The 60131-nt window shown below is 34.8% G+C and overlaps 3 protein-coding genes across 5 annotated transcripts; 1 reads left to right on the top strand and 2 right to left on the bottom strand.

Annotated features, from left to right (window-relative positions):
- Positions 1-18595: 18595 nt before the first annotated feature.
- LOC126969243 (suppressor of hairless protein) lies at positions 18596-31525 on the bottom strand. The gene is made up of 4 exons (XM_050814610.1): positions 29959-31525; positions 28724-28968; positions 21464-21689; positions 18596-19140 (listed from the first exon to the last, which is right to left on the bottom strand). Exons 1-4 carry the CDS (start codon positions 30808-30810, stop codon positions 18970-18972), a joined length of 1494 nt encoding a protein of 497 aa, XP_050670567.1. The 5' UTR covers positions 30811-31525; the 3' UTR covers positions 18596-18969.
- LOC126969202 (DNA excision repair protein ERCC-5 homolog) lies at positions 31418-37379 on the top strand. Of its 3 annotated transcripts, XM_050814520.1 has the most exons (7): positions 31423-31977; positions 32073-32248; positions 33058-33266; positions 33986-34181; positions 34251-36123; positions 36203-36486; positions 36556-37379. In XM_050814520.1, the coding sequence occupies exons 1-7, from the start codon at positions 31890-31892 to the stop codon at positions 37198-37200; spliced, it is 3471 nt and encodes a 1156-aa protein (XP_050670477.1). In that variant the 5' UTR covers positions 31423-31889; the 3' UTR covers positions 37201-37379. The 3 variants fall into 3 exon arrangements, with proteins under 3 accessions (XP_050670478.1, XP_050670480.1, XP_050670477.1); XM_050814521.1 differs by lacking the exon at positions 36556-37379 and having other exon boundaries at positions 31418-31977; positions 34251-35201; positions 36203-36368; XM_050814523.1 differs by lacking the exons at positions 36203-36486; positions 36556-37379 and having other exon boundaries at positions 31418-31977; positions 34251-35201; positions 35345-35488.
- Positions 37380-37568: 189 nt separating this feature from the next.
- Positions 37569-55503, bottom strand: LOC126969219 (transmembrane 9 superfamily member 2). Its single transcript, XM_050814556.1, has 9 exons — positions 55175-55503; positions 54541-54936; positions 52339-52494; positions 47234-47569; positions 46131-46223; positions 44367-44572; positions 42356-42515; positions 41036-41197; positions 37569-39545 (listed from the first exon to the last, which is right to left on the bottom strand). Exons 1-9 carry the CDS (start codon positions 55301-55303, stop codon positions 39204-39206), a joined length of 1980 nt encoding a protein of 659 aa, XP_050670513.1. The 5' UTR covers positions 55304-55503; the 3' UTR covers positions 37569-39203.
- Between the last annotated feature and the right edge of the window lie 4628 nt (positions 55504-60131).

The raw sequence follows: 60131 nt of genomic DNA, 5'->3' as shown, positions 1-60131 counted from the left end.
TGTATTCGTGCGATTTGTGGGGTAGTTTCGCACGAATCGTGTAGACCGCTGTTTATTAAAATAAACTTGTTACACCTTGCCGTGTACATTTACGAAATTTGTATTTTTGTAAAGAGACAAAATATCTTTTCACCACTGCCAAGGAAATGTATGGCCAACAACATCCAAATAGACTTGTATACAACAAAGCACCCAGGACTACTTTGTTTACTAAAAATTGTCATGCCATGTGTATTCAAATATTTAATAAACTTCCCGATGCCATTAAAATGTTGAATATCGGTCCTTTTTAAACTCAATTATATGAATGGATAATTAATTACAATTTCTATGCTGTATCTGACTTTTTAAATTTATTATTTTCTATTTTATAGTATTGTATTTAACTTTGAATACATATGTATATGACATATATATTTTGTGTAAATGCTTATCTAATGTAACAATGAAATATTATGAGCTGTAATCTTAGAATTTTATAATTATATAATGACATGGAGGTAATGTAATTTGCATACCCTTTTTGGCTAAGGTGTTGATTCGTATAGGATTTTTTTGTTAACTTTTATACACACATTTTTTATTTATTTATTACAAGTAGGTACAATATCCGATAACAATATAAAACTATCATCTAATAACAAGTACAGCATATTTTTATGATCCTGAGATCCAATTAAAATTGTACACATCATTCTCTAAATACAGTAAAAAAAATAATAAGTGGACACAACAGAAATTACATTATAACGGATTTTACGTAAAATAGCAAGTTTTATCAAGAGTATTTTTAAACAACTGTATATTTGGAAATAATATATCGGAATCATCACACACTTTATTAAATTCTCTACAAATTCTCATAATCGGGTTGTTATGCGATACATTATTATTTGAGGAATTGATCGAAAATAAACATGGAATACGCACAGATCGTGTTGGCACTTTAAAGTTTATCAAACTTAATAGAATATGCATAAAACCATTCGCGATGTTATGTAAGACGCACATATCAGATATGTGCGATATGCAAATAAAGAATTATTATTATTATTATTCGAAATTTCGAGCGATTGCTAATTGCCAACTATAAATTGGTCATCTGGAGTGCTCAGCCATTTTGGGTTTCCAGCATGCTACAAGGCGCAGGTCCGGCCACATGTGGAGTATTGCTGTCTTCTCCGGTCTGTCACACCCCAGTTCAAAATTCAAATTCAAATATTTTTATTCAAAATAGGATGTGACATCACTTGATTGAAAGTCAAAAAACTACCACCCATTCCAAAATGAATGCCTCAGGCCTGAGAAGAATGGGCGCAACAAACTCAGCGGGCTTTTTTTTCATCAAAAATATGTTTTACATTTAAAGTAACATTTACAAAGTAACATTGTACAATTAAAATTATTATTTAATAGTCTGAGGGCGGTCGCTCCATTCCCAATCTGTGGTATCATTAAGAAAGTCATTTATGTTATGTAACCTTTACCACACAAACGTTTTTTAACAATTCTTTGAATAACGTAATTTGTTTTTGTTTTGAACATTTTCTGGGATCCTGTTGTAAAAGCATATACATCGCCCCACAAAAGACTTGCTAACTCGACTTAGCTGAGTAGTAGGCATCATAAGTTTATGTCTGTTCCTGGTGTTAACATTATGGTTATGACAGTTTCTGGCAAATTCATTTATGTGCCTATGAACATACATTACATTATCAAGAATATATTGAGAAGCAACAGTCAAGATGTTAATTTCTTTGAATTTTGCTCTCAATGATTCCTTAGGGCCTAGGTTATAAATAGCGCGAATAGTCCTCTTCTGCAGCACAAATATTGTATTAATATCGGCAGCGCTGCCCCACAGCAATATACCATAGGACATAATACTATGGAAGTAACTAAAGTATACAAGTCACGCCGTATCTATGTTAGTTAATTATCTAATCTTTTTAACCGCGTATCCTGCAGAACTAAGTCTGTTCGCCAATCCTTCAATATGGGGGCCCCATTGTAATTTGGAATGCAGAGTAATGCATAAATTTAGCAGATTCCACCGCTCCGTTTAACAAAACACTTGCATCAACATTTTTGACATTTGGTACGGTAAATTTTATATATTTCGTTTTTAGTATCAGCTCGAACCATTTGACCGCGTGCAACGCTGTTCGAATTGCTGTGTGAATTGTGAATTTGGGGACCCAGCGCTCTGTGAACGGCTAGATCACTTGTGCGATGTTTCCAGGACGATACGACGTGGGTACCTACAAAAAAGCGTGTACACATTTCTGAAAGGCCGACAAGGCTCTTGTGATTGCTCAGGTATTGCAAGAGAATGTGGGCGGCGGTGATCACTTACCATCAGGTAAACAGTAGACTCGTTTCTCTTCTCCCATAAAAAAAAATACATTCGGGTCACCTAATAGTATGTGATCACCGCGTCCCATACTCTCATGTAACACCAGAAGAATCACAAGAGCAACCTCATACAGCGTCTAATAAACATATTATGTTAGTATGGTACAACAGGTACCTATTTATTATGTATTTGAAAACCGATAACACATTATTGGTACGTGTCGGGCGAGGATTGAACCGGGGCTCCGTGGTGAGAGTCAACAGTTCAACCTATTGCACCACAGACTTTTCATTTAATGATCGCTATTTTGGCGCTGATAGCTTTTCAGTACCTACTTGAAACAAATATTATAATTTTTCATTCAAAGAGGATGTAAATACATTAGCAACGTTGTGATTTGAAAGTCGATGAAACGAAAAAGCGCGACAATAAAGAGAGACACACACATGAATTCATAAGATTTAAAGTGGGAGAAAAGCAGACAGGAAGCATTATACTGTGTTTTGGTACCAGGACATCATAGTTGAAGAAAAGATTGTCTTATGTATGACGCGAGTATACCTTAATAAGATACTATGTAAAGTAATTATATTATTGTTTTAATTTTCCTATTTTTTTTATTTTTCTTATTTGTTTTGTACATTTTCTGGGATTATATTGTAGAAGCATATTATAATAATAATAATATTGACACACTTTTCACACAAATTATCTTGCCCCAAGTTAAGCATATATAGTCTGTGTTATGGGTTACAAGACAATGATATATTTAGTACAATATACTTACTTAAACATACATAAATTCATATAAACATACATAAATACATTTAAACATCCATGACTCGGAAACAAACATCCATATTCATAATATAAATGCTTGTACCTACCGGGATTCTAACCCGGGACCTCTAGCTTAGTAGGTAGGATCGCTAAACACTCGGCTATACAGGTCGTCGCATATACATCGCCCCTTAGTAAAGTTGTACTTTAATAAGTATATTCTAACGTCATGCTCACGACGTATTACTAAATAGACACCAGGAGACCATAAATATGGTAGTGGTGATAGTAATGTCTTTCATAGCGGTTGAAATCATGTGTCATCCTAGCAATACATACCAGGACTTGATGTGTAATATAGAGGTTCATGCACAATGCAGGTTTCACTTCTTACATGTAAACTTTGTACGCACGCAATTTTTTCTTGGAGTTTTACGAGTATTACCTGGTAACTAGGACCTTTAAGTCCACACTAGGTAAGTAATGGTTTTAATGTGCACCATAGACGAAATAGCTGTCACTGTCAAAAAGGCCAGTGTACGTAGATGACTAGCTGTCAACTGCTTTCATTTTTAGCGGTGATTTTGCAAATAGAAGAAGAAGTGTATAAATACTCAATTTGGTATTTTAATTGTTTATATATTTTTGTACTTTTCTACCTCGTTATAAATATATGAAAAATAATCTGTGAAGCTATATTTGTTTAATATTTTTATAACTCGCAGCTTTTTACGTATATCATGTAATTTTTTTCTTTCTTGTGATATGGATGAGTTCTTGTGTCGGCGTCGTGGGGCGGGTCGTTGTTTCCCTATAATATTGTAAAGGTTTAAGTCAAATTCAACGTTTACAGTACCGCTAACTTTAACATAGACTGTGTTGTACCATCTTATTCCTTTGCATAGTTAAAGCTAAAGTTAAGAACTGAAATATCAAATCAATATCGAATATTTATTTGAAACTTTTGAAGTTCACTATTTAGCTTGTTAACACAGCTTAAACCGGCGAAGGATGGACGGTTACGATTAACAGTTAAGGTTATAACGTCATCAAAAAAATGTCAAATAGTGCATAATATTTTTTGCTTAACCTGTTTGTTATTGCTATAGTTAGCCTTAGTAAAGTTGTACCCGTAGCACTATTAAATTTAACTGTAAGAAACTTAACTGATATGAAACGTAAACGCCCCGCAGTGACGTAACTATTTAGCCCACCTGCTCGAAACCACGCGGCGCATAAGACCCGCCCACTCCCATTTCAATATTACCTGTGGCATCATTTTCTGCGTCGATTGTTCGCATCGTAATATAGTTTCTGCAACTGTAGCTCTTCTTACGATGCTCATAAAGCTGTGTAATAACGACCATTTTAAGACTTATCATTTTTACCTTTAGATAGATCCTCTTGCTATACCTACCACCGATGAAAACAAGCCAGGTTTTATAGTTAAGTGTGCGTGACAAGCTACATTTTACACTCGCAATTTGTATGTCACTTTGTGTTGCTCAAAATAGAGGTCAACTTACTACTGCATTTTTTTTTGCTGTCACAGTCCATCTGGACGTTAAAATCATCTGAATCTAAGATTATAATTATTTTATTAATTAACTTCAATCTATCTATAATTTTACAACCTGCATTACAACAAAACAAATCAATATGGCGGAAAGCAGGTCGTAAATCTTCAATATGTGCTCGTGAACGGACGCTGAGTACTCATTGTGGGTTAATGATCCTGCCATCGGTTGATAAATAAAGTTTATTTATTTATTTTCGGGATACAAATAGTATTTAAAACATTTATAAAAATACATTATACATTTCACCAACAAAGTTTCCACTAAACATATCCTGCAAACAAAATAAAAAACTTACAAAACAAACGGATTATTGCTAACTTAAATGATATTATATATACAAGTATACTCTTAAATATTTCTTAAACTGTGTGATCGAACAAGGATGTAGGTAAATCAATATTATTAAATTTTACATTATACTTATTACAAGCCCGATATATTCAAGTATTTTTATTATACATATTTAGTACTTTTTGTTTGAACATATAACAATGACTTATTTCTACGTTTTCTATTTTGCCATCCTTAGGAACATCTGAAGTGAATATTACCAAAAATGGAGAGTCTATAAAATTGTTAAGAATTTTGTACAAAAATGTCATATCTCGCTCTGTTCGACGATTTTCAAGTGACTGTAGAGTGATCATGGTAAGGATATCTATACTACCATAAAACAGATTCCAAAGAATTGAACCATATTCTAAGATGGATTTTACAAGAGAATTATAAAGAAGAAAGTATTAATATTTTTGAAATCTCTACTTGTCCTCAGTAAGAAGCCAAGCGGAGTTTCACTGCGAGACCGAATCAGAAATGAAGTGATTGGTAGGAGTTACTGACATAAACCAGATGATTGCGAAACTGAAGTGGCAGTGGGAAGAGCAACTAGCTCGACGGACACATGGCCGTTGGGGCAATAAAGTCCTCGAATGACGGACACGTACCGGAAGACGCAGTGTTGTTAGGGCCCAGATGGACTGATGATCTGGTCAAGATCGACGGAATACGTTGGATGAGGGCAGCGCAAGACCGATCGTCGTGGAAATCTTTGGGGGACGCAATTGTCCAGCAATGGACGTCTTTCTTATACATATTGCAACTGGCAAACCGCTACATGCAAGATTTTACTTCACACTTATTTATTATCACACGTAGAAAAACAAACTTTAAATAATATAAATTTATGATTTAAATCTCAGACAATAGCGTGTAGTTATAACGCGAGGTCCAGCAGTGCGGAACGCTATGTGGGGTTTGTGATGTGAAGATGTTTCCAAGACGTTCCCACACTGATTTTGATTCCTTCATTAACTCTGATTTATAATCAGCTAATTATAATTGACCCTCGCTTTATTTTAATGCTGAGATTTTTTTCGTTTGGGAATCATTATTGCGAGTTCATGCCAGAATCATAATATTTTTAAATATACTGGCCCCGAAGTTTTGTTACAGATAAGATGCATTTTATGTTATGTTTGAGTTAGTAAGTCTTTTTTTTTTTTTATGGAATAGGAGGACAAACGAGCGTACGGGTCACCTGTTGTTAAGTGATCACCGCCGCCCACAATCTCTTGCAACACCAGAGGAATCACAGGAGCGTTGCCGGCCTTTAAGGAAGGTGTACGCGCTTTTTTTGAAGGTACCCATGTCGTATCGTCCCGGAAACATGTATCGTGCCGATGGAGCGCGTTCCCAGCACCTGCGTGGCATCGCGCCATATCGACGACCGCCGGACATAAGAGGAGTACCACCTGGTCTCCTAGGACACTGCTTCCTCGCCGCTGGCTGATGGGCGCTCACCGGTACACTACCGGCGGGCTTGACCTCGCTGAGGGGCGGGCGTAAGCCAACCACGGACCTACCCAGAGCCCCGCCTGTAGTTGCAGGCAGCGATGACATCACTAAAAGGGGCCATCGCCCCGAACCGTTACCGAGGCCCATGAGGGCCTATGCGAAATATCCAGGATAAATCCTCAAATGTCTATAAATCTACCGCTTCCAAAACAAATACTTTTACAATTTAGATAATTTATACGTCTAGATCCTCTTGCTGCTAGACATCCTATGAAAACAGGCCAGGTTTATTACTTTAGTGTGCGTGACAAGCTACTTCTTACACTCGCGATTTGTATTACACTTAGTATGTTGTAGCGTGTGTTGCTCAAAATAGAGGTTAACAGTCAACCACAATATTTTTCGACGCTTTCACAGTCTACCTAGATGAATAAATGATCTAAGTTTTATATTATGTTATGTCTTTAGTGTTATTTACATTCCAAAAGTCACTGCAATATCCTTTGTTCTGACTTTAGTTTTTCTTTAAATAATAGATTAAAGATTTTCATTACATTCTACGTATTATTGAAATAGTGTATTTTTATTTGTATGTGGTCGTTTGTAAATAACTTTGTAGTTGACTGTTCACATATACTTAGTGATAAGTTTTTAATATTAATTACATCATAGGAATTTTAAATTTATAAAATTTGTCAAGGTTTTATATATTTATTTTTATTGGGAAATAAATACAGAGATATATATGGCGAGATAGAAATAACGATATAAGGATTGTCTCCTTAAACAGTTTCACTGTGTTCACGTAATATTTAAAATTCAAGACATTAAAAGTATACAAAATAATAAATGTATCTGATATAATATTCGTTATTCGTAAGTTTTAGACTTTAGAGGAACCCGAAAACATATTAACATCATTAAATCTTGTGTTCTATGTATTTGTCCTGTTGTTTGAGATATGAAATATATTTTTAGAGCGTGCATCACGGGCTGGTATGTAAATCTATTAAATGAGCTATTCTGAGTATATAATTCCACTCAGACATATTTTACTCAAAGTGACAGATTCAATAAAACTGAGAGATTATTGTAGTGGATTCGACGTCCACCCAAGCGAAAATTTTAGCCCCCTTATTCATAATAGTCTGCTAACTTAAAACATTGCTAATTCTCACTCTGTTTTCTTCTATTGACCTAAGTCAGAATGAGAAAAAACACTCCTAAGCGGCTGTTTAAAGTTAGCAGACCATTATGAATAAGGCGGTAGATGTTTAAACTTAAGACGCAAGAATTTCTTTTGTTTTTTGTATAGTAGTTAAATCAGTCAATTTTGACTGGGTATAGTTTGTTCAGTGCTTCGCTGATGAGGAATCGCTCAAACTTATATATTTTGTAAATGTTTCTTTCATTTCATTATGTATTATTTCATAACAGATGGAAGGAATAACGTGCGTTGATGAGTTTGTTCCTTAGATCGTTGTTGTGTGTTTGTTGCATCATTTTACATATTATATTGTAATTGAAATGATTTGTAAAACGTTGAAAATGTAAATCTTGATATAAAAGAGTGGCAATGACTTTGTTGCTACTTCTTCTCATTAGCTCAACCCTTTACGAAGTAGCGGTAGATTCAATAAGAAAAATGTAATTTTTTTTTGTTTTTTGACATTCATAAGTGTCATTTCCGTGACCTACGTGAATAAACTGATTTTGATTTGATTTGATCATTTATACGTCTAGATAGACTGTAACAGCTGTGAAAACATCGGAAAATATTGAGGTTCACAGTTAAACTCTGTTTTGAGTAATTCACACACTAACACAAAGTGACATACAAATCGCGAGTGTAAGACGTAGCTTGTGAAAGTCATATAAACTTCATTCAAATAGGCTTAAGGCGAAGAGTAAGCAGAAAACACGCAAACATACACTACTTAATCCTGTTACACATATCCTTAAGTCTTATTTGTAGGTTGCTAATGTTTGCTGTTGGTTATAGTTAACACTGCCGCGCCTTTTTGAACTACCACTTTTATTTGAAGTTAAACAACTTTTTTGGCATGGCGTGACGCATTTTTTTGGTACTTCTCTCAGAAAAGTTATTCTTATAGCTTGTACTTTTTTGTGTAGGTTCATTTATTCAGATTAGTTGTGAGTAACGAGGATTGTAAGCATATAAACTGTTTTCCATCCAAAAATTTTGAAAATATTGGCTTTGTTACATGAACTCATATCGCTCAAGGTCGCTGGCATTTAATGTCGCCTTAAGCTAAGCGCTTTTGAACCGTCACTACAAATATTTGTTTTACATTACTGAATTTACCATATGTTCGTAATAAGTTGAGCTAGTGAGAAGAACATACAAGAAACTCAACGGCCACTCTTTTCAATCAAGTAGATAATTAATATACTAGAATGCCGCAATCGCTCGTCGTACCGCTTCGCTGGGGCGTATATTTGAGCGAAGCGAGGTAAACTAAGTCTGTGTACAAAAACAAAACAAAATTAATTGATTAATTATTAATCAATCGGCTCAATTTTTAAGTAAATATAAATACCGTCTGCTAATTTAGAATAATTTGTAAATCATGTTTGTTTTTAATTATAATAATTGAATCAAGTCAAATTCAAAATTTTGTCTCGACAATAACCTAGAAAATTTAGAAAGCTTTCTATAAGTATTTTTTTTTAAATCGGTGCTGAAATGGCCCAGAAACAATTTAATACAGAAACCAATTGGAGTCACCCGGTGGGAGCTCCGCTCAGCTTCGCTTCGCTTCGTTCAATAATATAAATAAACTAGCTGACCCAGCAAACGTTGTATTGCCGATATTAAAATCGCGATACAAAAGTAACTGTTGATCGTAGATGGGTGAAAATATGAAGTTGTATGTATTTTTAAATGCTGACTCATAATCAAACAAATTAAAAAAAAATGTCAAAAAAATTAAAAAAAAAATCGTGTGGACCACCCTTTCCATTTAGGGGGATGAAAAAGGATGTTGTCCGATTCTCAGACCTACCCAATATGCACTCAAAATTTCATGAGAATCGGTCGAGCCGTTTCGGAAGAGTTCAAAGTTTAACACCATGACAAGAGAATTTTATATATAGATAATAGTCACGCACACTAAAGTAATAAACCTCGCCTGTTTTCATCGGTTGTGTAGCAAAAAGAGACTTGCTTGATAAGGATACAATAAAACACGGGATAGTTAAAATCAGATTTATTTTTTTAAATCATATTTCAAATTGACAATGGTCTTTCAGTAAGACATGACGATTTTACCAAAAGGTAACAAAACTACGAATCAAACAGGGTTTTACTCTGTTAATTCTTTCTTACACCCCGTCAAATTAAAACCACATTAATACATCTTTTTTATACAAAAATATCGTATTTTTTTGTACTTCCTTATAAAATTTCCCTTATGGAATGTTTAAAATCACGCCCTTAATACGAATATATACTAGGTAAATCTTGTAAAAATTTCAATCGTTTTAAAATAAATATCTCATTCTTATAATACTAGTTCACAGAATATTAGTGAATCTCAAACTGAAAGAATTTCATTAACAGACGTCCAAAAGCAAGTGATGCAATTTATTTCAACAGGCTCACAGTTTGGACTGTAATAAAAAATCAAAAAATAAAGGGTTTAAAACACAAGAGTGAAACCAGTGGGAGGCTCCTTTGCACAGGGTGGTGGCCAGATTACCGGTACTATTTCTGCCGTGTGTAAGCATTACTGTGTTTCGGTCTGAAGGGCGCTGTAGCTAGTAAAATTAATGGGCAAATGAGACTTAACATCTTATGTCTGGAGGTGACGAGCGCAGCTGTAGTGCCGCCCAGAATTGTCGGGTCTTTCAATAGCCCTGAGCGCCACTGCATTGCAATTGGCAGGGCGTATCAATTACCATCAGCTGAACGTCCGGCTCGTCTCGTCCCTTATTTTCATAAAAAAAACTGCTCAGTAATCATCTCCGCGACGTTTAAAGTTTTAGTTGTTATATTATGCATCGTATTCGCGCGTATTTGAAAGCATATTGAGAAAAAATATAGAATTTGCGTTACACCTTATTGTTTTTACTGAAATAAAGCTTTTTTTTCTCGAAAATAATAGACCAATGGTAGCCTTCATTGCAGAAAATGCCGGGCCTTTTCCTGCCTTCAAATACAAGAATTATTGGGTTTAAAGGACTCTATAGTGTAAAATTAATGTGTTGATAGGACTTTAGATCTTTTGTCTAAAAGTGACAAGCGTAATTGTGGCGCCGCTCAGAACTTTGGGTTTCATAATAAAATCGAGCGTTACATTTTCTTTCACGTACAACCAGGCTGTGCAATGAGCTTCTTTGTGTACACCTTTCTAAAAGGCCGGCGAAGCTCCTATGATTCCTCTGGTGTTGGAAGAGAATATGGACAACGGTGATCATTTCCATAAAACAATGTAGTAGGCAGTACGGACGTATTTATCACTTACCATCAGATAAGCGCCTTGTCCGTCTGTTTATCTCTTATAGTAAATAAGTGTGTGTATACTTATGTATGCACGCAAGAAGTTATACTACTTTGGCGTAAAAAAGCAAAAATCCTTAAAATATCTTTAATTTATTCCTCCTGCTATTCTACGTTTGTAGAAAGAATAATATTGTAAATAACTTGCAAAGATGGCATAGACAATTAATTATTAAATAACGAATAAGGCTGTATGGGCTTGAACCCTTTGCCTGTCCTAATAAAGGACGAAAAAAACAAAAAAAAAAAAAACGAATGTCGCAAGCGTCAGAAAATTTTAGGAACCAACTTCACCCTGCTACTGTTGTATTACAGTGATGCGCACGCATCTTAAAATTTCACTCTCATCAATTTTTACCGTGCCAAAAGAAGTATAACTACAAAAAAATACAGACATCATAAAAAAAGGAATACAAGCCCCGTAATCATTCCACATTCTATTAAAAAGCCTATTAAAAAAAATTGCATACTTATAAGTTCAGGGTCACGTAAAGGTCACAATGCTGCTAAGAATCGTCTTCTGAATTTCTTTCAGTCTGAGCAAAAACTGTCGCCTAATCCTAGCTTAAAACTACATTGTTCATGTGTATTCTTGACAATATACATACATACATACAATAAGCACTAGACTACGCAAAATTCACACAGTCTGTCTACAAGAAAAAAGTATTTAAATAAAATTACCTCGCATCATAATAGTTATTTATGCAACTGTTGTGTAATAAGAGGTATTAATACACGAATGTGAGTTTATAATAGTATCACATGAGTGTTTTAATACATAATTATCAACAGGCAACAGTTGCATATAAGACTTTATCTACACCCATAATAGGAATCCTCTATAAAAGATTCTGAAACAGCTTACTGCTAACATTAAAAAAAACCCTAGTAACGATAATATCATCCAAACGTGTGTTGTAATGTTGTACTGAATTTCATTACAACACTGGTTTTGATGATGTAATGGTTATTAGGTCATTGGGTTGTTTTAATGTTGGCAATAAGCTAACTGTTTTAGAATCTTTAATAAAGGATTTATATGCATGGGTGTAGATAAATAATATCTTATTTAAACGTACATGTAGTTGGGCTGTGTGTTCACTGTAGAGAACATCATTCAATAGATCAATGTATTTATGAGAGTTCCATTCATTTACTAACATCAAATGCTTGTCGAATAATGACAATCGAGCCACAAGTGGGAACCGACAGAGTAATACGAAAAGATTACAAACCTATGAAAGTAAGCACGTTATTTACGTAACAGCAAGAATATGAAATATTTATTGGCACAACATAACATTACTTATTAAACACCTGATGTAGATTTTCTATAATTTTACAGAGCACAGTTTAAATTATTTCTGATCGATTGTAAAATCTAATAATCTATAAAAATAACAAAGTCAGATGTCGCCAAAAAGTTCTGTGAGGTAATAATTAATTAGTGTAGTACAAATTGCCCTGTAATATAGTTAAATAGCAAATGTACATTAATATCGTATTTTTATTATTCGTGGATCGGTCGAAGACATTTTTTTTAAATCTGGCAGGGCTATTGCAAACTCTGCGTTGCAATTGTATGATAAAGTAGAATTCATAAAGTAAGATTATGCAGTAGGTACATATAAATTACCCTGTTATTATGCAAACTGATCATTTTCAAGAATTGTTGTCTGTTATCCAAATGTTTTAATGTTTTCTGACTTTTTTAACTGAGACTCAGTCTCGTACCAGAGTTTGGCGAGTCAACATGTCCTGAGACGAAATACGTGTCGAATTGTTTAAAGACAAATATTGGCGGAACTAACACTTAAGAAAACTTAAAAACATTTGGATAGTTATGGATTTCCGCAAAGTAACGCCTACTTCAATAATTTTTTTTTTGTCTGTTACTCCGTCGAGCATTTGGCATATTAAAACAAATAATAGGTACAATGCATTCAACTGCGAACATATTTTTAGAAACTACCCTCTATTTGACAAGTGCTAATCAATATACAATGTCTATATAACTTAGTTTAAAATTACAAGCGTTTTGGCGTGATAATCTCAATCCTGGGCACACTATCTCTTGCTCCATATTTCAGCAGAAAATTATATTATCCCTACAAATAAAAATATTTACAGAAATACATACACCTTTGGCAAATGTGTTTACATTATTACATTGGGTGTTGATATTTTTGCTATCTCCTACGTTATTTGCGAATATTCGAGAGTTAGTAGATGTTAGCATAAAATCAGATAACATATTCTTTGGGTACCTAATATATATTTGTGACAGATGGTACTTTTATTAAGCTATGTATTTAAAAATCATTTGATTAAAAAATTATTCGTGATTGGTTAAGAAGTTAAATTAATTTGCAATGCTCCTGTAGAGGGTCACCTTTCTGTATGATTTATAAATGGGTGAAAACTTCATCCATTTCAGTTTAAATGTCACATGAAATAATTAAGAATCATGGAAAATTTTACGTTTACAACAAATACACTAGTTACATTAATTAAAACTTATGTTACATTTTTATAAATTGCTGCAGTAATCATAAAACTATTAAATCTGTGGTTTTGGACACTTGGGACTAATAAAGGGATTTACACAATTTTAGAGTTGACTCCGAGAGTGTTCCGTCAGAAATAACGTTAAAATATCAGTAGAACTCAAATTACTTCGAATTATTGTATGAGTAGGTACTAATGCTGTGATATTGATAAAATCATACATTTCGAATACTAATATGATCTTTTTAGATACGAATGATTGAAATAATGAATGAGAAATTTGGGGCATCAATAAGATAATGAGATTTACTGATAGTGTTCGAGATGAACCAGATGAGATTGTCAATAATGTCAAGATATTCACACGGCAATAACGAGTTATGTTTAATTACATATGAAGTTAGCCTTGAATCAATTCAAGCTTTGTTTAGTGAAAAAAGTGAATTTTGTAAAAGAAAAATACCAATGCATAACGATTTTATTATAAATAAAGAAAATTCCCAAGTGCGACGAGTATATTTTCACAGGACCACAACTCAAGTTAAATTAACACGAAGTCAAGTTTTAAAATACATCTAGGCATCACAGATCAAGTATTTCATTATAAGCAACTAATTATCATTTTTATTGTTGTGTAAATGTAAATAATTATTTAAATAGTTATTCCTTGAATTTTTAGATTTATTAGAGAATTTGATTTTTTTTATAATTTAATTCCTTTTTCAATATTCGTTCGATACCATGAGGTAAAAATAATTAAGTAAAATTTACAAATTACAATTCAGAATTGCGCGCACGAAAATGTGACGAAATATTTTTACATAATATGTGACGAAAGGATGGGTTGTTCCTTTACGCTTTGGGCTACCTCTTCGTACGTTTTATTTGTAGGTATTATAATAATATCAACAAAACAATCTCGATGAAACTAATTTGGCGGGAATAATAATTGTCAATGCCACATCATTACAACGACAGTGAAGTTTATGTGAATGTTGTCGACGTTTGTCTGGGGTCATTCTGTGACATTGACAGAATATTAGTTACACTGTATCGGCCTTACAAATAAACTAGGTATAAAGTTATAAGTGATCATAAACAAAGAAAATGTTTACAATGTCTTTGACAACACTGTCAATACAATGATAATTCTGAAGTCTTCCAAATGACAAGCTGCCTTGCAAATAAACGCGGGAAACGTTATACGTCCGAACAAACCATACGTAAGCAAAATGTCTATTTGTAAACATTTTACATATTCTTGGTTTATGTTTGGTTATAACTTTATGCCAATTTTATTTGTAAGGCCGTATGAGTTCCATTAACCTACAACAACTCAGTAATTATTTCGTACATGCAAAATACGAAAATTGTCAAATAAATTAGTTGTAACTAGCCTTATTACGTAATAATATATTTTCTAGTGAACGTACAAAGATATAACCCATTTTGGCATTCTGGAAAATTATAATTTAAATGTATGTTTAAACAATTTGTTATGTTTTTAAAGTGATAATCCTCACTTCTAATATTAATACACAAATAAAATTTGAAAACAAAAATAGTTTGTGGCTTCTCCTATTCCTGTAGATGAAGCCACAACCTGAGAGTTTAACAAAGCATACAAGATTTTATGACGATACGTCACTCGAACGGTTGGCTCAGTTGGAAGAGCACTCGCACGGAACGCGAGAGGTCGTGGGTTCGAGTCCCACATCGTTCATAAAAATTTCTTTTCAAAATTTATTTGTGTAGGGGAGCGGGGGGCACGTTGTTACAGGGGTAAGAAGTTACACGCATTTTTTACCGGGATTTTCAACTCTTTGGTAGACGTAAGTGGACTCATTTGTTTCCTTATAACATCGTGCGTTGCAAAAAAACAATCAGTGACCCGCCGAGCGGCAAACTGTTAGGTTGTGTGCACGTGTCTCGATTTCCATCAAGTACGTAACAAAATCTTTTACGAAATTTTTGATTCCTGCCGTCTATATTTGTTATTCTCTAAATTCTTTTCACCTCGAACGTTCATAATGTATCGAGTTTTAATTTGTAATAGCGTTTTATTCTGCTATTGATATCCATTAATGGCGGCTTTAATTTTAATTAAAAAACACACCATGGGGCAGGTTGTTACAATTTTTCGGGGTAGGTTGTTACATGTAACAACTTGCCTCAGACCTTGTATTACCGTTCATCTCATTGACTATCATTTAGAAATTACTACGCTGTACTTAAAAATTAGAATAAATGGAAAGAAATTGAAGCTTTCGTTCCGACGGGCGCATTCTTGCTTTTTAAAACAATGGTTCATCTTTCAATTATTTTTTAAATTCTAAATACTCATTGTTTTTTTTTTAGAATGAGAAACTATAAAAGAAAAACGGAAAGAGGTACAACTAGTCAAGAAGTTTATGAATCTGCTGCGGCAGAAGTACTGCAGAATAAAACGAGCATTCGTAAAGCAAGCAAAATGTTTAATTTGTGTCCGATGTCCTTATCCAGGTATGTCAGAAAAAACAAAAACAACGAATCTTGTTCATTGGGTTACGTTAAACCTAAATTGGTATTCTCACAAGAAGCCGAACATAAATTAGCTTCTTATCTAATCAAAAGTTCAGAAATATATTTTGGTTTACTACCAACTGAAGTCCGAAAACTAGCTTATCAATGTGCAGTAAAACTCGAATTAAAAAATATTCCCCCCAGTTGGATCCAAAATAATATGGCTGGGCCGGACTGGTTTAAAAGTTTTATGCACAGAAATCCTCAACTATCTCTGAGAACACCAGAAGCTACATCTTTGAGTAGAGCAACGTCATTCAACAGAACCAACGTTAAAGACTTTTTTGACAAACTGCAATTGTTATTCCAAAAATATGAATTCACTGCTTCGCGCATATGGAACGTTGATGAAACAGGTGTCACAACGGTACAGAAGCCTAAAAAAATAGTTGCTGCTCGTGGTCAAAAACAGGTCGGTGCGATCACATCTGCAGAAAGAGGAGTACTTGTAACGCTCACATGTGCCATAAATGCTGCTGGAAATTCAGTCCCGCCGATGTTCGTTTTTCCCAGAATGAGATACACTGATCTATTTCTTCGTGCTGGACCATCAGAAGCGATAGGAGCAGGCAATTCTTCAGGATGGATGACAGAAGTAGAATTTTTAAAATTCTTGGATCATTTCATTCAACATGTCAAACCTTCCATTGAACAGCCCGTCCTCCTCCTGCTGGATAACCACAACTCACATGTAAATTTTCACGTCGTGGAGAAAGCCAAAGTAAACAACATAATCATGCTGTCGTTTCCCCCGCACTGCTCTCACAATTTACAACCATTAGATGTAGGCGTTTATGGCCCATTTAAAAACCACCTTAATCGAGCACAGACGGCCTGGATGTATAATCATCCAGGAAAAACAATGACGATTCATGATCTCCCAGGCGTGGTGAAAGATTCACTGCCATTGGCCCTAAATCCTGTAAATATCATGAGCGGATTTCGATCAACCGGGATATGGCCTTTTAATCCTGATATCTTTCAAGACAGTGATTATGCACCTTCTTATGTCACTGATCGCCCCAATCCAGAAACGAATCATCCCACTGCCTCGCAGAACACCTCCAATTTGACACTGGACCTGGAAAATCCGGAATTGCTAGATTCTGCGCCTCAACTGAACATAAGCACAAATGAAATCATACAGGCAATCGAAACAGCAACCAATCTATTACCTGACACTATTAACAATATTACTGTTTCACCTTCTCCAAATCCAGCTTGTTCGCAAGATATAGAATGTTTAACAACATTACCGAGTGCAGATTCGTCAAGTTTTAAAAATAAAATTGAATTAGCGATACCAGGTTCATCTGGTATACAAAGTACATTTGAAAATTTTTCGCCTTCAAAGATAAGATCCTTTCCCAAGGCAGAGGCTCGAAAACAATCCAACCATAACCGTCGTAAACGTAAATCCGCTGTATTAACCGACACACCTGAAAAAGACTCATTACAAAAGGAGTATGAAGAAAAACTGGCCAAGACCAAAAAAGCGTGCGACCAAAATAAAGGAAAAGGTAAAGGAAAAGGGAAATCTGCGAAAACGAGTAAAGTAGGAAAAGAAAAGGTGAAGAAAAAAATTTTGGTTTCTGATTCAGATTCTGATACTGAAGAATGGTTTTGTTTAGTGTGTAGCGAAAGTTACAGTACTTCTAAAAAAGAAGATTGGGTAGAATGTTTAGAATGCAAAATGTGGGCCCATGTCAAATGTGTAACAGGAAACGTTCAATTATTCATTTGTATTAATTGTAATTCTGATGAAGACTAATGTAATATAAATATGTGATATTGTTACCTACAATAAAGGTGAAGGTTGACCTTGAGGTCGCCTTTATTGCTTGCCTGGTGCAACTGTTACTCGTGATATGCTGTCGACTGTTTATACAGTATTGTATACGTAACTATAAATTTTATTGCAATATAAGTGTATTGAAAATGTTAGATTTTAGTTTAACTGAAGTGCCAAGTTAAAAAAGTATAAATAATTTATTACATGTTGGTATTTACTGACGAAATTTTCTAATTCAGTAATGAAAATGTGTTTTATATAAGATTTAAGAAAGTTCCTGCCAAAGTTATGTGATTATTACTGTTAAAAAGTTGGAAAATTACGATATAGATAGTATAATTGCTCATAAATGTTATAAGACTGTTCAAAATAGTCTCTTTTATTCATAACGTTTTGAAACAATAAAAAATAAATGATTTATTATTGTTCATTTTGTTTATTTACCTACTGTAACATCGTGCCCCGAAGCTGTAACAACTAGCCCCAAGTCAGGGGTAAGTTGTTATAATCGACTTATTTCATTAATTCTCTATTACGGGAAAAATTACGTAAACTTTAATATTTTTCCAATGCTATTCTACTAGCTGAATAGACACACTAATGGTAAAAGCAATCAAATGTATACATTATTTGATAGCTTTTGTGATATTAATAATTATCTAAAAATTGTAACAACGTGCCCCCCGCTCCCCTATCTATGTTTAACCAGCCAATAGGTATATTGTCTATGCCCTAAGGTCAGTAAAGAAAAATACCGTACGACTCCAAGGAACACAGAACAGACAAAGTAACATATAGGATAAAATTTTTGTAAATATAAAAGGCATACATCAGTTTTATAATATTGACTGAGATTAACTAACGTAGTAAGATTTCCCAAAGAAATCCAGTTCTTCTCACTGTGAATAATACAAAAAAATAGCACACGGCAATTATATATAATATCCGTTCACACTACACAATTTAATACTATAGTCACTATTTAAATACATTAGGCACTACGGATACATAACTCACCAACATCTTTGGAACACAATCACTGCAGGTCTGTCTCCAGCCTGCAGTCTGTTGGCTATTGCAGACTGTTGTCTGGCAGTCTGTTGTCGTGGTGCCAGGACTGTTCTGGTCGCATGACGTCATCGACTGGCGGACAGAGGGGCCTGGGCCCTGGTTCGGGCGTGTATGTGAACGTTAGCCCCGTCGCGTATATGATACCGTCGTTTCGTACCAACGATACCGGGACCTGTGGGGATATTACTTTGTTAATGTAATATTTTGTCAGCAGACATCTGTCAGATCAGACTCTAAAACTAAACTAACTAAAACTTAGCTGAGTGTGGTAAAACGCGAACTTGACTTTTGTATTGGGATGTCTTAGCGTAAGCTCCGCATCATTTCAGCTGTCAAATGACCATAAAAACGAATTCAAATATAATGCTGAGCTTACACTCAGCTAAGATTTTCGTAAGGATAGTCTGAGCAAAGTCTAAGTACGCTATATAGATCTCAGCATGATGAAATAGGGGCCTGATGGTGAGTGAACACTGATACACATACTATGGGTCGCCCTTTGTCGGTTGTTATGAAGGAAACATGAATATGGCGAATAACATATTATCATCATCATTTTCAGCCGGAAGACACACATTGCCGGACAAAGACCTCCCCCAAAGATCTCCACAACGACCGGTCCTGCGATGCCCTCATCTAACCTATCGATCGGCGATACCGGCGATCTTGACCAGATCTTCGTCCTCCTAGCACTGCGTCTTCCGGTACGTAGTCGTCATTCGAGGACTTTGCTGCCCCAACGGCCATCTGTCCGTCGAGCTATGTGCCCTGTGCCCACTTCAATTTCGCGATAATGTACATATCCAGATATTGAGCAAATGCTTGACAGATGCTTTGACAGATGTCAGTAACTAACGACCTAACACAACGTCCAGGATTGATGTTTGACCACGAAAACGCGTCTGCACATTCCACCCTCAAAACAAAGGACTTCCTGAACAGCATACCAGGTAAACTCCTTGGTCACTCTCCTAACAGCTCTTTGGTACCATGAGGCTTGATTATTATGACCGAAAATAAAAAAACAGCTTCTCTTCGTCGTTGGAAAATGTCTAAAGGCCGGAAGTGTTTTAAAATTGGTTCAGACGTATGAAACTTCGAAACTAGTGGAGGGTTCTTGAAAATATTTAAGTAAAAAAACGTTGCCTATAGAACATCCTTTCTATTTCCGCAAATGTTTAGAGTGTCCCACGTGTTATAATTATTATTTATTAATTAATTAACATTTTTTATCGTTTTGCGGTTATAAGTCCACCACAAACATCCTGCTTGATGTGCTAGACAAATCTCGTTATCGGGACGGAAAATAATAATACTCGGGGCATTGTGTTTCAAACCGGGACAGCAATAATGACTGAAAATGAAACGACAGGATTATGTGATTTAATCATTATTACAAATGAAACTTTAACGAGATAAACTTTTTTTTTATATGTAAGGGGGCTTATGTACGTAATTTTTATGATGTTTTTAAAGATACCAGTACATAACCCATCGTGCACGAGCCCGTCTCGCACTTGGCCAGTTTTTTTTTTACTTTTTGTATTTCTGCTTTAACATGCTCGAGAGACTATCCAATTTTTCTATTAATTAAATTATACAAGTTCGGATTATATTATTTCTTCGTGAAACTACCCATTTAAATGCCAATTTAATACTTTAGTACTTAGGTTATTCCACATCGAATGCATGGTACCAGTGGGAGGCTCCTTTGCACAGGATGCCGGCTAGTGAAGCAGTAATGTGTACACATTACTGTGCTTCGGCCTGAAGGGCGCCGTAGCTAGTGAAATTACTGGCCAAATGACACTTAACTTCTTATGTCTCAAGGTGACGAGCGCAATTGTAGTGCCGCTCAGAGTTTTTTGTTTTTTTCAAGAATACTGAGCGGCACTGCATTGTAATAGGCAGGGCGTATCAATAACTATCAGCTGAACGTCCTGATCGTCTAGTCCCTTATTTTCATTAAAAAAATGGTAGGTATTGGTGTTTAGGTGGTGGTGTATGTGTGGGTACAAGCATTATTGTGTTTCGATTTGAAAGGCGCCGTAGCTAGTGATATTAATGAGACTTAAGGCTGGGGACTGAGCCAACGGCCTTGAGGAACCGTGCGTAACTAGGTAACCTCTCCTGTACAAGATCGCCATAGTTTTAATTCAGAATTAGAAGCATTTTTAATTAATTACAAACAATACAATTTTCTTTACAAAACTATGTCAATGTTAATAGTATTGGTGGTACAATCCATAAATGTTCCTACAATTTTTATCTAGATTAAATGATTAATATGGCTCCATCTGTAAAGGTTAGGGGTATTTTGGTGATTTATTTTCAGACTGTCTATAAAAAATAGAAATGTAATGCAAAAATGAATTTTCTTCTCATATTCTGTAGATATAATTTAATAATTTTTTGTTAAAATATAAGCTTTATATAAATCGTCGAGAATTTTGCATTGTCTTATCCCCAAAAGTATATATAGATGGTTACGATACCTGCGTTGGTTGTCGCACCCACAGCCACTGTCCTCTGAACTGCGATATGTCGGGCACCACACACAGCATGGACTCCGCACATCTGTACATGGTCTCCGCCTCCACGTCACCGAACCACACCTGGAGCGACGGCGTGAAGTTGTCTCCCGCCAGCTCCAACATCGCCACGTCACCTCCGCCGTTCAGGTTCAGCGAATGCACCAGGGGCACCGGGGTAACTGGTGACCTAGGGAAACATTAACATTCTACCTGAACGAATTGAATTATTTACCAGTGGAAGGCTTGGCACAGGATGCCGGCTAGATTACGGCGCTTTTTTCTGCCGTGAAGCAGTATAATATAAGCATTATTGTGTTTCGTTCTGAAGGGCGCCGTAGCTAGTGAAATTACTGGGCAAATGAGACTTAATATCTTATGTCGAGCGCAATTATTGGAGATAATATTTCCTTCACATTGTGTTTTAAATTCAAAATGTTTTCTAATTTTAAAATAGGATATGATATCACATTTTGAAAGTCAAAAACAGGCGCAAGAAACTCAACGGGCTTCTCTTTTTGCATAAAAATATCGCTACAGTCTACTGTTACCATAAATAAAATAAATTTATTATTTAATAGCCTGACTCAGGGCGGTCGCTCCATTCCCACAATCAAGATGAACTTTATATCAATTGTTTTGGAATAGTTTTTGAAGTCGATTGTTTTTTTTTGTTATTTCTTTTTTTATTTTTAGATTTTTAGTGAATCTGAGCTACACTAACTAATAATTTGTCTAAATTTGTGTAGATGTACTAAAATTTGCAATGCAGCATGAACGTAAGCGCATTGCAACTTTTATTTACTGTAAGTCATTAAGGAGTTCCATTGATTACCATATTTAACCACGACAATTACTTAACCATAACGACGTTACGGTAGGTGACTCAAATATCCGGATAGCATAAAAATACTTGGCCTAGTCTCGTTAATTTGCTCCTAAGAATTGAAGAGTTCCGTTACTTTGTCATGGATCTCATAATTAGAACCTAACCAAACTCTCACTAAAATTTCTTTGAAGTATATCCTTTCCAATAATAAAAGAATTATCGAAATCGGTTGGCGCGATATTGAGTTATTCGTAAATTTGTCGCGCACAAACTTATAGCAAATTAAAGACTTTTATGGTTTCCATAGTTCTCATGGTTTCCATTGTCAGATCTAGACCAATACGAGACCACACGGGAAGCACCAGCTTTCGATAAAAAAAAAAGAATTATCAAAATCGGTTCACCCAGTCGAAAGTTCTGAGGTAACAAACATAAAAAAAAACAATAGCGACGAATTGAGAACCTCCTCCTTTTTTGAAGTCGGTTAAATATTATATCATTCTTTGTAAAATATATAAAAATCTCACTCAATCTCACTTGTTAAAATAATATAATTATAAAGACATTATTTTATTCTAGGTAGAGAAAATGCCAACTTTGCTCAAAAGATGAGGATGTAATCTCATCGTTTCCGAGCAAAAAAAAATAGCAATAAAATCTAACACAGCTCCTAGAGCTTTAGATTTTATGCTCAAATCAAATCAAAATATTTTATTGCAAGTCACATTTTACAGTACGTACATTAATGGGTAGACAATATGTGACGCCCTGCAAGGGCACAGCAATGTTATCCATAAAATAAATAAGTCTTATACATTTTATACATTCTTATACTATATTGTAACTAATTCTCACACTTAGTGTAATTAAAAAAATCGGGTAAATCGTAGAAGCATTTTGAAACTAAAAACATTTTAAGATATCTTTTAAATATCTCTATTCTCAGGCTTCTCTTTATTTTTAATATCGTTTGGGATGTGATTATAAATTTTTATTGCCATGCGGTGAGGGCTCGATGACACTAATGACATACCAGCTCTTCAGTAATACGCGAGTGCTTAGTTGGTAACACGGCTTTAATGTATATAATATAATGTAATATATTTATGTGGCTGTTAATTAATCCTAATGTTAATTATTATTAAGTTTTACTTCAATTGCGCGTAAGAATTACACGCACACGCTTTTTTTAAAATAATTATTGTAAAAGCCGCTATTATTACGTTTTATTATTGTGAGATAGTTAGGTAAATGTTTTGATATTAAACGATGGCAATTGAGTACTGCTGGTCCATTGTCCCCTCGAGCTTCGCCTGTCATTAGAGACGCCGGTATAATAGCTTAAGGCGAAGAGTAAGCAGAAAACACGCAAACATGGTGTTTTTAGACAAGTTTTGAGGAGAAAGTATAGCATTTCGAGCTATGAACACTATTTAATACTGTTACACATATCCTTAAGTCTTATTTGTAGGTTGCTAATGCTTGCTGTTGGTTATAGTTAACACTGCCGAGCCTTTTTGAACTACCACTATTCTTTGACGTAAAACAAGTTTAATGGCATGGCATAACGCATTTTTTGGTACGTCTTGCAGAAAAGTTATTCTTATAGGTTGTACTTTTTTGTGTAGGTTCATTTATTCAGATTAGTAGTGAATAACGAGGATTGTAAGCATATAAACTGTTTTCCACGCAAGGACTTTGAAAATATTGGCTTTGTTACATAGATGGCGGGCCGGCAGCCGTGAACGCATATCGCTCAAGGTCGCTGGCATTTAGTGTCGCCTTAAACACATGATCGGATTTGGTACAACCTAACCATAGGACGCAGTCAGGTAGCGGACCATATTTGATGGAATGTCGCATTGACCATCTCACAAAATTATTATTATTACCGTCCGGACTGTACGGAGTACGACGTCGGTCCAATTGGTGCGAGGCGCCCATCGGACCGTCCGATGTTCCGGTCGTACCAACTCCGACCATGTGTGTGGGCTATAAGTACCTACAACTAGGGTTGATAATCATGTTCTGCTGTTTTTCCACTATTGATCTATTTTATCATTTGTACATTTGCAAACGCGAACGTACATAATATGATTATTTGGTCTGGCCATACTTACTGTTACAATTAAAAATAAACAAAATATTACATTTGAATTTGGAATCTGTCATTTTTATATGATTGTTCATTGACTTTCCTCATTTTGGTGCCAATATATTGTTCAATATTTTGCGATATTAAAATGGAATGGGTTGATTAAAATGATTTGAGTTTTCTTTGGTGTTAATTCCGCCAATATTTGTCTTTAAACAATCCGACACGTGTTTCGCCTCTACACGAGGCATCCTCAGGACGTGTTGGCTCGCCAAAATCTGGCACGAGACTGGAAAAGTCTCCAGTTATCCATTATTATATTTCGGTCTGAAAGGGCGCCGTAGCTAGTGAAATTACTGGGCAAATGAGACTTAATATCGTATGTCTTAAGGTGACGAGCGCAATTGTATTGCCGCTCAGAATTTTGTGTCTTTCAAGAATCCTGAGAATCCAAGAATTGGTATAAAAAAAGTTAATCTATATATTTAAAACATAAAAGAATTTCAATACATAAATAGTAGTATCGAACAGATTCGATATTGTTCGTTATACAAATGATGCCAAGTTTGAGTCTCGTGCCAGATTTTGGCGAGACTACACGTCCTGAGGATGCCTCGTGTAGAGGCGAAACACGTGTCGAATTGTTTTAAAAACAAATATTGGCGGAATTAACACTAAAGAAAACTTAAATCATTTGTATTATTATGGATTTCCGCAAAGTAACGCCTAATTTAATAAATTGTTCGTTGTGTTATATACTTAGTTCGATATTGTAATGGGCATGGCGTATTAAGTACCATCAACTGAACGTCCTGCTCGCCTCGTCTCTTATACTACATACAGAATGCACCACACCTGTCCGTTCGTTCCAGGACTCGGCGAGTCAACAGTTTCTTGTATTATAACAAATTTTGTTAGATGCGATTACTAATTATTACAGTAATCACGACCATCATGTTCACGAAGCATCCTTACACAAATAATGAATTCAAGCTCTTAAGGTGATTTTATGAAATAATTTGATATTTAAAACGCTTTTAACTTTGAACACCATTCATATATTGGATACAGCACCTTACTAACAAATTTGTTATGTATATTACAGCCATTGTAAAATACTCTATGGATTGAAAAGAGTGGCCGTTGTGTTTCTTGTATGTTCTTTCCACGAGCTCTACTTTTTCCGAAAATAATATGGTGGATTCAGTAATTTAAAAGAAATATCTATAATGGCGATTACAAAGCGCTTATTTTAAGCCTAATTGAATAAAGTTTATTTCACTTTGAGGATGACTCATGTTTCAACGGGTTTCATATTACCAACTAACCCCGTCGATCATGCGAAAGTCCACTGAGAGCTGATTCTTTGGTGGAGGATGTGTTTAACCCCTCACTCTAGGTCTAGATTTATTCCTCTAATTTTTTTTTAGTCTGCGGCAAAAGTCAATTAGAGTTGAGAGAGAAAAAAGCCCACTTCGAAAACAAAAAAGTATAAAATATATTTAATAATGATTTGATTTAATTTAATACACCTGTTATGCACACTTTAACATTAATAAAATACTATTCTTTTTATGTGCTACCTATTTTTATCTAAAACTAAACTAAAGAAGAATCACGTAAATCGGATCATAAATCTCAGCCGTTATCATGAATAATAAAATATACCAATCGAATTTAGAATCTCCTCCTTTTTGAGGTCGGTTAAAATGGAGTTAGCACCCATTCTTTTAAGTGTTTCGAATCGATCTTAATTTAATATTAAAAAATATTCAATCGTTCATTTTTTTTATTTTATCATAATCATTTTATATTATTGTCATGATTGTCACGACGTCAGTTGGTCATGTAAATAAATTCGCAAAAAAAAAGATAACTTAACACGTCCAGATAGACTGTGACTGCTGTGAACACGTCGAAAAAAAGGCCAAGTGCGAGACGGACTCGCCCATGAGGGTTCCGTAGCAGCAAGTAACATAAAATAAAAGTTCTTTTAGTTCGTTGTAACGAAATTTTTTAGTTTCACAGAATACATCTACTTACCAATTTTCAACAGTATAGTTCTTATAGTTTCGGAAAAAAGTGGCTGTGACATACGGACGGACAGACATGACGAATTTATAAGGGTTCAGTTGTTTGCCATTTGGCTAAGGAACACTAAAAATAGCGGCGAACTGAGGCTAACTCTGTTTTCAGCAACGCACGCACATTAATAAAATTAAGTGACTGACTTATATTGTCATGCGATGGCTAACAGCAGGGCTCTATTTGGACTAAATTATCTAAGATAAATACTTACGTTTGTAAATTTGTTTCTTACGGTGTCACGCCTAATCTATTCAACTGAAGTATATAGATAATTAAAAGAATATAGGGCATAATATGTTATCAAGAAAACTTTAATTTTTTGTCTAGATCTCAACGGCTGTTTAGAAATTATTTATAAAGAAGTTCATAATAACTACCTTATTCCAATAGTTTTGACATAAGTTCAATATTTTTAAGTTATTTCTTAAAAGAGCAATTGTAAAAAAGAAAATCTGGCCAGGTTTCATTAAGCTTTTTAGTACTTTATATAATTATAAACATATATACAGACTGCATTCTGTATGCAGCTTGTGTTGTACACCAGAGATATATGTGATTTTGTTACATCATAATAGAGAGTGATATGAAATTAAAGAATATTACATAATGACAGTTACTACAGCTGACATTAATACCATCTTTGTGTTGCAGAAAGAGAGCTATTCACTCTATTTATAAAGGCATAAAAGGCATTTATTTTCTCAAAATTGATTCCTTTAGAATTCTTTTTGATGTCACTTCTTATACTACTACCGTTAAAGCTATTATGTATATTACGAAGCCTACTAGAACTAGTTACAAGCAATCCCTTATTTCTCTCTTAATAATGAAAATCACTATTAAGAGCAGAAAGGTGACGATTTTTGTGAACATATTAAAAAATTGTCAGTTCATTGTCAGTACATTTATGAAAATTTAATAATTTTCATAAATGTACTGACAATGAACAGTCATAATATTTATTTCTTTATATTTTTCTTTGAGAGACTGTCTATAACCAAGCTGATATATAGCACGAACAGCTCTCTTTTGCAGAGCAAACACTATATCAATGTCAGCAGCATGACCCCATAGTAATATACTGTATGTCATGATGCTGTGAAAATAACTGAAGTACACTAATCTAGAGGTCGCAACATTAGTGTACTCTCTAATCTTTCTAACTGCATATGCCACAGAGCTGAGTCTATCTGCTAGATGGGCAATATGTGGACCCCACTGAAGCTTTTTATCTAATGTGATACCCAAGAAGACAGTAGTGTCCACAAGTTCTAATCTCTGGTCATTTATAAGTATATAACCTAGGTCCGAAGGAATCATTATGAAAAATTAAAAGAAATAAACATTTTGTCAGCATCTTAATATATTCTTAATAATGTTCTAATCATTCATAAGCACATTAAGAAATTTAAAAGAATTATTTAAAAAAAAAAAGTGTGGGAAATGTTATTAACTAAACTTATAACATAAATGATTTTCTTAATAATACCACAGACTGGGAATGGTGCCAACACCCTCAGGCTATTTAATTATAAATGTGTATAGATAAATATAAATAGCCCCTGAGTTTCTTGTGTTCTTCTCGGGTACGAGGCACACTATTTTCAACGGGTGGTACTTTTTGATATTCAATATGTTATTATAAATCCTATTTAAAAAAAATACTCATCATAGTCATCATCATATACCACACTTTAATATTTTTATTGGGCAATGTATTTGCAATCAAGTAATAGTTTATATTGCAAATTATATAATGTAAGCTTATTTTGATAAGTACTTTAGATAATCGGCTGAAGCAAGCACTATTTTGTTTGCATTATATTTTTTTTTTTTTAAATTAAACTCCATTTTTTTTCGGTGAAACTGTAACCCTCTGACAGTCTACTGTGTTACATAACTTTGATAACATATAAAAATTCATTAAAATTTATCTGTCTAGATAGTCTCTTGCTGTTAGACAACATATAAAAACAGGCCAGGAACATTAGTGCAATATATGTGAAAAGCTATGCCTTACACTCGCCATTTGAATAACACTGTGTTAGTGTGTGTGCATTGCTCCAAATAGAGGTTAACTCTAAACTCAATTTTTTTGACGTTTTCACAGCTGTCATAGTCTATCTAGAGTCTAGATAGACTAATGATCGAAGAAATGTTGATTTATTTAAATTATTTTATCTAATTTATATTAAAAATATCTACAACATACCTCACAGGACCCATGCCTTCATAAAATTGGTATTCAGCCTTATCAGTTGATATAATGGTCCAGCAGGCTCCGTCATTAATCATTTCCTTATTCGGTTCCTTAGGGCAAGGTGTGGCTTGGAACTGTATGATCCTCTCTTGTGACAAACAGAGGTACATCCGTTCTGTGTCCTTCATATAGAAAGCACACTTATGCAGCTGAGACACGGGATCATCAGCCTCTAGAAGTGCCATTTGTTTGTCCACCTGGAGGTATGTTTAAATTATATTACAGAAATCAAAATTTATTATTTAATAGTCCCCAGTATTGCTTTTCACCAGCAAACATGACTGAGTTGGGACTATTTTTGTAACATATAGTATAAATGTTTCAGTTATTGTTTGTTACTTTCATAAGTTTATTTAAAGTCTTTTGTATTTATATGTATGTACTAACTATATGTTTCAAATAACACTTATCTTAGTATTTTATTATTATATAATGACATGGAGGTAATGTAATTTGCATGCCCTTTTTGGCTAATGTGTTGATTTGTATAGTTATTTTGTTAACTTGAATACACATTAAACACTTTAAACACATTATGCAAATAAAGAATTATCATTATATCGTTTCTTCTTCTTTCCTATGATATGGATACAACACCATTTTTTAAATTGTGCACTCTTAGAGTAGATAGATATCAATAAACTCTTTCCAAAACCTCTCAAGGGCAGTCTATAAGTGTCATGTTATGATGGCTGTTTTGACAAATAACAACGGTTATACATATCAATTCAGTATTGAAAAGAAATATTGACCATATAGACAAGCACATTGACAAACACATCTTATATACAATTATAAAGATAGCAATTTATCAATTGGCAATCTTAGATTGATATTTCAATCCATTTTCTGCTTTGAGTATTACAAACAGTCTATAAATAATATTAACATTGAATTGTTTTTTTCAACCCATCCATGCTGGATGAATTGCTATTATATTATGTGAGAATGTGACAGATTAATGACTTTTGTATTTTTGGTTTTTGGAAGTAAAAAGTACTATATAATGACATAAAAATCTGGTTTCAATATAATCCCCAATCTACAATCATGCCACAGAGGGTATGTTTGCTCATGTTTTTAATGTATTTTTTAAATAAACATATTTAACAATATCTTACACAATATGGTGAAGTTTAAATAGGAATTTACTTTACATATACTTAAAAGACAAAATAAAAACTTACCTTTCTAATAATAAGCCTAGGTAAAGCCATTCCAGTCACAGAGCAAACTAACTTCACTGTAGATCCATAGTGAACATATCCATCTCTCACTGCAAACTCTTCAGATTCACTCTCATTATCATCCAGTAGGTGTATTGTAAAGGCACCCCACTGTGTAGATGATGCGTGAAAATTGCCATTCTCAACATGGAGATACCTTGTTGACACTGTTTGTGATCTCAGTCTATTAAAGAGTGCCACTTTTGTTCCACTTGCTATACACAAATCAGCATTTTTCAATGACTGTTTCTTCTTAGACGGTTTAGATATGACTTTTATTCTTTTACTATTAAAAATACCAATATCATGTCCATTCCCATAAAACATCTTAACTGACAACATAAAGTGTTTTCTCTTATCTGAATCTGATATATACAATGTCTTTGCTGCACAATATTGTTTTCCATTATTTAGATCTAACTGTTGCATATCCTGATCGGAATTACCTATACCAATAAAGGCACACAGCTGTGAGGCTTGTTCTGTCTCACCCTCCCTAAGCATGCGCTCCCTCCTCAGTCTCCAGCCATCACCAAATAGATATATACATGGAGGTGGACAAAAGAACCTCTTTTCATTTCCATAAGATTTTTGAGCAACTTTAGCATGTAATATGACCACAACCATGTCAGAACGGTCTCTCAGGTACCGTTCCATGGCTTCCCTTGTGAGCCGTCTCTCCTCAGGGCGGTACGCTCCGGCGCCGGGGCCCGCGGCGGCCGCATAGCGCGGGTATAGCGCGCCGTGCTGCGGCGGCGGCGACGGAGGGCCCCCGCCCATGCCACCGGCGCCAGCGCCATACTGATGTGGCATAGTAGCCACGATTTACTCTCACCTCAGTTTACCAGACTTCATTGTGGTCCTCTTCAGAAACCATTCTCTGTATCATTTGAATACTGACCCAATCAGTGCTAATGCGCTATGCACATACATAACATCCAAAATACAAACGACCGGTAGCATCCACAACAAATTATTACTTCTTGATCCCTCTAATGGAACATGGTACTCATTATCATCGCTAGCTCCAAAACATTTATTGATAACTGGATCGATACACCATTGTTACATATTCACAATACTATAAATAAATAATCACGATGGGAACCAACACACACTTCTATCAAAAACACCTGTTCGTTCGCAAGGGATTTGCAGAGTAAACTCCAATTTTATTTCATTTTGTTCAATAATCAACTGTTGAAGAAAAAATATAAATAAACTCAAACTATACTAAAGCAATATTAATGTTATTATAATTCTTGTTTAATTCAATTTCGTAGATTAAATCCAATGTTTGTACAAATACACGATAACGCTAGGTAGGACGCGAACTGTCAAACGGGATGGATACAGAGCAAGTACGAAGATGAATGTGGAATTTATTTCTTATTTATAAGCATAGACATTAGACACCAAATGAGCGTTTCAGTTTGTCAAAACTCTGCCTTCGTCAGGCACACCGCGCAAATTACGAAATATTATTTGATATTGAATTTGATGTGTTCGTCAGGTCGACAGTCGACACACCGACTGACAATCTGATTCTGCGGTCATAGGATGTGGGGTTACGCATGGGGCGTGAGAAAATAAAGTGTGGGAAAGAGTGGGCGTCCGCGCTCCGCATCGCGTCATAGTAAAACATTTATTATTGTATGTAGTGAACCGAACACTTACAAATGCTCCAGTAGCAACATCATTTCGTGTTATTATTGTTGTGTGAGTTTTTATATACATCGAGTGGTTGAACCAAATCGTCGTAGTGTGAAGGGGAAGCATCAAACGAATGACCGATGATCTCGTGGGAACGACCTTTGTTATGTACACACATAGCATAGTTAAAACAAATCAAAAAAATTGTGTAAATATTTAATAAAGTAAGCATTTGTGTGATGGGAGTCACTGGATTGTGGAGACTAGTTGAACCTGCTGGTAAACCAGTGCCAGTTGAAACCTTGGAAAATAAAATTTTAGCAGTTGGTAGGTTCTTTCAGGGTCAATGATATCTTTTAATAGCTATGAATTATTCAAGATATTTTTTTTTATTTTTTTATAATCCCATTACCGTCCAACAGATATCTCAATATGGTTGCATCAGATGGTGAAAGGTTATCAAGATGCAAAAGGGGCCCCTCTACCAAATGCCCATCTTATTGGATTGTTTCAACGTCTTTGCAAACTCTTATACTTTAGAATTAAGCCAGTTTTCGTTTTTGATGGAGGTTTTCCAGAATTAAAAAAAGAAACAATTGTAAGTGGCTCTCAGTACTTCAATTTAATACCTTAATTACATATAAGTACTTTACAAATGACACAGTTTAGATAGGTCCATATGAGGGTCATGGCTTAATAGTTTATATTACCTACTCAGAAATATTAAAATAAATCTTGCTATAGCAACTTTATGATAATATGCAGCAACATTATATATGCATTTAAATTAGGTAAAGTTAAATTAAAACATTAGGCGGCCAAATATTACAAATAATATTATAATATTTTTAATTATTGGTGCACAATAAGGACAGGATGTATACACTTATGATAAAAAAACATACCTCATTTCTGTTGTTTGTTTATAAAGTTGTGATAGTTATATTGTAACTGACATCAAAAATAATGCTAAAGGCATCAATTTTAAGAAAATAACTGACTTATAAGGCCCGAGTTGTGAGCTATGAGATCTCGAAATCGGCAAGTGATGTCTACGAAAGGAAGATGTCAAGTCGTTAGAAAAGTTATATTTTAACTTGGTTGAGGAAGTGTAATTAGAGGCTGAAGAAACACAGTTAATTCTTCAACATTTACACTATCTAAGAAAGCATAAATTCTGGATAAGGCACCACTGCCATCTACATGCATCTCTGCTTGATGGATTGACACAGTACACAAATCTATAGAAAAATAAGACATCTCCTCTCTGCTTGATCTATTTCCACCAAAGCTAAGCAGAGATGAGATGTGGAAATAACGAAATCTGATTGGTTCTCGAAATACATCTCTCCGCATTGATCCTAAGTCATATAACTAAATTATTATCTATTAAATACATTTTTTTAGGCAAAGAGACAAGACAACAAGCTAAAGTACAATTCAGAGTCTGAAAGATTAAAAAGAGAATTAGCTATCTTATTGAGTAAGAAAACAGCAATTGGAGCTTTGTTGGGGAAACAAATATCCCCCAAGAAGAACAAAAACACTATAGAAAGAGATGATGACTTATTTAAATTACCAGCTCTCCCTCAGAATGAAGAAGAATCTGCAACAGAGTATGTTTTTTTTTTTTTATGGAATAGGAGGACAAATGAGTGTACGGGTCACCTGTTGTTAAGTGATCATCGCCACCCAAAATATCTTGCAACACCAGAGGAATGACAGGTTGACGTTGCCTTTAAAGAAGGTTTACGCGCTTTTTTGAAGGTACCCATGTCGTATCGTCCTGGAAACATTGCACAAGGAAGTTCATTCCACAGCTTTGTAGTACGTGGAAGAAAGCTCCTTGTAAACCGCACTGTGGAGGACCGCCCGCACATCCAGATGGTGGGGATGATATCCTAACTTGTGGCGTGTCGTGTGAAGGTGGAATTCGGCGGCAGAAATCAGGTTAAACAGCTCTTCGGAACACTCCCCGTGATAAATGCGGTAGAAGACACACAATGAAGTGACGTCTCTACACAACGCCAAGTGATCCAGCCGTTGTTATTAGAAAACATTGAAATTATGTGGTACTCCTGTTTAATGTTAAGCATGTCTACTTTTTTATGGTAACAGTGCATACCTCCTTTTAGTTTATAAAATTTGATTATTTAAAAAAAAATGCTTATATCAAGCTCCAGTAGTTCAATTTAAACAGGTGACAACTTATTATTTAGCTTAAATACTTGAAGCTTTTTTATTGATTTATTATAACCTATCTACCTAAGAATTAAGTGTCCCATGATAAGTAAGTTAATTGTTTGTTTGTTAAAAATCCTACTTTTTACAATAGTTCCGATGATGAACAAGATTCAAGTGCATCAAGTATTGATTTACACAGTGTCAATCTTGAATCAGATGATTTCAAAAAATTGCCAGTCAAACAGAAATATGATCTACTATTGGAATTAAAAGAAACAAGGAAAATGAATTCCTGGGGAAAATTGGAAACATTACCAAAGAAGAGTGACAACTTTTCCAATTTTCAGGTAAGTTTTTGTTTTTCTCTACCCTATATTAGTGCAATGAATGACCAACAATCCATATTTAATTTTCAGATGCAAAGATTACTAAAAAGAAGAAAAGTACAGGAGTGCATTGAAGAAACAGAAAAAGAAATGGGTGACATTGGAATGTCATTAACGGAACTTGAATCTCTTCTCAATGCAGAAGGAATAGAAACCAAAATTGAAGAGTTACCAACTCGTCGCATAGCATCTGATAAAACAACGAGATATTTATTGATTGATAAGGCAAAACAAAGTCTTATTGAATCTAAAAAACTTAAGGAAAAAACAGAAAATAACAAGTGTAATTCAGAAATTGCTGGAACATCTGGCAAGCATGAAACTAAAGAAAACATAGGTACTGTTGAATTTGAGGATGATTTACAGAAAGCTATTAAAATGTCTTTAGAATGTGTTGAAGAAGAACCTAAAACTAGTACCTCAGGTTGTGATGAAGATCCTAACACTAGTGCATCCTCTTCAAAGGCAGATGAATCCTGGACATCCTTTATGACCGATTCTGAATATTCTGAGGAGGAATGTGATGAGTTATGTTCCCGAAATATAACATCAGTTAAGGATTACATAATGCAGTATACTGATTTCACTCATAAAGCTATTGAGGATTTAGTTTCTACTGAAAATAAACCAAAAAAGAACCCAAAGAAGTTGAATGTGGATGATGTGATGGATGAAATAAATCAGGAAAAATCGATAATTGAACATCAAATAGATTTAATTAATGATGATGATGTTGCAAAGAAAGAAATCAAATCAAATGACAAAGATTCAGATAATGTTTTTAGGACACCACCATTAATTAAGTCTTCAAATGATGAAGACATTTGTATAAACAATGAAAATAAGAAAGATGATTTTGATGATGCATCTCTTTTAAGTATTGAGAATCAGAATCATGACTGTAAAGTAGATAGTTCTTCAGAAGATATTATTAATCATTCCTTATTAATTACTGCTGGCCCAAACCAAGACAATACTAAGGTAAGTAACAAAAACATAAAACATAACAATGACATCTCAGTTTTCAGCATTGAAGATAGTGAACACAATGTTATATGTTTAGACACTTCCACAGAAGATATTGATAATATTAAAAGCAAAATAAGTTCAAATAAATCATGTAGTTCCAGTGAAGATGAGTTTGAAGAAGTCATCGATATTGAAAGTAACACAAAAACACCAGTTGTACAGTTAACTTTAAATGTGGAAGAACCACTGGGAGATGATATTTTTGCCGATGTTTTTGAATGTGATGATGTAAGAAATCCTGTACAATGTAGTTCTATCACAATAAAACAGCAAAGCGAGGTGAATGATAATAATTGTGCTCGACCAATAGGCAATAAAGAACAAGAATACACTACACAAGACCACAAAGCTATCAGTATCACAAACAATATTATTAATAAAGAATTAAAAGTACCAAAAGAATGTCAGAGTGATAGCTTTGAAAAAATACAAAGCCCAGAAAGAGATAAGACAACAGAAGATAACCCACTAGTAAATACTTTTAGTAAAGACATTTCCATAGCAACTAAAAATGATTCAAATAAACCGCGAATATCCGAAAAAGACCTTGAAGAAATGGCAACAGTGGTTGAAGATGAACACGAAAATTTATTACACGAGAAAGGTCGTCTGGATCGTATTGGACGAAATATATCGGAACAAATGACACTTGAAGCACAAGAACTTCTTCGTATATTTGGCATTCCTTACATCATTGCTCCAATGGAAGCTGAGGCACAGTGTGCTTTCTTGGAGAACAATAAGTTGACTGATGGTACAATAACTGATGATAGCGACATTTGGCTATTTGGAGGCAGGACTGTCTACAAACATTTTTTCAATCAAAAGAAACATGTTCTTCAATTCCTCAGTGAAAGAATCGAGAAGTTGTTTAGTATGTCTTATATATTATACTTACAATACTAATAATTTGTTATTTCTCTACGAATTATCTCACTTTTATTATTTTTCAGATCTTTCAAGAGAACAGTTGATACTTTTGGCGTTGTTGGTAGGTAGTGATTACACAACGGGAGTGAGTGGAGTAGGGCCAGTTACTGCTATGGAGATTCTGGCGTCATTTCCTTCTAAGAAAAAAAGTTCAAATGAAACACCCAAACAGGACAACTATCAATTAATCATAGAGGGACTTAAACAATTTAAACAATGGGTGAAAGCAGGAAAGCGCACAGACAATATCACTTTGAAGAAAAAATTAAAAAATGTTAAACTCAATGAAGATTTCCCAAGTGTGCGGGTAAGTAATAACAATAATCAATAGTGTTTCGTAACTTTAAGTATTACTGACAATATTTTTTATTTGAAGGTAGTTCAAGCGTATTTAGAACCCAATGTGGATGAAAATAAAGAAAAATTTACATGGGGTGAGATTGACATAACAATACTAAGAGAATACGCAAAATCGAAATTTGGATGGTCTCAAAGTAAATTGGATGAAATTGTGCAACCAGTTTTAAAGAGGCTTAGTGAAAGAAAAAGTCAAAAGACAGTTCATGACTATTTCAAACGAAAAATACAGATCGAATCTATAGATGATCAAATTAGCAAAAGAGTAAAAGCTGCAGTAGAAAAGTTGGATCCAAATAGAGAATATAATGATGGTGAGGAAACAAAACTCAAGAAAACCAATGAGAAAAATAGTAAATCAAAAAGGGCCCCTAAAAAGAAATCGAACGTAGACGATAGCTTAAGTAGAATAAATCAAATCGTGAAAGTATCTAATGTAGAAGAAAAAATATTAACATTTGATGTGAAAATTCCAAGAAGTGATATGAAACATGAGATAATACCTCAACGTGAGAAAGTAAAACAAAACCTGTTAGAAAACAAATTGAAAGCAATTGAAATTTTCAGGAAATCTAAAATAGACAAAAAGCGGAAGTTCACAAAAAGAAAGCCGTTGGTACCTAAGGATAAAGCTGAGCTCTCCGAAAGTAGTGATAGCAACTAATATAATATGCAGCTAGCCTCAATAATTTTACACGCTTTTTATTAGCTTCACCTCTATGTATGTGTGTTTGTAACCGCATCATTTGGGCGCGATTTCGACCCACTTTGAACGGCCAAATTTAGTAAAAACTTCATAGATTTATCAAGGACCGATGATAATACATTAATTTGATAAAATGATTCCATTTTTCAATTCCCAAAATAAGATCTTCGTTAATTTATATAATTTGCATCTATTGTCTCATTTTAAATTTCAAAATCAATTTTAAATATTTTAGTTCGGTTTTCTATAAAAAGCGTGTTTTTTAGTTTATTTTAACTACTATTTATTAATAATACCATTGAAGGTTTTTGAAATAAAAACAAACATTTATAAAATAGTCACTTTATTGTATCCACAATGGGTACTTCAATAACATGAAGAAATTAAATACATACATAGTTTTATAATTATTATCTACTACTATATATCTTAATACACATTTGAATCTTAAATATGCACGCCATATGTAAATAATAATATATATCAATGAAAAACACATCCATGACACTAACTAAAATATTTATGATCTCAATAAGTGGGCTATTCATATAAATACGATGTAGGTAGTAAGCTAAAAATAAAAAAAAACATAGCGACGAATTGAGAACCTCCTCCTTTTTTGAAGTCGGTTAAAAAGACTAATATGAAAAACAAAATATAGCACTATCATATTATTAAGAAGGTTAGTGACAATAGCAAGATTCAGACTGTTCTATTAAATCATACAAGCGAAAATTGAGATAACATATTACTGTCCTTTGTGTCACTGTTAAGATTACCACAAATCTTGGAAATGTAAAAATAACATTAATTATTACTATTTGTCTATTGGTCGGCATAAATTTCAACACTCACATTATAAAATAACTCCAAAAATTCGGGATAGAATGTTTACACCTTTGTAGGAGAAACAAAGCAAACATTAGCAATATGGATGTATGTACATACACTATGTATGTACATCAATACTGCCTTTCGCATATGATTTTTATTATTAATATTTTTTTAACCAATGGTCATACTAAAATACTGTATAAATGTAACAAATCATTATTAAAGTAATCACAAACAGCTTTGCATGAAAAAGAATATCTTATTACAAAACAGAATACAATATACTTCTTGATATGGTTATGAAATATTGTAGCTCCCCCAATATCCGTTCTTTATTTATCAAACACATTTTATTATATTTAAATATTTACAACATAGACATCTAGATACACAAAACGGTTAATCAAAAGTAATGGGGGGCGCAATTGGTTTTATATTAAATCCAAACTACGACTAAACTAAATGTATCTATACCATATACAGTAAAACCCGATGAAGAAATTTGTAAGCTTATTACAATTATTGTGTACTACCCACATTATAAAAATCTCTCTAGAAGTACAATTTCTAAACAAAATTAAGACTAGTGATATCTTATGCTATTGAAAAAAAAAAGAAACATCTCAAACATGATTGTGGAGTTATACATTATTTAAACTAATTGAAAGCAGCTCTGAAGACGTTTTAATCCCCTCCCTTTTCATAATAAATATCCCAATTAAAGGAAATAAACTAGCTCATTTTGCTTTGTCCACTTACAGCGAATGAAAGCCAGCAAATGGTCTCTCCCCTCTTTCACTCGCCTAGCCACACATATTCCTTCTCTTTCCTTTTTGCTATCTTTTGGAGTCGTTCGTTATATCTGGACCTTTAAATATGGCCTGATAAAAACTATAAAGCTACAACGATTTTTAGCCCAGTAACAATAAAAAATCTTGTGCTTTTTTGGTCTAATACAAAATGGAACTACAAATGAAAACGCAGTGTGTCCATAATACTATTTAATTATCTTAATTGCCATCAAAAATAATAAGAATTTTTGGGTATTTTATTGCTGTACAAGAAATAATAAATATTTGCAAATTAAGATCAAGATGCATAATAATTATGATTTAAATTAATTATATTTAATCAACTTTAACTACACTGTATATTTTCCTAACAAACCAGAAACACGCCATAAAGCCGATAGTTCCAGTGAGAAGGAAAAATAGAAATACCATTATAAATGTGTAGCCAAAGTACAGGAAAGTTGAAACGGCATCTTCTATATTCAGTTTGGTAACAAAGTAATGGCAGCAGTATATAAATAAGTAAACAGCTGTTGAACCCGAGCTGAGGAAGGCTCTCCACCACCAGTGATAATCTTCAGCACACAGATGGAAGTAGCAGAGAAGAATCGTTGTCTCCGAACATGTGATGACAAGGATGACAAATACCAGAAACAGGAATCCGAACATGTAGTACATCTGAAAAAGATAATATCTGGTATGTAGTATCATTGTAAGAACCATCAACAGGCATTGTTTTATCAATGCACAGGATGCCGGCTAGATTATGGATACCACAACGGCGCATACACGGCTGTGAAGCAGTAATGTGTGATTATTATTGTATTCCAGTCTGAAGGGTGCTGTAGCTAATAAAATCACTAGGCAAATGAGATTTAACATCATATATCTCAAGGTGACGAGCGCAATTGTGGCGGCACTGCATTGTAATGGGCAGGGCGTATCAATTACGTCTCGTTAAAATATGTTACTTTGGATAAACAGACTCAACTTTACATCGGCAGGCACTTTTGATAGGTGATTTCTGAAATGTTAGCCTGGATCTGACATCTCTAAGATGGCAGCTTGTCCCCATCTCAACGCGCGGGTATTATACAACAGACACTAAAAATCTTGTCTTTGCATCTTTTAATTATTTGTAATTATTTCTGCTAATAATAATTTACATACCAATACTTTTACCATTTTTCACATATTTTAAAATGCATCATGAAGATATTCAGGCTGCGCATGTAAGCATTAACTTACTTAGCTACATAATTTTACTTTTTCTTCATACTATCTTTCATAAACAAAATATAAAAACTCTTTCATTTTATCTACTTTTTGTATTATATTATACAGAATAATTTTTATAACTTTAAGTGTGTAGCAAGAAATTGGAAAAGAACCCCTTAGGGTTAGGTTAGGTTAGTGCAGTAGTTATTTCACAAAAAGAAACTTTTAAATATAGAAATAGTTTTTCACTTACAAAAACTGTTAATTTGAAATTAACAATTAACAGCACAACCAAGAGAGAACAAGTAAAATCAGTTAATTAAATTATCGAAAATAAAATCGTATCCTACATTTTGCGCGGTCAATATGAAATAGTTTGTGGAAGGGTCTTTGATGCAAGATTTTCCACCAGGACAACATGCATTTATGAACGATGCGGGATTCGAACCCACGCCTTCACGAACTCAGGTTATCACCAAAATCGAAATACGAAATTTCGGTTGAGGGATCGTACATTTTCTTATTACGAAAGTGTTTCGGTTGCGAAGATCGATACGAATTTCGCGATTAGACATTTTATCTTTCGTTTACCTTATTCGCAAATTCACTTGACATTTACTTTATCGTTGTGTAAGATTAATACGGACTAACTACAACTTCACTTTTTATGGATCCGAAGTGCTTTGGTTTAATTAAATTTGGTTTGGTTTTAGTTTAAAAAAATTTGTTTGGTTGGATTTAATTTGAAGTTCGTCGTTCTTTCGTTTCAGACGAAACTTCGGCTTTCGATTTTTGTAATAGACCTTCAGGTGACTGACTCTCTATAGTGCTATAATTTTTTTTTGTAACTCCCGCCATGTTGTCCCGGTGAAAAATTCCCCTTACAACTAAACTCTTTATATCATAAGGTTCTTTTTAACAACATGTTATAAAATTATAAAAGTATTTACCTGGCTTGACCACAGTGAATTGAGGATGAAGAACAGTTGTATGAAGATGCATCCAAAGGGCAGAACTCCTCCCATCACAATGCCGGGTATCGGCTGAGTATAGAGTGACTGTTCAGGTATCTGTCTTGGTATCTGGTTTGTACGCACTGGGTGATCCAAGATCTGAAAAAATAATATTTCACTGGGTGATCCAAGTTATCAAAAATTAAGATTTTAGTGGGTGATCCGATTTATGAAAAATTAATGTTCCACTGCGTGATCCAAGATCTGAAATATTAATATTTCACTGGGTGATCCAAGTGATGAAAAATTAAGATGACAGTGGGTGATCCAATTTATGAATATTTAATATTCCACTGCATGAATTATTATGAAAAATCAAGATTTTACTGGTGCACTGTATGCTATGAGCTATACCGGTTTCTTATAGTCAAGTGAGATAATGCTTCAAATAGAAAAACTATTGACTATAATTTTAGCACTTATGTGGATTTTTGAACTTCCAAGTACTTAGATGGTGCTGCAATTTAACTACGACGTAAATCCATAGCGAAAACCTTTACTGTATTGTGTTGTGATCGATTTGCGCTTGAAATTTATTAATTTAATTGGTATGGTAAGATTGACTTTAATTTAAAAAGTCTTTCGTAAGAGGAGAAACAGCGAAGATTTATTTATCAGCCTAAAACAATCAACTACCTCGCTAAGGATATCATACGCCCCGTGATCATGACGCTTGCAACAAAGCCGAAGTATCAAGAACCACAAATATTATCTTCTAGAAATGATAAATATACCGTTTAGTGCTAGTAGTGCACATATCACAATAGTTCAATGTTATATCAATGATAATATTATCATGTACTATTAGCGCAGCAATATTTTATTATATTAGCATGGGTTCTGTAGAGTCCTGACATGTTGTCAGAATTCAATATATGTTAACAATAATTTTCACTGACATGATATCTGACAGTGACATTAACCAGATCTTATCGCCACATTAAGTGCTATATAAGCTATATAAAGGATGCACTGTTGTGCATCTTGCTCCCGTTATGCTTAACGGGAGGGTGTTCGGAATCCAAGGCCCCAGCGCCTGGATTCGCTGTAAAAGCCTTTAGGGCTATCAGCACAGGAGGTTTTTTAGTCGGTAAGGGGTGTTGTTTACACTCGAGCCCGACATATGGGCTCCGTTTCGGGGTCTTCAATAGGTAAATGTATTTTCCTCCTCTCGAAAAAACCAAAAAAAAACGGGAACGCCAGTTCCAATCGGTCATTGCTGGAAGCGGATGTCAGTGCAGGGCAAAGAATACATACCCGCTTTCTAAATCCAAAATAAGCTCCAATGAAGGTGAGAGGAACAGAGACTCCAAACCACAGCGCCAGCAGGGCCACCAATGTGGAGAATGGTATTGCAGCTGAAGAACCCTTGCCCCATAACACCAGGTTCAGGATGAAGAAAATTGAAAACACCACTCTGAAATACGTACACTCAGCATTATTGCATTTTCTGGATTAACTTTCTTATGGGAATAAGTATGTGGATGTCATACTTGTTATTAAGAGGATTCATTTGCCTGTATTGTGATTTTTGGTCTGAGTTGTTATATGTTGAAGACCTGTTATAAAAGTTAATAAATCATTGTATTTGTTGGATGCCATTTCTTATTTTGACAGTTATCACGAACATCATGTTCACGAAGCATCCTTACAAAAACAATGAATTCAAGCTCTAATAAGGTTGACGCATCCGATATACGATAATTTATACCGTTTATTATTTATAACTTTTTATGAAATATTTGATATTATTATTAACACGATTCATATATTGGATGCAGCAATGCACAATCTAATTCGTTTTTTATATTACAGCCATCATAAAATACTGTTTTGGATTAAAAAGAGTGGCCGTTGAGTTTTTTGTATGTTCGTCTCGCGAGCTATACTTTTTCAGATTCAGTAATTTAAATAAAATATTTGTGACGATTCCAAATCGCTTAGTTAAAAAAGCCTAATTGAATAAGTTTCTTTGACTTTGAGTTGCAACACAATATCAATAAACGACCTTTTTCACACTAACAAAAGCATAATAATATTATAACAATAAATAAGTAATAATTAAAAAAAAACAGCACATGATAACATAAGATATTCATAGTGTAGTCCCGCAGAACCGCTGAACTTTTTGTTTTTATTTTATTTATGGAACTCGATATGTCTGAACAGTGGGATTTTTTTTTATGGAATAGGTTAAGTGATCACCGCCGCCCACATTCTCTTGCAACACCAGAGGAATCACAAGAGCGTTGCCGGCGTTTAAGGAAGGTGTACGCGCTTTTTTTGAAGTTAATAATGTCGTATCGTCCCGGAAACACCGCACAAGGAAGCTTATTCCACAGTGTTGTAGTACGAGGAAGAAAGCTCCTTGAAAGCCGCACTGTCTCGGACCGCCACACATCCAGATGGTGGGGATGATATCCTAATGTGGCGTGTCGTAGGTGAAATTCGGCGGCAGGAATCAGGTTAAACAGCTCTTCGGAACACTCCCCGTGATAAATGCGGTAGAAGACACACAATGAAGCGACCTCTCTACGCAACGCCAAGGGATTCAGCCGTTCACAGAGCACTGGGTCCCTGACAATTCGATATACTTTGCGTTGCACGCGGTCAAATGGATCGAGCTGATACTGGGGTGCACCAGACTTTAGTATAAAAGCATTAAATTACAATATGATAGACTTCAAATCACACTCAAAGTGTCTGAGACAAAATTCAGCTTACATGTTGAGTGACTAGAGTTTATAGCTAACACAATAACATGTTATATAAACTGATTAGGGGCGTGGCTTAACAGTTTTGTCAAATAAAACATGTTAACATGCTTACCGCGACAAATGGATAACATCACCCTCGTTCGCCTGCAGGAAGGGAAATCAACGCATAATATGTGAGCGTTCACTGAATGAAGACGCACCATTCGTAGTTTGCGATAATTCTATTTGGTTTGTTTGTGATGGAGTGGAATAAAGAAAATACTTGTTTTTTATACACCTGATAACAGAAAGACCGGAATCTTTTGGTATGTTGCATTGGTAGATCATAAAAATAAATACAAATTTGCATGCACTGTCGGAAATAGCATAATAAAAGAGGAAGTAAATTCAAAATGAATAAGTCTAAACTCCATGTAACTCATTATTGAAATGAAACAAAAACATAACCTGACACAGATGCAGCGGACTAACTGTTTTGCTAACTTGTTTTTTTAACATGTTCATGTTTTGTTAAAAGTGTTTTTTTGTGTGTGCTCGGTTATTACACATACCCGGGGCACACCATGGATGTAAGCAGAATATTACTCTTCCAACGTCTTCCGCCGAAGCTCTTGTAAATTCTGGCACTGACGTAACCAGCGGCTGCACCCAGCAGCACCCAGACGACCAGAGCGCACGTCATCAGAGCTCCGCGGTTCGCCGGCGAGAGGAACCCGAGACAGGCAAACGCCAATGTGACCAATGTCATACCGAACACCTGGAAATAATACGATCTAGTATTACAACACTAGTTAAGTCGTGTTAGCCCGTAAATGGGGTATACGATGTTAGTTGATATAAGTAATCCTACTAATATTATAAATGTGAAAGTTTGTATGTCTGGATGTATGTTTGAACTTCTTTAACGCAAAATCTACTGAATAGATTTTGATGAAACTTTACAATAAAACAGCTTACACACCAGAATAACAAATAGGCTATAATTTATAAAACTATCGTGTGAATTATACAAAATATAAAAGAAGTGTGATTGTTACTAATGAATACAACTAGAACCATCTCTTATCAACTAGCAAGCAAAAGATCAATACAATTTATATGGCAAAACAACGTTTTCCGGGTCAGCTTGTTAATGTATAAATTTACCATAAGACCATTGTATACAACGCTTCCTACTAAATAAATAAAAAGTTCTTCCTCAATCTTCTATTGTGTCTAATTGTCGATATTAGTTACTTCTACTACCAGTCTTACTCTAGAACATAATGATAGCCTTAGATCGACCTTATAATCATATTCTTAATAATGTTATATATGTACATAGGACCACTAGCAAATTTTCTCCAAACTGTGGTAATCATAATGTTCACATCGGGAACAAACGTAAACTTCTGATGCCTACAACCCTGTTTAGTCGAGTTAGTAAGTTTTTTGTCTGGCGATGTATATGCTTTTATAACAAGATCCCAGAAAATGAACACAGCAAATGTGTTACGAAATGCAAAATATTAATTACAAATGTGGTTAGACACTATAACATAAATGACTTTCTTACGGCCGTTCCTTCATATACTATCTACAGATAGAGATAAATTACTACCTTCTACTGTCAGGAATTAGCTGTCAATATTCTGAAGCTGTCCCAATATACCCGTTAAGTCATTCTGTTATATTATTATATTCTGAATATGGGGAACGGCCGTTAATGATACCACAAGTTGGGAATTTTATTGTAACGAAATTTTATATGAAAAAAGAAGTGCGCTGAGATTTTTGCGCCCGTTCTTCTCAGATGTGAGGCATAAATTTTCGAATAGGTGGAAGTTTTTGTCATTCAATTAGTGATTTCATATCCAATTAAAAAAATCCTATTAAGAAATATTTTCAAAATTTGATAGTTTCAACATGGACGAGTAAAAAAGAAGGACTCCGCGCCGTGATATTAGCAAGTGAAGCACCGTTATGCTAGTGTGTGTGCGGTTACGGGGATATTAGTTACACAATTTTTTCTCCCTTAAATAATCATATATGGCCACAAATACTTACGTTTTTACACTATTTCACAACGCACGACGGCATTTTTAAAATATTTTATTGAGACGCAAACTGATCTGTCACAGACGGTGACAATTCTCATAATGGCCGCCTATCGGCCTGTAGTAGTGTAAGTGTGTGCGTGGGGCTATGTATTTACACGTTAATCGGCTTGTTTTGGTGCTACACTGTTGACTGAATGTAAGGTGACACGGAGTCCCTTATTTTTTACTGGTCCGTGAGTTTCAAATAGTAATAAAACAAACAGTTGATCATATCACCTGAGCGCCAGATCCAAGGAACACGGCTAGAAGCATACCACGACGTGGTGGCCTGAACACATCTCCATGCACCAGCTTCCAACCAAACTCCTCCTGCATTACAATAAATAATTCTAGTTATACTTATATGCTCGGGAATTCCGTAAATGAAATCCCATTGATATCAAAGATATTTATTTTACCCATGGGTCACAAAGTCCCACATTGGTATGTCAATATAAAAACAAAATCGAAACTTACATCTAATGAGTACCTTAGCCCAGCACAATATTAATATAATTTTATTTTACAGGCTTGAATTACATGAATTATATTTTTTGTTGGTTGCCTATGTTGGCCTGGTTGATACATGCAAAACATTATAAAATACTAACATGTTCGGTTTATTTGATAAGTTCTTCTAAAAGGTACACTATACTATCTACTGCGCTGCTTATCACAATGAAGAGTCATTCAGTATTCTTGAAAAACAAAAATTCTAATAAGCACCGTGATTACAGTCCATTGACGTTCAATAAATAACTAGACTCACAAACACACTCAAAGATTGTTTGAAGCAAAACATCTATTAGGTATAGTTCTAGTTCAGTTGTGTTTTGACCGCGCTTTGAATACAACGCCACGCAATGACCGAGTTTTCAGTGAAAAACTATCCAAATTACAGCATGTACAAACTTAAAAAGAATGAAGTCTCGTATTTCAGGTAAGGGCCCATCCATAAATTATGTCACAGGAATTTCATGCTATTCTGAGCGGCACTACAACTGTGCTCGTCACTGTCAAGTTGAGACATGTCAAGACTCATTTTCCCAGTAACTTCACTAGCTACGGCGCCATTCAGACCGAAACACAGTAATGCTTACACATTACTGCTTCATGGCAGAAATATCTAGCCGGCATCCGGTGCAAAGGAGTCTCCCACGTCAAGACTATAACAGCTGTGAAAACGTCGAAAGAAATAGAGGTTGACCGTTAACCTTTATTTGGAACAATGCACGCACACTAACACAAAGTGACATGCAAATCACGAGTGTAAGATGCAGCTTGTCACTCATACTATCACTTAAAAATACCAAATGGTAATAAATTATTTCATCACTAACCTGCGCATCTTCCCCACACTCGATCTGATTATATCGCGCTATATCTTTATGGAGAGTTCGCAGCAAAATCATCGCAACCATACCACTCAGGAACAGAACAATCACAAGTGAATTCAATATCGAGAACCACTGGATATTTGTCTGTGGCATTGACTCCAGGATATAGTCCCATCTAGAGGACCATTTGACGGTGTTATTCTTTATGAATGTCACACTGTACGTGTAAACAACGTTAAAAGTCTCGTCTCCCGTTAGCGAGTTTGGTACTTCGAGAGGTACCCTTGAGCTGCAGTCAGGTTTGTTTATGTTTTGATGGTTGATACTGGCTGGTTTTATCTGAAAATAATATTAACATATGTAGATAAAAATATTACGACTAATTTTGTAAATAATCGTCAAAGGGTTGATTCCAGCGGCCGAATTCAACCACCGGACACGTCAAAATGAAAAATACCACCCGCATAACGTTAACGTCTGGCATTCCACAACCGCGCATTTTGCAAGATATTTCTTGCCTCGTACAGCCACTCTGTGGACCGGCTGACCGGTCGTATCGATTCGGGAAAACAGCAGCTGTTACCGGCTGCTGTTTTCCCGAATCGATACGACTTAGAGACCTTCAAGAAAAGGGCGTACTCCCACCTTAAAGGCTGGCAACTCATCTCTTGTCACCTGTTGTTGTGGATGTCCATGGGCGGTGGCCTCACCTCTCCCATCCCTTGAGCGTATTGCCCGTTTGTTTCTTATATAAAAAAAAAGGGGTGTAGCACCGGACGGATATATAACTGATTGGTCCATATTGTGAAATCATTGTATTATGCTTATTCTCGTAACAGGATCGAACGTCAATTGTTGTAAGATTTAAAGATTTATTTTAAGATTCTGCAAAATTTTGAAGTTTGGTGGAGTTGATAACTTAAATCATCATACTTCAGGGTGATTTTTTGAGAAGGGCGGTGATGGCCAAGTCGGAAACTACGAGATTTAGAGGAAAGTCGTGAAAGTAGTCATGCCCTCGATTTATCAGAAACCAATAACTGCATATTTAGTTTTTTAATATTTCTTGAGCTTTTGACGGAAATCGACCCGAATGATTTTTTCAAAAAATTACATCCTGTATTATTGAAACAATGGACTCTGTTACTGATAAGGATCAATCTCTCACTTCTCTCTCAGAGCGCCATTTGTTTCCGAAGCGGTAGTAGTATCTAGTATATTAGAAATGACATCAAAAAGAATTCTAGAGGAATCAATTTTGAGAAAATAAATGCCTTTTATGCCTGCCTTTTATAATAGCATCGATAACCCTTTTAATAGTAAAAAAAATAAGTTCAATATCTCGAACTTTTTTTTTACAATGATTAGGTATATCTTAATCATTCCGCTGTACCTCTTCTCACATTTTTTATTTTCTTTTATGTACGGTCTAAGTTTTCTTATATTGTTAGTCTTTTTTAAATTATCTGTTTAATCCTTATCTGCATATTTTATTTTATAATATACTCTAGTAGGTAGACCTCGTCGTCCGTGACTTCACTTGTTAAGTGTACTGAAAACCAGCGCTGCAGCATGATTCTGATTGGAAGACCATATTTTTGAGAGAGAGAGATATTTGGTCACACGTGACACTATTTTTGTATATTTTTTTTCTTATCAGTATAATAACTATGTAGATTGATTTGATTAGTTTTAAGGTACAATGTAGTGTAGTGATCAAATAAAAGTTTTCTTTCTAGTAGTAGAAATATTTTAATTCGGTAGATCAATATTGGTTTCATTGTGCGAAATTTTCGTTCAAATGTTGTTAACGCGCGACACCGGTTCAATTAACGTTGTCGGGAAGTGATAGCAGTATCGAATCTAGAGCAGAACTTGGATAGGATCGGTACGATTAGAACGTGACCGATATTGAAATTACAGAACGGAACCGTCCATTTATGTTACAAGACTACGAAATTTACCTTTTTGACATAAGGTCGCTTCGACCCTACTCTGGCGTAGTTACGTGAATAAAAGCTACAAGTGATGGAACATTGTTATTATTTTGTAAGTTCTTTACCTACCTAGTACATAGTAATACCTTTAATTAGATTAAGCAGGAAGAAATCTGTAAAAACGTTTAAAAACAATTTAATAGCTATTTGTCGAGGGGCTTTTAATTGGCCCCTTTGTAAACATGTAGATATACAGGGCGTCCCAAGTTATTGGACATGAAGGGAAAGTACCTTAGATAATAGATAAGGTATTTTACTGAAAGAAGACTATGTTATTTTTAAAAGTTAGTAATTCTGCATTCATTGATTTTCTAAAAAACACTTGCCTCGTCTGGGAATCGAACCAACTTGAATGTAAAAAAAATAACACCCCTACGTTAATGATGCCAATCGAAAGACCGCCCTGTAGATATTTGTATGCCTGTTAGCCACCGTATGACATATAAAATTAAAAATAATATTATTTGAATAATTGCAATATGCCGTGCCGTTGCAGAATATACATGACTTATAACTCTTATTCGGTCAACTAGGATGGTAAATGATGATTAATTAAAATAAAATATATAAAGAATTATCCATGAGGTTATATATCGTATCGCAAACAATTCCTTTGTATATCCAATGACTTTAATCGATACATTAGATATTAATTATTTCGTTATCTATTACATTTTTGGTTTACTTTGATAATGGTTAAGTAGTTTCTGCTGTTAATGAATTAAACTATATTTTCTACTCCTCTACTTTTATCTGTTATTTATACAGACACGGTCAGTAATTAGACCAGTGCCGAAGCCTTTGAAAATGAAAAAAGTGAAACAAAATAATAGAAGGATGAAACCCATTGGAAAAGGACGAGAATATAACAAAAATTAAGGGAAAAATAAATTACGGGCGATCTGAGGTCGGGAAGTGGAAAACGGGTTGTTTTAGGGGAAAATAAGGTTTATCTCGATTTCCGGATTTCTCGATCCTAAAACACCCCCCCCTTTTCCACTTCCCGACCTCAGATCGCCCGTAATTTATTTTTCCCTTAATTTTTGTTATATTCTCGTCCTTTACCAATGGGTTTCATCCTACTGTATTTTTTTTTGGTTTCAAAAATTATCGACCCTGGTCTAAATATAAGTACATACTTTGTTGAGTCTTTTAAAAAGTCTATCCTCTATTAGCAGGGGTGGTCAAACGGTCGATCGCGAGTGCCTCTTGAGTCGATCTCGAGAAAAAAAATAGATATAGAACTATTCACAGATTTTGTTTTAGGTAAATAAAATCGGTAATTACGTACCATCTTATGAAAAGTATGCTCAGGAAATGCAGTGTCATGCAGATTCAACATCCAAAGTCACTCTGTAGTTAAGTTTAGCTCTTGAGACACTAGAACGCGTTTGTTTTGTAAGAACCAATAAACTCGCAATTTTGAATAATTATGACCTTATTTATTGACATTATAGAGCAGACCTATCTTGACTAAAAAAATGCATATTGTGCGCAAAACTAATATATATATGTCTCGATGCACTCTACCTAGACGACAATCCTTCATCACACATACTTGCAGCCTCTCAGAGTCGATCGATCGTAGTCTAACAATTTTGAGGTAGATCGCCAGCTGTTCAAGCTTGAGCACCCCTGGTCTTATAGAGTCGGGGTCGGCAAGTAGTTTAAGACCGGATACTGTGGGAAAATTTTAACGATGTCCAGAAAAAAACAACTGATAATAGTTAAGTGCTACCTAATTATTGTATCGTTTAAAAAAATCGTAATTATAAAACACAAGACCTAAAATTAATGTTCGAAACTGCACCGACGGTCTTGAGCCAATTTTTAGTGTTCCGTAGCGAAATGGCAAAAAAGGAATCCTTATGGATTGGTCATGTCTGTCTGTCCGTCCGTATGTCACAGCCACTTTTTTCCGAAACTATAAGAACTATACTGTTGAAACTTGGTAAGTAGATGTATTCTGTAAATCGCATTAAGATTTTCACACAAAAATAGTAACAAAACAGTAAATTTTGGGGGTCAATACTTAGAAGTGAAACTCATAATTTTTTTTTCATCAAACTGGTATTGTGGTTTCTAATATATTTTCTGAATAGTTTGCGCGAGACACTTCCAAGGTGTCCGCCCCCCGTAACTTCTAAATTAAGAGAATGATAAAACTAAAAAAAAATGTAAAACTTCCACCAAAAATTCATTTGAACGAGATCCAGTAAGTAAATTAAATAAATATAAAATACACTATTCTACAACCCCACTATCAGAATTTGCAGAGAATTTAATGAAGTGTGTTCTGATATTGATATTTTCCACAGAAACATTACAAATACATAAATGTTGTTTAAAAATACACTTTATAAAATTTGCTAGTTTACATTACATAATTCTATGTTAAACTTAAATCTCATTTTATGTCATCTCTGTTGTGTGTGTGTGTAACAATTGATACTAAATTCACTATTACTAATATTACATAAATTTATTTTTTATGGAAGATCTACCACATTTATCACGGGGAGTGTTCCGAAGAGCTGTTTAACCTGATTCCTGCCGCCGAATTCCACCTTCGCACGACACGCCACAAGTTAGGATATCATCCCCACCATCTGGATGTGTGGCGGTCCTCCACAGTGCAGTTTTCAAAGAGCTTTCTTTCACATACTACAAAGCTGTGGAATGAACTTCCTTGTGCGGTGTGTCCGAGACGGTACGACATGGGTACCTTAAAAAAAAGCGCGTACACCTTCCTTAAAGTCCGGCAACGCTCCTGTGATTCCTCTGGTGTTGCAAGAGATTGTGGGCGGCGGTGATCACTTAACAACAGGTGACCCGTACGCTCATTTGTCCTCCTATTCCATAAAAAAAGAGGTAAGACAGGTGTATGGGCCAATTGTAAGTGATCACTCCCAACTACATTCTTTTGCAACACCAGAGGAATCACAATAGCTTTCCTGGATTTTTAGAAATGTGCATGTGCTTTTTTAAGGTAAACATTTCATATTTTCCCTGAAACACAGCAAAGAAGTTCATTCCATAGATTGGTTTTATGTGACATATGAACATATTTACACTGTATGTTATGTATAAAACTCTAATTCTAGCACTTACCTTAACAGATATGATCCTTCCACCATTGTCCCCAAACCCAACAGCCCACTCCTCATTCCCTCCGCTATGGTATGTGATCTCAATGTCAACATGATTGAACAAAAAGTAAGCTCCCACTTGACTCGGAGATGTGGCAACTATTGGTGTACAAGTATCCTAAAAATTTTAATTATTGTATGTCATGATAATAATAATAATTCCTTTATTTCAGGCTACATGGCCCATAAAATAAATACCTTATAGTCTTACATACATATGATATATAACTTAAATCTACGTCACATTTTCGCGGCGATGTGAGGCGCGGATTCGGTAGCCTCCGGCGGTCGGCGACGTCCGCGATATTTGCGGAACACGACCCCCTTCGGCCACAGCTGCACGTAAAGTAAGGTATATGTTCTGTCGGGACGCGAACAACAAAAGAGTTGAAGTCTACTGCGTGACGCGTCATCAACTTTTCGACCCCCAACTGGAACCTTGTCTTTTCCACCAAGTACTGAACAATGTCGGAGGCCTTGGTGGTGTGGTGAAAGCGAGAGACGTAGATATACGTCGCTGGGATTACGGGACGCAGGAGCTGGTTCTGTCCTATCGGTGCTGTGCCACATTGGTTATGACTAGGAGGTCTCTTCTTCCGCTCCACCTTAATGAAGCCATCCTTGTCGGTCAGACCCCTCGAAACAGCTCTACAAGCGGGTTCGTTGAGGGCGTGCCCGCATCCACTTTCTGTCCTCAGCACTGTCCACTTTCTGGGTTGCTGGCGCATGGCAGCAGCATAGTCACATTGAGGTGTTGACGTAACGACAGCAGGCGACACCTCCGAGAGGGGAGGATAATGTGGACTGTATTGTGTGTAACAAGCATTTTATCTTTTATGTCATTGTTATTATTAAACAGCAATTTTCTCAAAATCTAGAGCATTAAATTATTAAAACTTTTGTGATTAATTATTAAATTATCTATTAATACGGCTTTACTCACGTTTTTGTTGGTGTTGGTAAGAGGTGGGACATTGTCATGAACCCACCACACTCACCCTGATGAAGGACCTTTGAATGGTCCGAAACTAGTTGGTATCGTAACCAACAAAAACATTAGTAAAGCCATATTAATAGATAATTTAGAGGATTCTTTTTATTAAGCATTTAATATACAAATTTGTTTTTCATTGATACTGCTACGGACTAAGGTCTAAGCATTGAGGAAATTTCTATCAAAAATACTACCTGGCATGTTACTGTATAAAGTTTCATTTCGTTTAGACATATTATATGTGTTACAGTGGAGTTGTGCCAAGTTATTACTTATTGAATAAATTTGAAGTGGGTTATAGGGCAGGTTAGGTACATCATGGAATAATTAGTGATAAATACAAAGTTCATTAGTATGTTAGCCATCACTATCTGTACTCTAGGAAACTGATAAGAGTTTATGTTAATACCATATAAAACAATATTGATAAAGGATAATAGTAGATAAGTGATTATAATTAATTTTTCATTTTCAAGCATTTTTGTCTACAATATATGTAAATATAAAATACTACTATAAAAAATCCCATTTAAATGTGTCAATGTAGCACAAAAAAACGATAAATTCATTATTATTATTGCAATCAATGCTTAATGCTTTGCGTTTATTATATTATACATGCTTATATTTTAAAATTGCCAACTATTATACTATAAGTTTCTTTTAACTGTTTCTATTAATAGACTGCCCAAAATAGTGTATAACTTAAGGCTAGGTTTTAGTCAAATGACACCCTACAAAAAATTTAATGGGGTAAACTATTTATATCATGCAAATTAAAAGAAATTGGCTCTCTCACAAAACTATGTTTTCAACAATATGGACATTTAGACTTTAACCCCCTTATTCATAATGGTCTGCTAACTTTAAACAGCCGCTTAGGAGTGTTTTTTCTCATTCTGACTTAGGTCAATAGAAGAAGACAGAGTGAGAATTAGCAATGCTGTAAGTTAGCAGACTATTATGAATAAGGGGGTAAATCTCCAAGAAAGTCACCCTTAGAAATTATTGCATAATTTGGATATTGTCTACAAGTTCTCAGGGTTCTTCCCTTTTTGGAGGTGCAAGGGCAAAATATAGTATATTATAAAGATGACCAAATACTATATTATTATCATAATATAAGAAACAGAATGATGATAAAAAAAAGTTATTGATTAATATACTTACATAATTACGTCTCACTTGACAACCCATTGGGAATCCAGTACTGCAATATGTTTTCCCACCCTCATTCACCAAGTAGCACCATGTTACTGGCATATTATCAATTATCCAGTGGTGCTGGTAATAGAGAGCCATACCCATTTTCAATAGATTTAACTTCTTTGTTGATTCAGGATCAGATCCTTTATATGTTCTCTGGCACACCTTCTTACAAGTGACATTCTCAAGAAAGTTAATCTTGTATGGACTCGGCCTTATTCTTTCACCGAAGACAACTTGTCCGAGATTCTCAATGGGAGATTGGGTCTCATCAGAAAGGCAAAAATCAAAGTGATGGTATTCAAATGGTATGACTGATTCTTCAGTATTTAATCTATTTACATATAGTGGTATTTCGTTCTGAAATAAAATATTTACACTGTCTTTTTTTATCAAAAATAGAACAGGATATTGAATAAAGGAAGCACTGTATTCTAAGTAAATAAGTACTTTCTTATTAAATAAAGTAAGAATAAAATTTAATCCTGTGAACTCCTATTTATTAGTATTATATCGAATCTCTTTGAAATCAAAGCTTACTTGCTCTGTAATGTGCATAGGTATAAAATATTTTTTTCCTAATAGCAATATCACTTACTTTACATGATTTTCCACTGTCTTCTCCAGCTCTACAATAGTTGACCGGTGCTAATCCCGGCAAGTAAAATGCACTAACAGTCGTTAAACACACAAATGCGTAAACTAAAAAATGATACGGCACAGCCATGGTGTGACACCAGTTTAAATGCTTTTCAATTCACATACAAGTCATAAAACTAGTCCCTTAAGATCTATATCACACCATGAGCATTAAAATCCCGGGGAAACACCCGGTTTTACAAGAAAACATTAATTCTGTAAGATAAAAAATAATATTTGGTTTCAAAGTAATTTCGTCGCAATGATGGAAAACATCACTCGTCATAACATAACGTCAATGTCATCTCGTCATCAAATCAAACCTCAAACTTGAAGCTTATGCTCTATGTATAAGATGAAGTATAAACTGGATTAGGCATGCGTGTCCACCCGAACGGCAGGGCAATAACTACTTATCACATCACGCATGTCAATTGTCATTTGATTGTAGTGTTAGTTAACGTATTCCACTAGTTTTCAATGTACGAGGGCGGTACTGAAAATTTCGGGAACCAAGGAAGTGACGCAACATTACTATTTAAAAATGTATTTATTGCTTTTCGAAGTATTCGATTTGCGAAATTTGACACATTTTTCCATATAATGGAACCAATCATTGATGCAACCATTCCATTCGGAAGTTGGGGTCTCCAAATTGGCCGTTTTGTATGCGTCCACAGCTGATGATGAAATGCGGTGATGAAAGTCTCTGACCGCGCAATTTATTTTTTATTTTAGGGAAAGTATAGAAATCATTATTATCTTAAAACTCTTTTGTTCTGTGCGCGGTGTGAAAACTCGCATTGTCGTGATGAAGGATGATGCGACGGTTGCTCTTCTCTTTATGGAGCTCAGAAACGACCTGTGGCAAACAAATGCTAGCATACCATTCTGCATTAACTGTTCTTTGTCCCTTAAGAGGAATAGTCGCAACATGGCCAGTTTTGGGGACAAACGTGGCCAACTTTTTTTTTGCAACACTCCGTGAACGAACAATTTTTGAACACCCAAACTCGTGACTGGTTTTTTGTTTCGGGTTCGTACACATATATCCAGGATTCTTCACCTGATACGATGTTGTATACAGTATTTGAGGATCCTGCTTGGAATCTTTCGAGAGTTCTGACGCACCAAGTAACGCGAGCCGCTTTGTGCTCTTCACAGAGCAAATGCGGTATCCATCGGAAAACAACTTTTTTACACCTAATTGTTCATGCAAGATTATTTGTATTTGACTCATGCCAATGTCTAAAGTTGCCTGAATTTCGCGGTATGTCAGATGTCGATCTTCCTCAATTAGCTTACGCACAGCATCAACGTTTTCTTTGGTGACTGCAGTTTTTGGACGACCTTGACGGGGATCATCACTGAGCTTGACACGTCCACGTTGAAATTCAGCAAATTAAGCGATAAATTGTGGTTTTGGATGGGGCTTCATCACCAAATGCAGAAATCATCCGGTCAACACACTGTTTTTGTGTTAAACCACTTCGAAAGTCACAATAAATCATCGCTCTAGAATTTTCTCGAGTCAATTCCATTATCTCAACGACTAAACAAGTTTGACAAGATCTTGTGACAAGACCGAAAATCTTTTTCTAAATAAAAAAATGGTATTCGATTTTTAAAACCAAGTGGTTTTCAATTAAAAAGATTTTTATTTGACAGGAACAGTGGAAATATTCCATTCCCGACACTTTTAGTGCAGCCTATGTACTGCAATTGCACTGTTATTTCGCTGCAACTGCACTGCTACTGCACGAATCCTGCAGTAAAATTTGTACAAGTAATGTTACCATAAGATCAAAATTAATTTCTACAGAAGAATGAAGGCTTGGAAATAGATATGAATTAATATTATTGGTTACTAAACGCTAAAAAAAACAATAACTTACAGTATTCTGTAGAACCTCCTCCTCAAAACACAAATATTTTCTATTAATACTGAATAAATATTTTTTATACACAAAACTGATTTGAATATAAATGAGCATTTCTATTTCTATGACCGACAACCTAACAATTTAGCTTTGTCCATGTTACCCGTCTTGCATAAAACTATCCACTTTATACTTTCTAACGTGCATTGTAGGATCTCTCGAAAAACTTTGTTCACATTGTGCCAGCCATGAGAAAACCATAAAAGTCTTAAATTTGCTATAAGAATGCGAGCGACAAATTTAAGAATCGCGCCAACCGATTTCGATGATTCTATATATATATACCTGGCCGAATCTTTTTTATGCTATCCGGATATTTGAGTGACCTACCGTAACGTCGTTATGGTTAAGTAATTCGTAGTCGAATATGATGATCAATGGAACTACTAAACGACTTACAGTAGGGGCAGAATTATCTACGGCAGAATTTCTAACTGTCTGTAAGCAAGTTGCAATGCGCTTACGTTCATTGCTGCATTACCAAAGTTAGTAAATCTACATATATTTACATAAATTATTAGTTAGTGTATTTGAGATTCACTAAAACTAAAAATAAATTTTTAGTTAAAACTAACCGACTTCAAAATCATTATTCCAAAATAATATAAATAGGTATGTAATCACTAAAAAGTATAAAATAATTGGGTATTTATATACAATCTAATTAATCAATCTAATTCTAGTAACGAATAATGTTATATTTTGTGGAATTGGTGTCAGTCAAGGTAGGTTTGTAACTACATACAAAGTTAAAGGTCTATAGCGACGCGACGTGAGGAGGCGAGAGGCGAGAGCGGGGCCGCGATGGGAGGACACCGATACCAAAAATAACAAAATCGTTACTAAAATTAGATTAATTAATTAGATTGTACAAAAATACGCAATTATTTTTATTACAGTTCTTGAGCAACTGCTGTAACTACTGATATTATGCCGATCTTGCTGCGCCATTAATACCTATTGCGTGTGTGCGTGTTAAGTGTAGGACGGGTTTCTCATATATTATGATTAAATAGCATCAAAATATTTTAAATTTATAGTACTTTTTTTTTCAGTAAAAAAATCTTTGCTCTACGTTGAATTACGTTAATATTATAAATTTCCTCTCAATATTTTTAGATATCAAAAACTCGAATAAGTTATAGCTTAGTTTCTAATATACCTACTCACAGTTAGAGCGCTTTCGCACTACTTTCAATCAAGAGTCCGATCTGTATCCGTAAAAAACACGGTTCGAAGTAATCGTAGAACTAATTCTATTGTAGTTTACGCAGTAGATCCGGCTTCCGATTTCTTTCCGTCAACCGTGAACGCAGTGTTTAAATAATCTTTGGTTAGAAATAGTTCTAAGACTACATCGGACCGTTTTTCACGGGTACGGATCGGATTCTGATCGGACGTAGTGCGAAAGCGCTCTAAATCTCCATTTCAGACAAGAAGATTATTGATGGACCGAAGTAGCCATAGTATTACTTGTATTTCATCTTATATCTTTAAACGAGCAATTCTTGTATATATATATATATATATATATATATATATATATATATATATATATATATATATAATCTAAATCTCGGAAACGGCTCCAACGATTTTCATAAAATTAAGTATGCAGGGGATTTCGAAGGTGATAAATCGATCTAGCTAGATTTCAATTTAAAAAAAATGGTTTTATCCATGTTTGAATGAGAAACAGCTACAATAAAATTAGAATACAAAGGTAAATTTCGCCACCATATACAAGACTATTATAGCTCAGATGGGACATTGGGTGATCCGGAAAGCAGAAGACCCCGGTTCGAATCCAGATGTCCTATTAGTTTTTTTTTGTTCAAGTTTTGTACATTCTTAAAAATCCGAGCAAGGCTCGGTCGTCCGGATATTAAGTAATTATAAGTAAACAATAATAAATATTGTCTGATTAAGAATTGAGTTTTACTTTGCAAGCATTTCTTCTGGCGGTATACATTGTCTAAATTTTGTTTCTTGTCGCAAAATATTATCTTTGATGGGTATTAAAATAAAATCGAAAATGGACACACTCATTCGGTGGTAATTATAAAATTTCCTTTCGAATGCGTGGTGATTCTAAAAAGCTCCTTTTAAACGTCCGCGTCGGTCCACCAAGAGAAGGTGCACACAGAATTCTTTAGTTCTTTCGCGCCTTCGTACGTACAATAGCATTGCCAGAAGTTGAGGCCGATTGAAAGGATTCACGATCAATGACGTGAATCCTTTCAATCGGCTTCGCGTAAAATGCCATATGCCAAAATGTGGCCCCTGAATTGCATGGAATTGGGTCAGAGATCGCACTTGTGCGTAAGCAATATCCGAATTCGGTCCGAGATTTCTAGACCTGTATTTTCACGGACACGTAGTAAGCGCCCTTAGTTTTGTGAAAAATGGATGTGAAAATCGGTGTACTAAAATGGTTTTGAAATATGATGTCAGAAAATGTAAAATATGAATGTGGTACATACCTTATTGAAAAAAAAAATGTGTATGTGTAAATATGTCAGAATTTCGATTAACTGTTAACTAAAATTTACTGTTCATCGTTATACAAACCATAAGGATCCTCTCTTTCTTTTAGACCGTTAAACTTTTCTTTGAGGCTGTTACATATTTGTCGGTAACACTTATTTCAATTGTTGTTAAAATAGCAATACGTACGGAAATGCATGCAAACGAAATCAAATTGTTATTTTCATTCACATTCATTTGTCGGTATATGTGCGTGTGGTGTTGCACCAGAATAACAGCACCGCATCTCCTCCCGTGGGTGTCATAACAGGTGACTAAGGGATACATAGAACAGAGGATTGGCAGCACCATCCTGCCGAGAAAGCATCATCACCTGCCAAACGTAGCGAATATGGCAAAATCCCCCCAAATTATGACGTAATCTTTCTGTAATCTCACGTCTCTCTCTATGTTCTTAGACTGGGTACAACGGAAAGTCGAAATAGTCTT

This window comes from Leptidea sinapis, chromosome 17, assembly GCF_905404315.1.
Source record: "Leptidea sinapis chromosome 17, ilLepSina1.1, whole genome shotgun sequence".
NCBI lineage: Eukaryota > Metazoa > Arthropoda > Insecta > Lepidoptera > Pieridae > Leptidea > Leptidea sinapis.
Note: the sequence above shows the minus strand (reverse complement) of the source record. Positions and strands in the feature narration are given on the sequence as shown.

Excerpts from the sequence above, each read along its gene's own strand:
- LOC126969243 (XM_050814610.1), bottom strand. The coding sequence starts at position 30,810 with ATGCCACATCAGTATGGCGCTGGCGCCGGTGGCATGGGCGGGGGCCCT. Across the intron at positions 28,969-29,958 it reads CTAGGCTTATTATTAGAAAG|GTGGACAAACAAATGGCACT; the intron begins GTAAGTTTTTAT and ends ACATACCTCCAG. Across the intron at positions 21,690-28,723 it reads GAAGGCATGGGTCCTGTGAG|GTCACCAGTTACCCCGGTGC; the intron begins GTATGTTGTAGA and ends ATGTTTCCCTAG.
- LOC126969202 (XM_050814520.1), top strand. The coding sequence starts at position 31,890 with ATGGGAGTCACTGGATTGTGGAGACTAGTTGAACCTGCTGGTAAACCA. Across the intron at positions 32,249-33,057 it reads AATTAAAAAAAGAAACAATT|GCAAAGAGACAAGACAACAA; the intron begins GTAAGTGGCTCT and ends ACATTTTTTTAG. Across the intron at positions 36,487-36,555 it reads AAGATTTCCCAAGTGTGCGG|GTAGTTCAAGCGTATTTAGA; the intron begins GTAAGTAATAAC and ends TTTTATTTGAAG.
- LOC126969219 (XM_050814556.1), bottom strand. The coding sequence starts at position 55,303 with ATGGCTGTGCCGTATCATTTTTTAGTTTACGCATTTGTGTGTTTAACG. Across the intron at positions 52,495-54,540 it reads GTCAAGTGAGACGTAATTAT|GATACTTGTACACCAATAGT; the intron begins GTAAGTATATTA and ends TAAAATTTTTAG. Across the intron at positions 44,573-46,130 it reads TCCTTGGATCTGGCGCTCAG|GTGTTCGGTATGACATTGGT; the intron begins GTGATATGATCA and ends TATTATTTCCAG.